The sequence below is a fragment of the Puma concolor genome, chromosome B4 (genome assembly GCF_028749965.1).
Source record: "Puma concolor isolate L17-30 chromosome B4, mPumCon1.1.hap2, whole genome shotgun sequence".
NCBI lineage: Eukaryota > Metazoa > Chordata > Mammalia > Carnivora > Felidae > Puma > Puma concolor.
In genome coordinates, this window is record NC_141673.1 from 110,251,940 (window position 1) to 110,324,028 (window position 72,089).

Genomic DNA, 72,089 nt, shown 5'->3' on the forward strand with positions numbered 1-72,089 from the left:
CTTACTGGGTTTTGTATATGGTTACTATTAGGATTATACATAATGTGTTGCATATGACAGTCTATATTAAGTAGATGGTTGCTTAAATTTGAATTCATTCATTACTCAGCTCCTGCAAATATATTTGGTATATGGTATGATACTTTATATACTTTTATTTTGTGTTTTCCTCGACTTCTTTTCACAGATATACTTATTTTACTGATTTTGTACTTACTTATTTCCTGAATCTATTTTTCTCTTTCTTTTACACTCAAAGATCCACCTGACGCAGGGCTTGAGCTAGCAAACTGTGAGGTCATGACGTGAGCCTAAGTCAGACACTTAACCAACTGAGCCACCTAGGCACACTAGAATTAAAGGAGATTAAATACTGCTTATATCCACAAAGCTCTATTGGTATGTGCCCTCACTGGTTTATATTCATACTGCACCAACTTGGCTTTCTCCATCTATGAGTAGAAATAAAAAAAAACAGAAATAATGTTTTGAGGCAGCTTGGAACTTTTGCAACTCTGTATTGTACATGAAAATGACAGAGAAAGCAAATATAGTTACTTGAATTGTGAATAACTTGTTCTGCAAGTGTTTCACAAGATAATCAAGCATTTCCAATAAATTTTAACTTGATAAACCAAAAAAAAAAAAAAAAAAAAAAAGATTTCTTATAGAGTTAGTTTAGAGGTCATGAATTCTTTTAACTTATTTGTATGGGAAATTCTTTATCTCTTCTATTCTGAATGATATCCTTGCTGGATAGAGTATTGTTGGCTACAGATTTTTTCCTTTCAGCATTGTAATATATCATGCCACTCCCTTCTGGCCTTCAAAGTTTCTTTCTGTTGAAAAATCCATTGATAGCTTTATGTAGTTTCCCTCGTATGTAACGGTTTTCTTTTACTCTTACAGCTTTTAAAATTCTCTCTTTAGCATGACTTTTTGCCATCTAATTACTGGGTAGTTGGTGTGGACCTTCTTGGGTTGATTGTGTTGGGCAATCTATGTGTCTTCTGGATTTGAATTTCTGTTTCCTTCCCAGATTTGGAAAGTTTTCAGCTATTATTTCTTCAAATAAATTTTCTGTTTCCTTTCTTATATCTTCCCCTTCTGCACTCTTTGTAATGTGAATGCTATTACACTTGATGGTACTGCTAACTTCCTAAGTCTATTCTCATTTTGCACAATTTTTTTCTCATACCTGCTCAACTTGATTACAGTAAAACCTTGGATTGTGAGCATCATTTGTTCCAGAAATATGCTTGCAATCTAAAGCACTTATATATCAAAGCAAATTTCTCCATAAGAAATAATGGAAACTCAGATGATTCATTCCACAACCCAAAATATTCATATTAAATGATTGTAATACTGTAATATAATACAAAATAATAAAGAAAATACAAAAATAAACAAAAAAAATTACCTGCACTTACCTTTGAAAACCTTTGTGGCTGGTGTGAGGGAGATAGAGGAAAGTTATTGTGTAGGGTAACTTTCACTATCACTAACAGAATCACTGCTATTTATTGGCTCAATGGAATCTTTTTCTTTTTGTTCAACTTTAACAAGGAATCTATCCAATGACCTAGAATGAAACAAAGCATTCCTAAGCTTACTCTTATATGGAAAAGCAAAGGACTGTCCATATTTGCTTTGAAATGGCAAAAAATACACTAGTGCCAGTTGTGGTCACCTTACAACATTCTGAAAAATCACTGATTTCTGCCAAACACCATGGCCTGCGACCAAGTATCTAAGCATGGGAGACAATCACCCACAGTCTCACAGTGAGAAAAAAAGAGAGAGAGGGAAGAACCATTGGCTCAGTTGTGATCATGTGACGTTCAGCATCATGTACTACTCATATTGCAAGACATCGCTCATTTATCAAGTTAAAATTTATTAGAAATGTTTGCTGGTCTTGCAGATACTTGCAGAACAAGTTACTTGCAATCCAAAGCTTTACTCTACTTTCCATTACTCTGTCTCCCAGGTAACTGATTCATTCCCCTGCCTTTTCTATCCTTTTCTATTCCATCTAGTGCATTTTTAATTTCACTTATTGTGTTCTTTATCTTTGATTGGCTTTTTTTTTTAATCTCTTGTTAAGGGCCTCACTAATGTCTTCCATTCTTTTCTCAAGTCCAGTGACTATCTTTATGGTCATTAATTTAAATTTTTTTTAAATTTTTTTCAGTTTATTTATTTATTTTGAGAGAGACAGCATGAGCAGGGGAGAGGCAGAGAGAGAGAGAGAGAGAGAGAGAGAGAGAGATCCAAAGCAGGCTCTACACTATTAGCATGGAACCCAATGCGGGGTTTGACCTCACAAACCGTGAGATCGTGACCTGAGCCTAAACCAAGAGTTAGACGCTTAACCGACTGAGCCACCCAGGTGCCCTTTTAATTTAAATTCTTTATCAAGCATATTACATATTATCTCTTTTTCACTAAAGTCTCATGCTGTGGTTTTTATCCTGTTCTTTCATTGAGACATATTCCTTTGTCCCATTGTGTCTGAATCTGTGTTTGTTTCTCCGTGTTTGGAAAGTCAGCTACATCTCCTGCTCTTGAACATAGAGAACTTATGAAGAAGAGGTCCTATGTGTATTACATATGCCTTGCTGTTGTGCCTGAGCCACTTTTTCCTTCAGACCAGATGCCTACAGTGGCTCTCTTTGCCTGTTTTGGACAATGGTTTGTTCCTGTGGTGTTATTGGGGCAGTCTGGGGCTTCCTTGGTCTTGAGTTGAGTCAGCCCAGGTGTTTGCCTGCAATGCAATGCCACGGAACTACCAGGTGCTTTCCTTGTGTTGTCCATTGGCGGACAAGTCCCACAATCAGACCAGCTCTTTGCTCTAGCCCACTGCTCTACCCACAGTATAACTGGTGTGTGTGATTATCTTTCCATTTCCCCAGGGCAGAAGTCACTTTGCAGTGGTGCTGGCCTCTGTTAACACACTGCCAGGTTTGTGGCACCACTTTGGATGGGCACTGGACAAGAGTTTATTGGAGGGGGTGGATCTGTAATGTGCATGAGAGACAGAGTTTCAACAGGGTCTGAGTTCAGGTCCTCTGCAAGAGGGGACCAGCTACTATTGATAAGATGTACTCGTGCCTGGCTGGAAGGAGTGGGTCCATCAAAGTATAGGCAGGCTGGGCATGGTATAAGCAAATTAGGTAGGGTGTTGGTGCTATGCTGGTTTCCACAGGTAGTCCTGTATTTATTCTGTGAAGAGGAGAGGAAAATGTCTCTTGCCAGTTCCTTTGTTCTTAGAGAGGTCCCCCAGTGATCTCTGTCTCTTGGGGACATGATCTGAGATTAGTAAATAACTCTCCCTCCAGTATGCCCCAGGCATTTTTCAAACTGTTGCTGCTAGGCTGTATCTCCATGGGCTGTCTCTTTAAAGGCAAGGACTCATCTTCCTCTAGCCCTCTTGGATCTCCCAGAGATGAGTCTACTGATTTTTGAAATTCAAGGTTTTATGTCCCATTGATTATAAAAACTCATGCAACTTGGCCTCTGGTTTTTAATGCCAAATGCTATGGGGATTTATCTTCCCTGCGCAGGCTTCCTGGTGTAATAGTCTGTTTCTCTCCCTACTCTGTGCCCATGATGTCCTTCCCTCCCTCAGACAGACCCATATGTCCATTTAGCTCCAGACTGAATGTCCACCCTTCCCACCCTCTTCGATGTGACCTCTTCTCTACATTTACTTGTGGACTTTGCTCTGCCAGTCTGTGGGTCATTTTCTGGGTTATTTAAACTGATGTGAGTGTTATCCATGTGTATCCATGTGATGATGTGAGCCTAGAATCCTCCTACTCTGCCATCTTTCTAGCCTTCATTTCTTTTCCAAAAGTATCCATTTAAAAATATTCTAGAGCATACTCTTTTATTAAGAAGGCCTGTCCTCTTGAGAAACTATTTTACCAGAGCCTGATTTATTCGAGTTTTATCAGAACTTAAATGACCTGGGGGAAGGGAAACACCCAAATCTAGTCTCTTTTATTTTTTGACAACTAACGGGAGGATAGAAATACTGAGAAGCACTCTCAAATTTCACACATCATTGCCACAGAGTGAAGGACTGAGGACAAATCGTAGAAGTTTAGAAAGCTTCCCCAAGTCCCACACTATACTGCTATACTACTAAAGATCTTTTTACCAAAGTTTCTTTTACCCATTACATTATAATCACCTGTCAACAACAACAAAAAAATTGTTAAGACATATGAAAATGAAAGGTAGAAAACATAGTTTGAAGACACAGATTATCAAAATCAGACCCAGATAAGGTAGGAGTCATGGAATTACAGATTGTGAATTTAAAAGAACTATGATTGATATGTTAAGTGCTCTAATGGGAAAAAAAAAAGTATACAATATCCAAGAATAGATGAGTAGCTTATGCAGAGAGGTGGAAATTCTAAGGAACAATTTGAAATGCCAGAGATCAGAATCGCTGTGAGAGAAGCTCTTTGATATGCTCATTATGAGACTGACCATGGCTGAGTCTCTGAGTTGAAGAGATGTCAGTAGAAACCTCCCAAACTGAAAAGCAAAGAGAAAATGACTGAAAAATAAAAAAGGAACAGAATGTCCAAGAACTATGGGACAACTATAAAAGGTGTAAAAATATGTGTAATGGAAAAATGGAAAATATGTGTAAAGAAAATAATAATGGGGAGAAATATTAGAAAAACAATGCCTGAGGATTCTCCAAATCAAGTGTCAAAAATAAACCACAGATGCAAGAAACCCAGACACACAAAGCAGGACACAAGCTAAAACATAAAACAAATCCTACACATAAGCATATCATATTCAAATCATAAAAATTCAAATATAAAAAAGGGATCCCAAAAGAAACCAAAGGGAAAAAACACCTTACCTATAAAAGAACAAAGATTAAAATTACATCTTACTTCTTAGAAACTGTGCAAGGAAAAATGGACTGAAATATTATTTAAAGTGTTAATACAAAACAACAACAACAATTTGAATCCTATGTTCTGCAAAATTATCCTTCAAAAATGAAGGAGAAATAAAAACATTCTCAGACAAATAAAAATTGAAGTACTTATTTCCAATAGACCTTTTTTGCAAGAAATGTTTAAAGAAGTTCTTTACAGAGAAAATTATAAGGTCAGAAACTCATAAATACATACATAAAGAGCACTAAAGAATGAACAAGTGCAGGTAATAAGAAAAAAATCCATTTTCTTCATTCTTAATTGATCTAATGGATAACTATTCAAAATAATAAGAGTAGCAATGTATTCTTGTGTGTATATACATAATAATAAACATATATTCACATGCTTATGTATAAATGTATTAATTTCAAACAGAATATACTTGAGAGCAAGGAAAGTTATCAAAGTTAAAGAGGAACATTACATGATAATAAGGAACTCAAGTCTCCAAGAAAACAGAAACTCTTTAATGTGTATGAGTTGAACAACAGAATATCAAAATCCAGTTTACAACTGTAGCAAAAAATAAAATACCTAGGGATAAATTTAACTAAGGAGGTGAAAGACACATATACTGAAAACCAAAAGATATTGATGACAAAAACTGAAGAAGACATGAATGAATAGAAAGATGCACCATGATCATGGATCAGAAGAATTGATATTGTTAAAATGTAGATAAATCTACAAATCTACAAATCTACAAACCAAAGCAATCTGCAGATTCAATGCAATCCTTATCAAAATTCCAAATGCATTTTCCACAGATACAGAAAAAAATCCTAAAATTTGTATGGAACCACAAGGACTTGTATGGAAACCCAAATAGCCAAAGCAATCTTGAGAAAGAAGATCAAAGCTGAAGGCATTACAGTTCCTAATATTTCATAGCCATAGTAATTAAAATATTATAGTATTGACATAAAAACAGAAACACATTTTAATGAAATATAACAAAGATCTCAGAAATAAACGTATGCATATGATGAATTAATTTTCAACAAAGGAGCCAAGGATATACAGTGGGAGGACAGTCTCTTCAATAAAAAGTGTTGGGAAAACTGGAGAGTGATATGCAAAGAGTGATAGTAGACCCCTATTTTATACCACAAGTGTGACTACATCAAACTAAAATGCTTCTGCAAAGCAAAGGAAATCATCAAAAAAAATGAAAAAGCAACCTACCAAATGGGAGTAGATATTTGCAAACCACATATCTGATAAGCAATTATTATTCAACATATGCACAGAACTCATACAATGTGATAGCAAAAAATAAAATGAATAAATAAATAAATAAATAAATAAAAATAACCCAATTTTTTAAGTGACCAAATGACCTGAATAAGTATTTTTTCCAAAAAAAAAAAAAAAAAAAATGCAAATGGCCAACAGGTACATGAAAAAGTGTTCAACATCACTAATCATCAGGGAAATGTAAGTCAAAAATGAAATGAGTTATCACCTTACACTTGTTACAATGGCTATTATCAAAAAGATAAGGTATAACAAATGCTAGAGCAGATGTGGAGAACAAAAATCTCTTGTATGCTATTGGTAGGAATGTTAAATGGTAAAACCCCAATGGAGGTTCCTCAGAAAAGGTAAAAATAGAACAGTATGATTCATTAATTCTACTTATGGGTGTATATGGATAGGAAATAAAACCATTATCTCAAAGCATATATGTACTGCCATGATCAGTGGAGCATTTTTCACAATAGCCAAATTATGGAAATAACTTAAATGTCTGTCAATGACTTATTAAATGAATGGATCAGGAAAACTAAAAAATTAGGAAATCTTACCATTTGCTGCAGCATGGATAAACCATGTTGGCATTATATTCTTTTTTTGTCATTATTCACTTTACTAAGTGAAATAAGCCAGTGAAAGACAAATACTACATGGTATAACTTATGTAGATAATAATTTTTAAAAAGAGGTGAACTTATAGAAATAGAGAATAGAACAGTGGTTATGAGGGAATGGAAATGAGAAATAGTGAAAATTAATTAAAAGGTACAAACATTCAGTTACAAAATGAATAAGGTCTGAGGAACTAATGTATACATGGTGACTGTAAAACAAAAGAAAACAAAACAAAAACAAAAACAAAACATGATAGTTGATAATGCTGTATTATAAAATTGAAATTTGCTAAGTAGTAGAATTTAAATGTTAATTACCTTGAAGGAAATCCTTTCACATTGTATACATATATGAAATCATCACACTGTATATTTTAAATATTTTATAATTTATTTGTTGATTATACCTCAAAAAAGTTTTAAAAAATGAATATTTGCACAAGTAGAAAATCTGAATAGGCCTATATCTTTTTTTTTTTTTTTTAATTTTTTTTTTAACGTTTATTATTTTTGGGACAGAGAGAGACAGAGCATGAACGGGGGAGGGGCAGAGAGAGAGGGAGACACAGAATCGGAAACAGGCTCCAGGCTCCGAGCCATCAGCCCAGAGCCTGACGCGGGGCTCGAACTCACGGAGCGCGAGATCGTGACCTGGCTGAAGTCGGACGCTTAACCGACTGCGCCACCCAGGCGCCCCTAAATAGGCCTATATCTTTAAAGAAATTTAATGAATAATTACTAACCTTCCAGAAAAGAAAGTACCAGGTACAGGTGGGTTCACTGGTGAATTCTACAAAACATTTAAGGGTGCAATTAGTCCTATTATCTTCTATTTCAGAAGATATAAGCAGATGAAATATTTCCTAACTCATTGTATGAAACTAGCATTAACCTAATACAAAGACCAAATACTTTAAAAGAGGAGAAAATTATAGACCAATGTTTCTTATGATTACAGATGCAAAAACCTTTAATGAAATACTAGCAAATTGAATTACAATAATATATAGAAATAGTTTTATAAAATGACCAGGTGGCATTCATCCCAAGTATGCAAAGCTGGTTCATTATTTGAAAACAATTTACGGACTCAATCACATTGAGAGGCTGAAAGAGAAAAATCATATGATCATATCAACTGATGCAGAAAAAGTATTTGACTAAATCCAACATCCATTTATTATTAAAAAAAAAAAAAAAAACTCTCAGCCAACTAGGCATAAAGGAAAACTTCCTAAACTCGATAAAAAGCATATACAAAAACCTACAGCTAACATCATAATTGTGAAGAAATAGAAGTTTTCCTACTAAGGTAAGGAACAAACAAGAATGTCCCATTTCACCATTTCTTTTTAGTGTCATCATGGAATTACTAATTCAATAAAACAACAGCAACAACAAAAGCTATTGGGAAGTAAGAAACAGTACTGTCTTTGTTTTCAGATGACATAATGATCTGTGTTGAAAATCTGAAAGAATTAACAAATAAACAAACAAACAAAAAACAAATCCTGGAACCAATAGGCAATTATAGCAATATTGCAGGATATGAGGTTAATATACAACAGTAAATCACTTTCCTATATATCAGCAATAAAGAAGTGGAATTTGAAACTAAAATGTAATATTATTTACATTAACATTCAGAAAATGAGACATGTAGGAATAAATCTAACAAAATATATATAATACCTCTATGAGGAAAAGCATAAAATTCTGATAAGTGAAATTAAGGAACTAAAAAATGGAGAGCTATTTCATTTTTATGAATGGGAAGACTCAATATTGTCAACAAATGGTCCTGGAATAACTTTACATCCACATATAAAAAGAAGAAAATCTAAACACAGACCTTACACCCTTCATGAAGATTAACTCAAAGTGAATCATGGACTTAAATGTAAAGTGTAAAAATACCAAACTCCTAGTAAATAACATAAGAGAAAATCTGGAGTATAGTGATTACTTTTTAGATATCATACCAAAGGCATGGTCCATGAAAGAAATACTTGATAAACTGTACTTCATTAAACTTAAAAAATTAACAATTTCTAAGACAGTGAAACAACAAGCCACAGACTGGTTGAAAATATTTACAAAAGACATCAGATGAAGCACTGCTATCAAGATATAAAACTTAAAATTCAACAAAGAAAACAACCTGATTAAAAAATGGACCAAAGACCTGAACAGGCATATCACTAAAAAAGACAAACAGATGGCAGGTAAATATATGAAAAGATGCTCCACATCATATTTCATCAAGGAAATGCAAAGTAAAACAAGGAGATACTACCACATACCTATTAGTGTGCTCAACATCCAGAACACTGACAACACCAAATGCTGTGAGGATGTGGAGCAAAAGGAACTCTGATTCATTGCTAATAGGAACGAAAAAATGGTACAGCCACTTTGGAAGACAGTTTGGTAGTTTATTACAAAACTAAAAATAACCTTACCATGCAATCCAGCAATTCCACTCCTGATATTTACCCAAAGTGCTTGAAAACATGTGCACCAGTAAAACCTCTTTTGCCCCCTAAGTCCTTTATTCCTTCAGAGAAGGTTAAGACCCATTAGTACAAAAGCCTACTGGCACCAAATTTAAGTTTTCACACGTCCAATAATTTTAAACATAGCTCAAGTAAGTAGATTTTTAACAATTTAGAGTTTGCTTCCTTTTCATACCCACAATATGGCACTTAACATCTGCTAGTCATAGATAAGCCCTTGCCCTATAAATACCCAACACCAGTACTGCCTATCAGAGCTGTATGACTGAGACTTCCCCTCTGTGGTGCTAAATGACATCACAGAGACATATAAGCCAATTCCTTTATCCTCTGGAGCTCCCTTGCCCTCCTCCCCCTTCTGAATAATTACCCCAATGCAGGAGTTCCTGACAGTCTCCCTCCCAGACATCTAAATCTATCCAAGCATCACCCAACAAAGCTTGTGTGGGATAGTGCCTCATGGTCATACCTTTTTCTTTAATCAACCCTCAAATCCCTCAAACCTCCCAGTGTAGTTATAAAATAGAAACACTAAGAATCCTTGTGGTAATAGAACTATTTTGTATCTTGACTGTGGCAGCAGATGCATAAAACTAGATGTGATAAAATTGCATAGAACTGAATAAACATACAAAATGAATACAAATAAAACTGGGGAAATCTGAATAAGATCAATGGGCTGTATTAATGTCAATTTCCTGGTTGTGATATTACATTATAGTTTCTTAGGGTATAACCATTGGAGAAAATGGGTAAAAGTACACAGTATCTCTCTATTTTACAACTGCATGTGAGTTTTCAATTCTATTTTAAAAAAATGTTTAACTTTTAAAAAATCATCATGAGAACATTTTAGGATTACTTCTTACAGTTTAGTATCATTTTAATTTTGGGGTACATATGTTGAAAACACCACAATTCTTCTAGGACTTAGGGCTCTCTGAAGGTCCAAATAAAGCTCTACACTGTCTAGGTAATTTTCTGAAGAAAATACACACACACACACACACACACACTCCCTAAACTCTGAGAATTTGTAGTACAAGACAGATGATGTACCATGCTGGACTCCTGTGTATTAAATGCTGGTGTCCTTCTCAGGCACAGGTTACATTGATCACTTCCTTGCTCTGAAAGGCCTCAGATATTCAGCACTCTTTTATTTTATTTTATATTTTATTTTATTTTATTTTATTTTATTTTATTTTATTTTATTTATTTTATTTTATTATTTTATTTTATTACTTCTGAGGGCATTTTTTTGAAATTTAGTTCCAACTCCCTAATCCTGATTCTCCCACCCAAATTCTCTAGAGTGGGATAAAGATTAAGTTTGCTCTTGACCTCCTTTTTTCAAAGCAGGCCCATGTCTGCCTTTTTAGTAGTATCCCCTGATCTCAGCCTAGATCCAGGGAATATACTCTATATCACAATGCAGGTAGAAGAGATTTTAAAGAGATTGCTTATGTGCTTTTCAGTCCCCAAATCTAGATTGGGTTCTGGAATACCACATCCTCCATCAGGAGAGGAATTGAAATAATCGCTTGCAGAAAAATCAGTTTTCCACTTAGTTTTCCTGAAGCTGAACTTTCAATGTTTAGCCCATCCCTTCTTCTCTATTTTTAGAAGACCAACAATAAACACCTAAACAAAATAAATAATAATAATAATAGTAGTAGTAGTAGTAATAATTCCAGATGGTGATAGCTATTTGAAAGAGAAAAAGGAAAAAAAGCAAACAACATGAATGATGCTGTTTAACATGTGAGTGTATCAGGTAAGTCCTGTCAGTAATTATGACATTTAGGATTTGAACTAAGATGTGAAAGTTAAAGAGCCAATCATAAGAAGATAAGCAGGGAAGTGGCAGTGAGGAAGGAGCTGTGACCCAGCTGAGAATATTTATGGTAAAAAGGCCCTGGGGTAGGAACAAGGCCAGGACTAAGCGAAGGAGGCAAGGCACTTAGGATGCAGAATGTAAGGAGATACTCAGTCTCAGGGTCTGCTTTTGGACCTATACAGGCCTGAGAGTGAGCACTGCCTTATATTTTGTGGCCTTGGCACCTCATTTATAAGCAGCACTGAGTGTCTCTGTGCAAGTGCGGAGTCAGCTCCTGAGAGCGAGTGCCTTTTTAAATTTGTGCCCTAGTGCCTCAGTAGTCTTCCTCAGTTCCAACCATAGGTAAGAATAAGTTTGTGGCATTGAGGAACAGAAAAAAAGACAGTATGTCTGGACAATGTTAAATTGTAGCTGAAGGGTAGGCATGAGCCAGATTGAGTATGGGTTTACTGACAAGAAAAAGTAATTTTTATTTTAGGAATAATATGAAATTACCAGAGAGTTTTAAGAAGGAGAATGCTATGATCTAGTTTATGTTCTTAAAAACTCATACTAACTTCTTTGTGGATTTAAATGGGGAAAGTGTGGAAACAGAGAGACCAGAAAGGAGGCTATTTTTGGTGTTCAGGCAAGAAATTACGATAATTTGTACAATTTGGTAGCAAGAAATGAAGAAAAGCACACAGATTAAAAATGAATTTTGGTATAGCATGACCACCTGGTTGAAATGGATGTTGTTGAAGATGTGGAACGTGAAAGAGAACTGTGCAATTGTGAACTGCATTTTTACCATGTGATTTGAGACTCAGTTATGGATCAATGAGTACTTAGAAAGAACATTTGCCAGGTGGACAAAATCAATTCAAATACATATAGTTTCTTGTAGACATCTCCTTGTACTATGAGGAATTTTCCTCTTGGATAGAAAAGGTTGCTAGCATCAGCTGTGTTGTCCCTTCATCTTCAACTTTATTGGGTATTGAAAAATTGTTCTAAAGGAGCTTATATCAAACTTAACCTCCCAAGAACAATGTCTATTAGCATCACTAAAGAAAGAATTCCAAAGAAAACACATGGTTTTGTTTTAAACCCCAGCTGGGCTGTTCAAGTACAACAAGCTTAGCCATTTCTGTCCTGCACTCCTTTGGGTTTCTTTTTATACCGTCACTCTCTCTTTTCTACCCTGCCACTTCTCTCCTCAGCATGTAGCCTGAAACATTTTTCCCACATAAGAGAACTACTAGATTTGAATCTTTTTTTTTTCCCACTATATTGTGGGATCTTAAGCAACTTACTTTACTGGCCAGGTTTTAGTTTCCTCATTTATTAAATGGAAATAATAGCAATACCTATCTCTGCTATTAGGAACAAATAGTAAATGTAAAAATATAAAATAAGCATCTAGAAAATTGTATGACACATAGTATGTGCTTAATAAACTATTATTACTTAACAGAGAAAAGTGAAGCCTTTGGATAAGAATTCCTAAATTTCTACCTATAAATGATCTGTATCATGCTTACTCATACTTCCTTTATTCTTTTATAATTGGATAATGTTAGCCTTCTAACTCAGTTTAATCCTTCTACCTGTAACTGGATCCCAAACTTCCAGCCTCTTTTGGGTCTGGAATGTTCCTTGGCTTAGGTATCTTCCTTTTCTATATCTTTAGTCTCTCTTAACTAATATTTATCCTACACATACAAAAATACAAACATTCACTCTGCACTCCCTGTTCCCAATTTCTCATCCTTGTTAGTTCAGTCTTCCATTACAAGAATTCTCTCTTCAGTTATATCTAATCTATTATTTATGTAGCTCCAATTTTTTTTCAATTTCAATGATTATTTTTTTTATACATTATATTTGGTTATTTTTAACCATATCTATTTTAACTACATAGTATATTGTTATTTTTTCATATTCCTCTTCTTTCTTTGATATCTTCAGTCATTTTAAACATGTTTATTTATAGCTTCACATAGATTTATTATTTGAAATTCTTTGAGGTACAGTTCAGCTGTTTACCTATTTGCTGACTCTTGCTCCTGATATATTACCTACTCATATTTCTCATAACAGTCCATCTTCAGTGGCATTTCATCTGTGGAATTTTTATTTGGACTAACTTGAAGAAGTAAGGTTTACTTTTAACTTCAATATTTATTACTGACCTAGGACCATGTTTGAGTTATTTCTCAGCTTTGAGCTTCCAAGATAGTGAGGGGTATAGCGGTTGGAACCAAAAGCTGTAGGAGAAAAAGGCAATAGCTATAAACTCTCAAAAAGAGTTTTTTTTCTCCCCATTTACTACACAGAATAAGATGACCTTCTTTCTTTTTGTTTCTTTTTTCCTTTTTACCTTATATCCCAGGAAGAATTTTTCTCAGTGTATTCCTTGACAGGCATTTTAACCCTTCAGAGACTCTAGCTTCTTGTGAGGATATTAATTCAAACCAGTTGGACCCAAGGTCTTACATCCTGCCATGTATGTCTCCTAGGTCCCAATGACTTGAAAAGTAAATGTCCTCTTATGTTCTCCCATAGGGTCCTGCACAAGCTTCTTTCATTATATCCCACATGATATGATAATTCCCTTCCCTATCATCTACAGATCCCTGTAAGATAAGGACTGCCTTTCCTCTAGTGCAGAGCCTGGCACATTGCAGGCATTTGATAAATATTCACTAAATGATTAAATTAATGACTAAAGGGATGACCCAGTTAGCTGAAAATATGGGGCAGGATCATGGAAAACTAAGTATAGAATAGTTTCAAATTAGCTAATCCTCTATGGCTGGTAGAATAATTACTTTGTCAATCCATTCAAGTCCCACAGTATATCCACTAATGTTAACTCTGAACCTAATATGTGCTTAACAAATATTTACTAGAAAAATATTTTTAATTTTTTCTTTGATATACATTTGAAAAGGTATGAAATTAAGTGTGTAGGTATGGAAGAGATAGAATAATGCTGCCTCCATGTTACTCTAGTTTAATACAGCTGAATGGGGATGTAGAATCTGCAGGAAGGAGGGAAAGAGAGCCAGGATATTGTGGCTCACAAATATTCCACCTCCTCTGTCTGTCTCCAAGACCTTCTGTTTAGCAAGTCTCTTTTCCAGCTATATTTTCCCAAGAACATACTCTGTGAAAAGCAAGAGTAAGGATTCTTTTTTTTCTTTTTTCTTTTAATTAAAGCATATTCTAAATCTCCCAGAAAAGCTTTCTGGTATTGTTCCTTGATTTGTGTTATTGTTTTGCATCAGGGTATTGATTTTGACTTTAATATTCACTGAAAGTGAAATTAGACATGGTTAACTGTGAGCTGTTGTCATCTGTGAAGCAACCAATTATGTTTTAATAACTGTTTTGCAATTAAGTAATATTCCTGTTTCTCTCCTCTGGGGAAACAAATTCTATAAGATTTTCAGAACCCAGCTATCTCACAATGGATTTGCTTCCCCTCATTACCCTTATCCTGTCACCATATTTCCACTCTACTGTTCAGCATTCTAAGTATGTGTGCCAAGGTAAATAAATAACACTTCAGAGTATCCAACAACTCTACCTTAATAACCATACAGCCACCAAATTAGAGATATGTCATTTACCAGACATAGCAGCTCACTTTTTCTTTCTTTCTTTAATTCCCTTAAGGTCTTTGGCAGTTCAGTCTGGAAAAGTAAAAGCTCTTTACCCAAAAGACATTTAGCAATTTTAAACTCCTCTTTCAGATGGTCTCAAGAAAGAAATGGAACAGAGGTGGGGAGGTGGGGAGGGGTTCTTACGCCAGCTGTTAGAAGCAATCTTGGCTTGGAGAAAAATGTCTAATCCAACCACAACACACTGGAAACGCTGGAGCTGTCAATTTCAGTGGAGTAGTTCCACAGAAGGCCAAACACCCAACTGCCCAGGCTTTTCATGAACAATTCTCATCGTTATTTCTCTCTGTGTAGCTGGACCCTTTCAGCAGGGGCTGGGATTTATACAACAGAAGGTAATGTCAACAACAGCCAAGGCTGCCTCTTCAAATTACCTCTGCACTGCCCCAGGCAGTGCTCAGCTCGGTCCTCTGGCTCATACTTCAAATCTGGAAACCCACTGAAAACCCCTGCTATGCAAGCCTTTTTATTTAGATTCAGGTGGCTTTATTTTCACTTTTCTTCTTTCCATTATGTTCAGGATACTCTTTCTGAAAGGCAGATTAGACGTTCAACCACTCTGACTGCATTTGACTAAAATCCCAAGAGATCCCCATTAAAAATCCACACAGGCTTAGGGGGAGCTACCAGGGGTTTGCTGTTGCTTGTTTTTGCTTGAAGCATAAACCAGTTTCTTGGCTTTTCTGTGCCTGGTGCTGCCCAACTGGTAGGAGAGCCTCTGCCAGGCAGTGAGGAATTACATGTTACATCTATTAAGCTCAGCCATCCTTTTTTCCCTTTCTTTTTTTCTTTTAAATCACACAATTAGAGTGTATTTGGGGATATGAGGTCTTGAGTTTCTGCATCCTGCTTCTATCAGCTGCTTTTACTCTCACATCTGCAATAACCATCTCAACTGGGAGTCTCCGGGGCGAAACTGAGCATCGAGAGGAAGAGCTGTTTTGATTGAGAGCCAGAAGGTCTAAATGTCTTCCAGCGGAGATGTACCTCTTCAGCCGAATATTACCACATCCAGCAACAGATGTAAAACTCATCTCTTTCCTCAAGGGTATGACAAAAGAGCAAAAATCCCAGAAGCCAGGCTGCATTTTCACCCAGCCCAGCTCAAATAGGCTGAGAGCTAAATGAAGAATGTGTTTCCCATTTGTATTCCCTCCTAGTATTTCTGACAGAAGAGATCACTCATGTGCCTGGATAGTAGCAGAAGGAACAAAAGAAGGAAAGAAGAAGATGGCACTTTATCTGGCTGGTTCGGCTGAAACCAAATTGAGAGAAATAGCATTTATTGAGCATCAGAAATTTATTAGGCATTTGCCATGTGCTAGAAAGTGTGCCTCATGGTATGTTTCTAATACTTAATGTGATTATTTTATTAACACTATATTCTAGTCTTGAGGCAAGGATGATTCTAGCCCCCATTTTCACCTGAGGTTTTTCCAGCCACAGAGCTATTATGTGACAGAACAGAAAACTTAAATCAAGTGTGTTTTGAGTTCAAAGTCTGTGCAATTTCTAGCTTATTATGATGCTCTTATGGTAGCATACAAAATGGTATCAAAAATTAAGATTACTATTTCACTGAGTTATGCCTTTTAAATACTAAAATCACAGCGGTGACATAACCCAAAGAAAAGCTTGTTGTAGGGTCATGGGCAGCCATATAATCAATAATTATCTTTTCAATATTGAGTATAAAAGTGAAAGAAAGTAAAAAATACTTTAAAAATTAATAATATTTGTTGTGAATCTGCTTTGTGCAGAGAAAGCACAGCATTAGCAGTGTTGGTGCTACCACAATAAACCAGAAAGGACCAAGGACACACAGCTTCATACATAACAACAAAATTGCATAATCAAAAAGGAAAATCAAACCAACAGCTTGATTTTTTGAATATTAAAAATATAAATATTTCTACTTCTAAGTGTATTTAATTATGAAATCTTGATACATAATTAAAAAATCTTTAACTCAAGAAGACATAAAATATTCATTTAATTAACCAAGCAGTTAATGAAAATCTACTTCATATCATAAACTATGGTTGGCTCTGGAAATACAGAGATTAAAGATACCTGTTTTACCCTAAGGGGAATTATAAACTTACAAAAGTCTTCACAACAGATTTACTTTCAATGTTCTTTAATAAATGTGCTCCAGTTGGATCCTTGTTTGTCATAAGCACTATGACATTTGGCAAATCAAGGTAGCATGATGGAAAAGCTGTCAAATTAGGGTTTTGGACCTTGTCCTCAAACCTCTCTAACATTTAATAAATGGTGACTATTCTATTCACTGAAAGTAAGTCTCTTTATATCTTTAGATAGTAATTCTCTCATCTATAAATTAAGAGGTTTGATAGATAGGAAAGCCCTCTTGGAACTATTGTATCTATAATTCTTTAAACCTAATTTCGAAAAGGCTCACGTATAGGAGATATTGAAGACTGTGTCATAGTCAGCAACTAATAGCAGGGAAAGAAAAGTTAAGGCTAATTTTCTACAGCAGCTACTTTTGCTACAAAATAATAGAATTCATTTCCTCCTCTCTGCCCATTGCACCTCGGCATGGCTGTTAACCAGACTTCAAATTGACAGGTTTAAAATTCCATCTCATTTCTTGCCCACCCTAAGCTCAAATATCTAATGAGCAGAAAAATGACCAGAAGACAGGAAAGAGGATGAAAACAAGGTACTAGGATGATAACAAAGAATGTGACAGCTGAGAACTGACTGCTACTTGTTGACCTGTTCAGGGAGCTTCTTGAATAAATATATGCGGTTTAGTTTTTTAACAAGGTTTATTTTTCAAGACCCTTCCCCACAAGAATAGTAAAAAAGAAGTAAAACAAGATCATTTATTAAAATGGTTTCAGGCATTCAAAAATCAGAAGAAAGAAAGATGAAGTGTAAAAAGAAATCTGGGTCTTTCTAGAAAGACAACAGATAGTAAAGGATTGAAAACCTCTAAGTCATAAGCATTTCCTGGCATGAGCTTAATCTGTTGTCCTCTGTGACAGTCCCAGTTACAGCCTTGAAGGAAGCTCCTATCAGTGGCACCCACCAGCACCTATCCGTGGGTGTGTGGTCACCAGTGAAATCTCCCCGCAGTTAGTACAGCTGTCACCCATGCCACTCTTATGTGGTCGCACCTTCTGATAGCAGTTACTAATTCTCTAAGCACCTGTCCTTTCACCCTGTCATCTGGTCACACACATTCTGAAGCTGTAATTCTGCATAGTGAAATTCTCTCATCTCCACCCCCACAGAGTGGCTCTTTCTAAAGCTAGCCCTGGAAAAGGCTAGAGACCCATTTATTTCTCATATCTCAATCCCACCCCTGTCAATACCCAACACTCTCTCTCTCTTTCTCTCTCTCCCTCTCTTTCACATACCCATACCCACCCACACACACCCCCCCACACACACTTTTTTTCATGAGAAAACCAAGGTCCAGAGATATAAAGCAGCTTAAATCAGTGTACTAGTCCCTCGGCGTTCATTCCACCCTCTGTATCTCCTAAGGATGGTAATTAAAGGAGCTCTTTGAGATGCAGCTTGATCATTCAAAGGAGTTACACTAGGGAAGACCCATAGTGCTGCACAGCATCATACTCCTTGCTTCCACTTTCTTCTTATTATGCAGAAACAACATCTGCACACGTGCCACAGGAAGTCTTCCAAGGAAATGTGCTCTTTGTCACTTCATGAAGGCCGTGTCTAAATTTGGGCACTAAAACAAAGGAATGGTGGAAAGAGCATGGTACTTGGCAAAAGCAGGTTATATTATTACTACTTATTAATTTTATACTTTTATGTAAGTCATGCAAACATCCTCATGTTCTAAACTTAAGCATGGTATATGAAAATAATTTGTGAATAGTGAATGTGTTGGGAATACTGGATTTAGCAAAAGCCTCATTTTTCTTTTTATATACAAACCTGCTCCAGAAGAAACAAAAAGCAGATGTGGAAACAGTTCAAGCTACAGTCCTAATTGTTTTACTATCCCCAAACTAGTTATGCAAACTAAGCTCCAAAGGGACCCTGAATTTTTAAGAAAGAAAGTGTTTTTTAATAATCATAGTCATTTGTCAAATGCACTCTAATCATCATTGGGATTTGTATAGTGCTTTACACAAAGTTCTTTATAGCTTCCAAAGAGCTTTTTCTTTCATTAATTGTAGTCATAACATATTAAGCAGTGAATTTGGGCTTGAAACCAGGTCTTCTAACTCTTATACTAGTATCCTTTCAGTTTACCCAGTATCTGAAAATTGTGTGGTGAATCTGAGATTATGAGAGGAATGGTGTGCATGTGAATTTAGGACTATTGTTTTTAAGTAAACCAAACAATGTTAATGGTTTAAGGGACCTTTTACTACTAGGAAGTCAACACATTTTATGCACAGATAAATGGAAGCCCGAATAGGAAAGAAAATTTCAAGTTTGGAGCTATCTGATGTTACATCCTTGGCTGGAATTCAGATATCCTGATGACTACATTACATTCACCCTGGGCACATGCACACAGATTGCTGCTAGCACACAGATCCTTGATTTAATTAGTCATTGACTTTTCTCCAAGCGGGAAGAGCCATCTTGGCCAACTCACTTTGAGGATCACATTTCCATTACCAATAATAGACAAGTGCGCTGGCACGCATTGTAGAAAAAGAGAGGAGGTGTAGTGAGGTGCTTTTGGGCACAGTTTCCTCAGAAGATAGGGACTCAAGAGAGAGGCAACACTTTCTTCTGCCTGTGGAAGTTGTTTAGCTGTGGATGTGATGCCTGGAACTGCTGTAGCTAAAATGTAATCCTTAGGAACCAGCCTTAGAATATACTCAATTTAGGAAATGAATTAATCTTCATCATTTAAGTTTAGAGTTTTGTGTAGCAACATAATGCATTCTTATTAGTTTAAATCACTTTGAGTTGTAGTGCCAGGCATTGTGCTTAATAAAGATAAAATATCCACATGGATGGATGGACAAATGGATTAATGGATGGATGATAGATGGATGAGTGGATATATAAATTAATAAAATTATATAACTACAACCATCTATTATTTAATGCTCATGATAATCCAGAGCCAAAACTATTATGTGTATATTACAGAAAAGGAAGATACAGCTCAGAGGAGTTAAATATCTGTCCAAGGTTATATAGCTTTTGAGTGACATAACCAATTCATACTCATCCTACCTGACACAACATCCATGCATCTACTGCTTCCTAATACAATTTAGAGATACAAGGAATGAATATCTGAACAGTAATGAATGTTTTCCATTTCTAATGGTACAAATAGCGGTTTCATAACAAAGTACAGGTGATTACCCGGAGAATAGCTTTCTACACACAAAATTAGAACGAATTTCTCTATTTATTGAGTAGTGACCCAACAATTCAACAAACAAAGTAACTAGAATGACTACATCATCTATCAGCTAATTCAGAACACTTTTGAGAGTGAAATGACATACCATTAATAATTAAGCCATCACAATAAGCATATACCCAACTGTTCTATGATAATTGGGATATATGGTCAATCTAAAGGTAGCCAAAGTGCACATCCTGGATCTCTCTGTTAAAGACATCAACATAAAGAAAAATACAAATGAAATGATGAGAATTGCCTCATCCTCTCCCTGTGCAATTGAATCACTCCATACCCTTCCCTATTAAACATAATAATTAATAATTTGTTCTGAAACTAAGAGTAAAAAATATAGTTCAGGAGTTTGGGGGTGACTTGGGGGTTGAAAGCAAACAGTTCCAGAAAGAACTCAAGCTAGATAAGCAGTAATAATGGTACTTATCATTTTACCAACTGACAGGCAGGGAAGAACAATGTAGGAGAGGGAAACTGTGCCATGAAAAATTGAAATAAAGAAGAAAACAAAATAGAGAGAAAATACAAAAGAGCTGGTCCTGAAAGAGAGCTGGTATCCAGGAGCGTATTTTACTTGCCCTATTTCACCATAACCCTGGGATACTTTTAATTACTTGGCTCTTTTACAAACAGCGCCTGACTATTTTGTCAGAGGGTCAAGGATAACAGCGGGACCTGCCCTTTCCTTGTGCTTAAAGGGACACCACCCCCATATACTTTCAGGGACACCCAACCTGGAACGACTCGTCAAGGACACGCATTTTTCCTGAGCGATCTTTCCCCAAAAAAAGCCTCTCCCGGAGACTGTGCTTGCTAAACCCGTGAGAAGAAGTCGGCATCATCAGACACTGTCTAATAACCCAGAATAAGATTTTGTCTGAGGTGCAGCAAATGCCTAGTCGATCTCATATTTAGTACTCACACTGAGACATGTCCAGACAATAGAATTAGAGACACAAAAAGGAAAACCAATGAATAAAATGCCAATGTTTAAAAAAAAATTTTTGGAGAAAAATAAGACATGATTCTTTTTCTTTTGCCTTTTTTTTTTTTTAACCAGTTGAGGAAATGTGCCTTTTTCCTCAAATGACATAAATTACACTTTACTAACTAAGCCATTAGATTAAAACATTCATTTTAATAGGATGCAAGAAGATTTAAACTGGGAATTTATCATATAGCAGAGTTAATTAAAAGGATGCTTGTGTAGAAAAATCCAGCCTATTTTTACATAAGAATGAAAAAACAATCATGCCCATAATAGGGTTAAAAAGGATTATCATTTTCATATTTGTTACTTCTTCTTTAAGTTTTATATTTTGCTTCTCTCCTTAACTGTAAATCTGTAACATTGCATAACCCCAATTAAGAAAAATAAAAAGCAAAATGAGAGCCTGTATTCATAGAGGAATGCTCTTGGCTAAGGCCCCAGATATTTTTTGTATCTCCAGTGAATTGCTTGTAAAATTTCCAGGAAGTTTGGGAAAACTTTGCATTGACATCACTCAGCAAACCTTGGAAAAGTTTTACCAGGGGAAAGATTGGAAGCCAAGCTGACCGTCTGAGGTACTGATCCTGTGATATTTGTAGACTCGCTTAATACTGATGAATTTTGCAGAAATCTCCATTCTCTCCTTCTTTCCTGGTTTCTAGTTTATTCAGGAATAAGTTAATAATTTAACCATGTTTTGTTTTATCTTTTCTCCAGTTTTTCTGCCTTCTCAGAATTTTGTAATCTTTGTTAAATATTTTTGTTGATGTGGAAAAGCAAAGAAACTAAATTTTAGGTTTATTTTACTTTAAATCAAAAAATATATTGCCAACCTACACAATTGATAAGTTTATACATAAAAAATGTATTATGTTTGTATATTTAAAATTATGATTGGAAATTGTCAATTTTAATTTAATTTAATTTAATTTAAATGTGAATCTTACAAAGAAATATTGCATTAGTAAGAATATATTTTTGAGACAAAATATGTGAACTAAAAAAAGTGTGAGCATTTACATGTTGTAGTGTTCACTACTGTGTACTCTTGGTTAAGTGTTTTTGGTAACAGTTTTATTGAGATATGGCACATATCACACAGTTCAACAATTTAAAACTGTACAATTTAATAGTTTTTGTTATATGTGTATATGTACAGTCATCATCACAGCCAAATTTACAATATTTTCATTACCTTAAAAAGAAACTCCATATGTTAGCTATAGCCTCCTTATCTCCCTCCCCCTATTTCCATCCTCAGTTCTAAGCAGCCACGAATCTATATTCTGTCTTTATAGATTTGCCTATTCTGGAAATTTCACATAAACAGAATCGTGTAATATGCGTTGTTTTTATGACTTGCTTCTTGTACTTAGCTTAATGTTTTCAAGGTTTATCCTTGTTATGGTGTGTATCAATATTCCATTCCTTTTAATGACTGAATAAAAGACTTTTTAAGTATCTAGATTTGAATTGTTTTTTTTTCATTTAAGTCATTAAATGACTTAAAATGAAATTCTGATCTGCATTGATATTTAGGATGCTTCAAAAATATATTGATTTTAAATTCTTAATATTCTAAAATTTTCTATATCTTGCTAAATTTTTCTATAAAAATAATGTATCAAGTAACAAACCTTCTCTTTCTGAAATCTATCAACAAAGAACTAAGTGTTCATTAAAAATATACATGATTATTTGTTCAATAGGGTCAGGTTTTTTTAAAGGAATGAATCAGGTAAGATTTATTTATTTATTTATTTATTTATTTATTTATTTATTTATTTTTGGGACAGAGAGAGACAGAGCGTGAACGGGGGAGGGGCAGAGAGAGAGGGAGACACAGAATCGGAAACAGGCTCCAGGCTCTGAGCCATCAGCCCAGAGCCCGACGCGGGGCTCGAACTCACGGACCGCGAGATCGTGACCTGGCTGAAGTCGGACGCTTAACCAACTGCGCCACCCAGGCGTCCCTCAGGTAAGATTTATTATAGATATTTTGGGAGAAAACTTTTACAACTGAAAGGATTTCAAGCATGTTTTGTGTTATTACATGATAGTTATTATTTATTGAAGACATTATTTATTGGAGTGCTTACATGTGAAGTGCTTAGTTCTTTGCACCTTCATATTTATTGGACACTTATGTCAACATCTCCCCCAGCTGACAGATGGAGGAACTGAGTCTTTCTTAATTTTCTGGATATTTCTCAAGATAACAAGTAACAGAACCTAAGTTCAAACCCAGAGCCTAATTTCATATCCTATTTTCAAAACCCTATTTCAAAACCATTACTATGACAAATGTAAATAAGTGGAAAGAATTTTAGATGGGATACTAAAATTCATAGCAGAGTCCAGTTTGTGGCATTAGGCAGCTCAAAGCATAAATCATAGCTCACCTTCTTAAAATAGTTTCTCAGGCTAACCTCCGTTTCTTCATCTGTAAATTGGAAACAGTAATAGTACTATGGAAGATTCTTTGTAAGAACGGTCCTAATTTTACTCCTAAAGCTATGTCCCATTGTAAAGTGACTTTATAACTCTTCCCATCAAGAGGCAGAGTCTATGTTCCTCCCCTTGAATTAGCGCTGGTCTTGTGGCTTGTGACTTGCCTTGGGCAACAGAAAAGCAGCAGAAATGATAGTGTGCTTGTTTTGGACATAGACTCCAGGAATCTTGTGTCTACTCCTTCTCTTAGAAACCTTCCCAGCTGCTACATGAAGAAGCTTAGGCCAGAATGCTGAAAGCAAGATACTATATGGGGCTATAAAAACAATACAGCTCAGCCCATTCTAGACCAACCTGCCTCCTGATAACCCAACAGCTGACCACAGATTCACAAGGGAGCCCAGCAAGATCAGAATAATCACCCAATGGGCTCTAGCTTAAATAGCCAACCCACAGAGAATCATGAGCGAAACAAATATTTATTGTTTTAAGCCACCAAGTCTTTGTGTAGAACACAATACAAAACTGATACAATAATCTACTTCACAGAAGTATTGTGAGGATTAAAAAAGATATAAATGCTTGGAGTTGTGCTGATATGCAGGAAATAGTCAGTACTAATATTAACAATCATAGTTACCATCATCATCATCATCATCATCATCATCTAGGCATAAACTACTATGGTTTCTTAATGGTAACTCTAAGATCCTCCTCCCCTCTAACCGTAATAATGCTTCCCTCTCTTCCTCCCTTAGAAATATTTTCAGGCCCAGCTCAAATATCACATCCTTGGAGAAATCTTTGGGTTACCTGCCAAATTAGCTTTGTCTTCTCTTAAGTACTTTGTTCATTTCACTAATACCATACTGTGATATGCATATTTGTATCAGTGTCTCTTCCCAAACTATACTGTAAGAATCCAGAGTATATCTTATTCTAATTTGTGACCTCGGCAATAGCATACTACTCAGTTAATAGTAATTAAATAAGTGAATTTTTAAAAAAGATCCATAATGCTTTATGCCAGAAGCTCAAAAACCATATTTGGTGTCCTTATTTTATTCATATAGGAAATCAATTTCCGATTTCTTTTCAAACCTAGCTTTTTCAGACTAATGACATCTAAATTCCACATTCACCTTGGAATCTTGCACTTATAAATACATCACAATCTAAAACTTTCATCAGAACTCATTCATAATTTAAATTGTCTTAAGTTCCTTATATAAGAAATTTATGCCATAATATCTAACATTTGAAACAAAGTGTGAATGTAATTGTGTGTTGTTAAATGAGGACTTCACTCATGTCCAGGCAAACACTGATTTATTTACAGTTAGAACTGTCCTTTTCCTCTCTGGAGTCATTTTGTAAATATTTAGTGATAAAATAATTAGTAAAGAAGAAACATAGCCTAAGTCATTAAAGCCATGGGGGGAAATGTCATAATTACAAATCACATACAACTCGCCAACCTTCTGACTCGTCAGTTCATCCTTAATTGTTTGCCTTTACATCCCTTATTTGCACACTGTCACATGCAACCAGCTGGAACTGTAGAACATAAAAGATACATATAAAGTAGGAATTAAATAGGGCATAGGAAAGGTAAAGGGCATACTCTGTTGTCAAGTTTAATTAATTTGATGGTAAGTTTTATAACACCTTTTATATGTAATATGTGTTTAGTAGTTATGTTTCATTACTAGATGAAACCTAATAAAGTAGGTAGAATACCCAGAATAGGATCAGTGGATACTTTATGGACTGGAGAAAGTAGAGAAAGGACTGTCAACATGAATGAGTCTTTAAGACCCATCATTCTACTTTGTCTCTATAAAAAATGTATTATTTCAAAACTTACTTTTGATGAATCCTAATAGTAGAAAACAGAAATCTGGAGGCAAGGTTTTTAGTTCCAGCTTTTAAGCTGTCTTCTCCCATGGGTCTGAGTAACCATAACTTTTCTGTGACTCCATTTTATTTTGTTCACTTGTCTGGCTACTCTAACTGTCCTTGTGTGGATATTATACCCCCCAAGAAAACTATTATTGAAATATTCTGGATTGAACTGGGCTCCCTTGTAGCACACGTTGCTCATCCCCCACCAGTAAGACTGTAATTGTCTCTGCCCACAAAACAACAGATTTTGGTTTTCTGTTTTTCCATTTTTGTTACTCTAGCCCTCACCCAATACCTCAAACAGAAAAATTATTTGGTAAAAGGTGGGAAGATTAATGGAATATTTAATAATTCAAAGCTTTGTGCTGAGCTTTGTAAGGGATCCAAAACCTTTCCATATGCCCTCTCAGTAATGTTTCAGTCCAAATGGGAAGATATGACATGTATATATGTAAAATCAGATAGCTTCATATATATATATATATATATATATATATATATATATATACACATATATATATATGTGTGTGTGTGTATGTATATGTATATACATATATATGTGTGTGTATATATATATATATATATATATATATATATATATCTTCACTATCTTCATGTCTACATGACATATTGCCTAGAATTTTATTGTTTCATCAATGTTGATAAGGAGATACTGGTAGCATATTGTTAAGTTTTAGGAGTATTTAGATTTAATTGGTCCTAAAACTGAAGTCAGGATCAGCACACTATGTCTAAATGTACAAATTAATTATTTAACTGAACTCACTTTATTTTTAATGTAGGTTATTGACTGGCAAGTTACTCAGTAAAGTCAATATGGTTACAGCACATAGCACAGTCTCATGGTAAACATGCAGCTCCAATTTCCTCTTCACAACAATAAAAAGTGGATAAACATTACCTGCCAGAGCAAAAGAAAGAAATGTATGTCCATGAAAATTTCCTGAGTATTCTTTTTTTTGCCTTTTTAATACCATTTTAACCATTTTTACATATAATTTTTATTAACATAAGTATGCAATCTGGTGACATTAAGTACATTCACAATGTTGTGTGATCATCACCACTATTCTCCAGAAGTTTTCTATCATCCTAAACTGAAACTCTTTACTTATTAAACAATAATTTTCTATTCCTCTAGCCCCTGGAAACCACTACTTTGGTTTGTTTCTATGAATCTGCCTATGCTAGGTATTTCAAGTAGGTCAGATCATACAGTATTTGTCCTTTTGTATCTGGCTTATTTCACTTACCATGTATCTTCAAGTTTCATTCATGTTGTATCATGTATCAAAATTCATCCTTCTCTATGGCTGAATAATATTCTATTGTATGCATATGCCACATTTTGTTTACTCATTCATCTGTGGATGGACATTTGCATTGTTTCTACTTTTTGATTATTGTAAATAAAGCTGCTATGAATATCAGTATACAAATTTATGTTAGAGTTCCTGCTTTTAATTATTTTGAGTATATACTTAGGAGTGGAATTGCTAGTGTTATGGTAATTCTATGTTTAACTTTTTGAGGAAATGTTATACTGTTTCCAACAGTGGCTATACCTTTTTACATTCCTACAGCTATACACAAATATTCTAATCTCACATCCTTGCTAACACTTATACCATTCTTTTTTTTTTTTAATTTTTAATATTTTATTTTATTTTATTTATTTTTTTTTTGAGAGAGAGAGACAAAGTGTGAACAGGGGAGGGGCAGAGAGAGACGGAGACACAGAATCCAAAACAGGCTCCAGTTTTCAAGCTGTCAGCACAGAACCCCATACGGGACCTAAACTCACGAACCATGAGATGATGACCTAAGCCAAACAAAGTCTGATGATTGACTGAGCCACCCAGGTACCCCATTTTATTTTATTTTATTGTATTTTATTTTATTTCATTTCATTTCATTTCATTTTATAAAAATCACTTTTATGGATATGAAGTGGTCTCTTTCTGGTTTTGATTTGCATTTTCCTTATGGCTATGGGTGTTGAGTAAATTTTCATGTACTTATTGACCATTTGTATATCATCTTTGGAAAATTCTCTTTATCAAGAACTTTTGCTCATTTTTTAGTTGGGTTATTTGCTTTTATTTTTTTCTTGTTCTTGAGCTGGAGGAGTACTTTCTAAATTCTAAGATTTTTATACCATATCAGACATGTGATTTGCAAATATTTTTCTCATGTTGTGGATATCTTTTCAATTTATTGACAGTGGCCTCTGATGCACAAAATTTTTAATTTTGAAGTCCAACTTAACTATTTTTTCTTTTATTTCCTATGTTTTTGGTGTCATATATAAGAAATCATGGTCAAATCCAGTGTCATAAACATTTTCTCCTATGATTTCTTCTAAGAGTTTTATATTTTTTTGTTCTTATAGTTAAAATTTTTTATTCATTTTGAATTAATGCCTATATAATGTAAGGTAAAAGTCCAACTTCATTCTCTTGAATGCATCTTTCATTTTCCCAGTACCATTTACTGAAAAGACTGGCCTTTCCTCATTAAATGGTGTTGGCATCCTCATTGAAAATTATTTGACCATATATGTGACAATTTATTTCTGGACTCTCTATTTTTTTACCATCTCCTATGTACCCAGAAACTACATATACTGGTACTATGCACTACGCAAGAGAGAAAATCAAGTGGAGGAAAAATGATGGAGGAGAACCTTGAAAAGATGCAAACTTACTGAAGTCATAAGAAAAGGGTGTCTGTTACTCCTTGCAGGGTAGAATACCCAAAATAGGATTAGTGGATTTGAAACAGTAGAGAAGGGATTCCTAAGATGATTTTTTAAGAATCTACTGAGAGCTGCCAAGATTCCAATCCTTGGACTGAAGAATGGAATTTATTGTTCTTCCTATATTATGTTTTAATTTTCTTTCACACACAATCATCCATCCAATTATTTTGTCTTTCTCTTTTTACCATTAACTTACTATATAGTTTTGTATTATAAAGCATCTTACACTGATTGATTATGAGTATCTCCAATGAAAACAAAATACACATGGAAGGAACTACACAAAACATTTAAACTATCCCTCTATGCCTTTATTCCTTTTCTCACCACCAAAACTTTCATTCACTACATAAGTTAAGAAGTTATAAATATGGAGATAATGAGGGACAAATGCTATTCAGTCTAACACAGCTCATTTAACTTTACATAGAATCTTCAAGGCTATAATTTGAGAAGAAGACTGAACTCTTCAGAGTTCCCTTTCACAGAGAATTTCTGGCTCTGAGAGAATTCATTGATGACTTTTCTGACTGACCACTTAGACTGGAAACTGCAGTCTGATTGGCTGAAGTCAGCCATGGTTAGGTTTCTGCCAAAGATATTTTTTTTTCTAAGTTTATTTACTTAGTTTTGAAAGAGACAGAGAGAGTGAGCAGGGGAGAGTCAGAGAGTGAATCCCAAGCAGGATCTGCACTATCATCATGGAGCCCGATGTGGGGGTTGAACTCACAAACCATGACATCATGACCTAAGAAGGAACCCAGAGTTAGTCACTTAAAGGACTAAGCCACCCAGGTGCTCCTCTGCTCAAGATCTTAATGGCTATTCACAGAATTTTCTTTTAATGTTCTAAGAACTTCCTACTTTAATAATTGGCACTTATCAAACATTAACAATAAATTAATCCATGTCCACTTGTTCATAGGCACTTATGACAATGGTTAACCTTCAAGTCTTACCATGTGCTTTTCTACATTTCAGAAGAAATTCTCCATTTCCCAACCAAAGCCATTGTTCAAATCCCACAGCTGGCTTGGCACTCACCACACAGTGGAATTCTAGATGCTTCAGCTTGCTTCCTTCCCTTGAATGCACCCTTGACCCAACCCTGGGCAGAAAGCACCTCAAGGCAGGGATTGTGTTCATCTTTGGCACAATTTCATCCATTGTGCTTGGCCCTAGATGTCTCTGCCCTTGTATAAATATTAAATAATAACAAGACAATGACTGTTCTTTCCCCTGGAGGGAAGGGGATGTTTTCCAGTACTTACTTTCACCTTCCTCACTTGTCATTTAAACATTTTAACTGAAACCTGTATTTTTAAAAATAACCAAACAACGTATATACAAATGAAACCTAATTTCTGCACACTATTATAGTGCCTTAAAGAAAAACACTACTCACAAAAAAAATATTGGGGAAAAAAAACACATTAAAAATGAAATGAAACTTTTTCTAACACAGTCCATGAGCACTCCATACATTCTCATGTGCCTTGCACATCAGCTGTTGCTAGCAGGGTAAAAGTAAAATTATGAGGTGTAGTGTTCATTTTGTTAACTACCGAGAAAGGAAAGCAGGTCTAAACTCAGGGAGGAAAATGTGAGCATTGTGAACTGCCGTGTCTTCCTGCCCCTGGGAGATTTATTTATTGGAAATTATATTGTGAGGAAAAAGTCTAAATAAATTAAGTCCCTAGTTATTATGTCACAGGTAACTGCGTTTTAGAATATAGCCACAATTTTCCAGTTATGTAAACTAAGCTGTCAAGCACTTGTTATTTTAAAGCTGGAACCAGGCAGCTCCCCTGACAGCCTTGCAGTCCCAGCTCCCAGCCTGATTCATGGCTGGTGCTGAGACACAGGAAGTTCGTGTCTGCTATAATCTAAACACCATGAAAATGGAACATAAGAAGCAGTGCAGAAAGGTAAAAATAGGCTAAACCCCATAACCCAGACAAGAACCATACAACATACTTGGAAGAAGGAGAAGGAAAAAATTAAGCCTGTGGAGTACAGCAGCAGCTTATTCACAATTAGGGATATCCAGGCCCAGCCACAGTGTTTGCAAGCCCCAGTGCAAAGTGAAAATGAAGGGCCCCTTGTTAAAAAATTATGAATTTCAAGACAGGGACAGCAGGGCATTAAACCAAGTATGAGGGCCTGCTAAATTGCCTGGCCCTGTTAACTGCACAGGCCACTCGTGCTTGAAGCTAGGCCTAAGGCTACCTTTTAAAAATAGCTGACTAGTTAAGAAGAGTGAGATGTCATTGCTACAGATAGAAACAACGTCCCTCATCTGTATTTTTCTATAACAACATTGTGCTTTTAAAATATAAATACACAATGATACACATTCTATAGATTTTTAAGCTTTTAAAAAAAAATGCGTGGTTGTGTAGCAAATGCTTACAGTCAGTATAATTCTTTCCATATTTTTCTGCTCAGACATAGTAATCTGAATTTTACATCAATTTGACAGGAACAAAATCTGAACTCGTTGTTTAGCTGGAAATTATACTCACTGCTCCAGGATTAGACACTGGGAGAGAAAGTTTATTTAAAATACACTGTTATAAATCTGTTTGTTTGAGGAGAGAGAGTTTGACCATTCCTACCCTAAATAAAGGTAAGCTATGATTTGTTTCTTATAACAAAAAAAAATGTATATTTAACTGCCCACATTTCTTATTTAAAAGGAAATTTATTCTTTTCTCTTGTTATACTGTACCTAAAAGAAAGGGGACAAATTTTTGTCTTCAAAAGCAAGAATTTACAAAAGTAAAAAGCATGAGATTACAGGGGCAGCAGAGTTGAGCAGCAAATCTGATCCTCAAAGCATCTTTCTTTTTAGCAAAAAGGTACCTTTTTGGCAGGGGATCCTGAGCCACTGCCTCTGGGGCTTCTATTCAGCTCAGCTCAGAGCAGAGAGACAAGGCACCCCTAAGGAAGCTCCTTGGAACAGTAACATTATCTGCCATAATTTGCCTGCACCAGAGACCCTGTCAACAGGCAGTGGTAGGCCATTCTGTTTAAACTGAAGTAATTAAATCTCTCTGCTCTCATAAAAGTAAAATAAAATAAAAATACAACTGTCTGCTGCTGGTCGGTGGAAATACATTGAGTGGAGTTAAATTTTAATTTCACGGTGCAAGTGTTAAATTATTGCCCTCTAAACTTACTGCCAATTCTACATGAAATCTCACCACATTTTAATAATTCGTCTTTTGTTTAGCATGGAAAAAGACTTAGAAATAGCACATGTGTTATGATTTGAAGGGAGATTTTTATGTGCAATTAGGCTCCTGAGAACCACAACAGCATAATGACATTCAGGTTCTCTAATTGGACCAAGAGGAAACCATCATTTCTGAAATGTTTTGGGGGGACTTAACCTTTGTTCACCTTCTCTAGAACACTTGAAATTATTTTGATAGTGTCTGTTTATTTTCAAGATTTCAATTTAATTTTAAAACTGCATTTTATAGATGTGCATGTCCATTATTATGTAAGAGTGTTAATAATCAGTCTCTTTCATCACATTGTGAAACTATCAAGAAAATTGTCATTTATAAATAATTCTACGTGAGTTTTTAAAAACTTGTTTTTTAGCATAATTTTAAAAGAACCTCACTCTATGCGAAGACTCAGAGCCTAATAAATATCAATAGGCAAATTATGTCTGCAGCAACTAATCAGTAAAAGTTGAATATTTAGAAAATGTCATTTTGGAATATTAATAAAAGTCTCAAAGGTTCTCAATCATGAGCATTGAAAGAGTCTTGACATAGTCTCATATATATCTCATAATTTTTGCATAACTATATCTAACTAGTGAAATCAAAATGTTAAATAACTTTAAATGAAGAAAGTAGAAAAAAACTGCTTTAGTTTGTTTTAATCAATATTTTATATTTTGCTAGGACTATGCTGTGTTTGAATCAATGATTCAATACATCCCTTGTAGTTCAATTGATTTGCTGCCCTTAGACATTCTGCATAGCTATTAACATAAAATGGAATTAAAATAGAATGCTGTACAGTCAGACCTGAATAATCGATATGTAGTTTATCCATACCCCAGGGTATCTGAAAAGACTACTTAGGGAGTGAATCAGCCTGACATCCTCCATATGCTATTGACTTGTTGAATTCCAAATTCTTTAATCTGAATAAAAAATAGCATTTTCAAACTGACTCATATTGGAGAGATCCAGCTACATCAAAATCAATAATTCCTTAGACACAGAAGAGTGCATATTCACCAAATAGAGCATGGTATGCAAAGCAAAGGTGAATATGTGTGTGTGTGTGTGTATATATATATATATATATATACACACTCATATTCATACATATATATGTGTATATATATATATATATATATATTCATTCTTGGCCATTTATATATGTATTTTTTTTTTAATTTTTTTTTTCAACATTTATTTATTTTTGGGACAGAGAGAGACAGAACATGAACGGGGGAGGGGCAGAGAGAGAGGGAGACACAGAATCGGAAACAGGCTCCAGGCTCTGAGCCGTCAGCCCAGAGCCTGACGCGGGGCTCGAACTCATGGACCGCGAGATCGTGACCTGGCTGAGGTCGGACGCTTAACCGACTGCGCCACCCAGGCGCCCCTATATATGTATTTTTTAATGGGGCAAGAATTTAAAAACCTAGATAACTAGAGTTTAATTTATAGAATATTTGTAATTGGAGTAAGAAGAAAGTATAAGTATTAGGAATGTGGGTGATAGGTGAAACCTGGTAAATCAGCTCAGAGTAAAATGTTCTCAGATGTATGGTGACTTAATTCAGCAGGGTTTTAAGTTTTCAAGCAAGGAATAATAAATAACCTATGCTTATTTCATATTTCCAAACTAGTTCTTGACAAAAGCTTCCATTTTTAATTTATGTTTATTTTAATCATTTTCTTATTTACTGTAAGATATCTCTGAGTTATCTTCACTGCCCTTTATTTCAGGAAGTTCAAGGATGAAAGTTTTCAATGGTCATAATTCAAAATCTAGTTTAAGTAACCTTAATTCCCTGGAGCAAATCACCTCCATCCTTCAGCTTCTCACAATAAAATAGAATTCACAGAACATAAATGCAAACATACATATATATGTAGTGGCAATTATGTGTTTATACCTATATATTAATATATCTATATAGGTGTATATACACATAGACATATGTATTTTTATACATACTGTGAATGTATATCCATTCAAATGTCCCCTAAGGCAACAAATTTAAAAGGCATAGATCCAAGAGAAACTTTGAGAAGACTTTGGACCCTGTCTATAAATAAATCGTTTTCTTGGGTCATTTCAAAAGAGATGGTGGACATTGAGCAAATAGTAGTGATTGTTGAGTCTGGATGATGTATTTGGGGTTTAATTGTTCTATTCTTTCCACAAATGTGCACGTTTTACAATGTTCATAGTGAAATGTTAAATATAAGAAATGGAAGGCTATGCTGTTATTTTGATTTTCTTTTTTGTTGTTTTGCTTTCAGTAATTGTTTTTCCTCATTCAGGGAATCATAGAGTGCCTGGATGGCTCATTCGGTTAAGCATCTGACTCTTGATCTCAGCGTGGGTCTTGATCTCAGGGTCATGAGTTCAAGCCCTGTGCTGGGCTCTGTGCTGAGTGTGGAGCCCACTTTTTAAAAAATACAAAAGCAAAGAATCACAGTTTCTATTATGTGTAGATAATCTCTGTCATATAATTTAATCAAAATTGGAAATTGATGTGTCGATATTATTATTTACACTAATGTCACCAATCTATTCTACAAAATATTTTGTTATTTTGACATGAGGTCACTATACCATTCACTAATATTATTTGAGCATTACACATTGCAATTCTTTAAGCATATTTTATCTAATGTCAAATGTCATCAACAAAATATAAGACACAGTGTTATATTATGGAAGATGAACCCTGACAATTAAATTATTGAAAATCATCTCTCATCCCTTTATAATTTATTTCATTTTAGTTTTTTTACTTTTATTTTAGTAAAAACTCTTCTGGAATTATTTAGACATCATGATTATCATACAACACTTAAGCATACATAAAAATGAGAATATAAACAAAATAAATTAGTAAGAATTCTTTACTTCCTACTCTGATTAGGAGGTGCTAAAGTCTATAACTTTGCACACAGTATCAACCACCATATATCATGAAGAGCATTGATGATGCAATATTTCTTGGAAGTGCTCCATTCTTGTCTCCAGAAATTTTTTCCAAGCCACTGACACCTATTCTGTAAGTTTGTGTGTGTATATATATGTGTAAATTCTACATATATAGTATTATTGGTCTAAGCTTTTTATTTTGAAAATTATCAAACCTGTAGGAAAGTTGAAAAAATGTATGATGAATACTTGTAAACCCTGATATATTATACATATTACACAGTTGCCTTATCTTTCCCTATTTGGACTTTGACAAGCCATCTGAAAACAAGCTTTGACATCATGACATGTCACTCTTAAATATTTTAGTGTGCATCTCTTATGAAAAGAACATTATCCAACATAGCCATAATATCAGCATCCTATTAAAGAAAATTTACATTAAATCAGCAATACAGTCAATCCATATTTAAGCTTCCATAACTGTCCCAAAATGGTCTTTTGTAGCTGTTTTTCCCCTGATCCAAGGTTCAATCAAATTGGTTATTACATCTGTAAGTTTATTCTATTATGGTATAGTTTCCCACATTACATGTGTGTGTGTGTGCGTGTGTGCATCTGAATGTGGTTTGTATTGTGGAATTAACTTTGTTGGAAAGTCCAGGCTATCTTGTAGAATGTCTCACGTTATGGATTTCCTAATAGTTTCCTCATGATTATATTCACGTTAAACATTTTTGATAAAATGTTACATAAGTGATGTTATATATGTCTAATTATATCACATCAGGAGGCAAATGATACCAGTTTGTTCCACTATTGGTATTGCTAAACTTAATTACTTGATTAATCTGATGGCTACTATAATCTCATTATAAAGGTAACATTTCCCTTAAAAATTAAGTATCTATTGAGAAATACTCCAAGACATTGTCAATATCCCATTCCCTTAACAATCTATTACATAACATTTTTAGTATTCATTAATATCCTCTGTATAAATCAATCATTATTTTAGAAGTTAGAAACAATTCTGCAAGTTTTGATACAGGTTGCATCTTAATCTAATCCAAAAATATCAACGAAGGTATATATTCAACAATTTGGATTCACATAACTTCCAATAGTCTCTAAATGATACATCAACTAAATTAATAAGAGGTTCTAATTGTTCTGTCAGTCATTAACAATAATAACCAAGTTTGTATTTTCATAGGCAATGGCAAGTACCATATATATGGAGTTGTCTGGACAACAGGTAAGGTATTCATAATAGGTCCCTCCCCTGCCTCAGCACCAACCTTGGTTCTTGAGTTCAGTTAAGAAAGAATTCAGAGCCAAACTTTCAAGTAAGAAAGAGTTTAATAGCAATTTAAAAGAAAGTATACTCTCAAGATGGGAGAGTGGACAGACCCAAAGGCAGCAACTATACCAGGGGGTAGGTTTGTATTGTTTTTTATACTTGCATGGGTTATGAGTCATGGCTAGGGTGGTCACTGATTGAAGTTCCTTCCAATCATCTTGGGGATTCCTCCCGTAGGTCGGGAAGGGAAGTTTTTGGCCCTATATGGTCCTTGTTGGAACTGTCATGGCAGCCCTCCTCTGCACAGGGTGGGATCAGAACCTCAATGTAGGGGCACCTGGGTGGCTCAGTTGGTTGGACTTTAGCTCAGGTCTATGAATTCGAGCCTCCTGTTGGACTCTGTGTTGACAGCTCAAAGCCTGGAGCCCACTTTGGATTCTGTGTCTCCCTCTCTGTCTCTGCCCCTTCCCCACTTGCACTCTGTCTCTCCAAAATAAATAATAAAATCTGTCAAAAAAAACCCTCAGTGTGAATATATTATAATAAAGCTATAGATTACTGTAGGACAGCAATCATAGGGAAGAACACATGCATATCCCCCCAGGGTCTTTTCAGGCTGTTTGGAACTTGGTTTCTGCCCTTTTTAATAGTCAGAAAGCATTTGTTCCTTCCTCATATCTGACCAGTCACTGAATGCAGATTGCCCCCTGGGAGTGGGCGCAACCTTGAGAAAGGTGATTTTTTTCTGTCAAGGGCAATTCCTAGAAAGATCTCATAGCTAAGGGAATGAGTCTTTTAATTCTGAAATATATTTGGATACTAACAGGTATAGGCATTTATGGAATAGGTAGATCTGAATAGCATAGATGATAGGGACTTATATATAACAGATTGCTTGCTTGTTGAAGATTATTTAATTTTGTCAATTTTAAATATATTATTTCTTTTTTAACGTTTATTTATTTTTGAGACAGAGAGAGACAGAGCATGAACAGGGGAGGGTCAGAGAGAGGGAGACACAGAATCTGAAACAGGCTCCAGGCTCTGAGCTGTCAGCACAGAGCCGGACGCGGGGCTCGAACTCACGGACCGTGAGATCATGACCTGAGCTGAAGTCAGCCGCTCAACTGACTGAGCCACCCAGGCACCCCAATTTAAAATATATTATTTCAAAAAATATAACAAGTGTAATCATACTATATACAATCAAACTCTAAGGTTTTATCCAAAGTTTTGATGTACATTATAAAATATTGATAATGTCATTTCATTAGACATACCACATTGTCTAATTTTATGGTTATATATATATCAGTAAATACTCTATACTTGTTTGTCTATCAGTTAATTTCTTTCAAGTTGGAACTTCTGATATCCTGGATTGTCTGTTTATTTGTTTGATGGATTTGTGAAATTAAATATCTCATTCAGGGTGAATTGATAATAGTTACTCTGAAGACTTATGTTACATTAGACATTTTATAAATTTTGGTGAGTATTCACTGATTTTCATCTACTTTGAGAACACAAAAGTATAATTAAATTAAGCTACTGGTGTAGACAGCTTCCAGTTTTACTTAGTCATTCTAAGTACATTCATTTATTTCATAAATATTTTTCCTAAATATACTATGCCAGACGCCAGGCAGTAAATATATAATAAAGAGCTAAGTTTAGAGAGATTGAGCTTGACAAATAAAGCAACAATAAAAACAAAGTTAGATTAGTACCATGGCAATGGGTCTGTAGAAACACAAAAAGAAGGAATCAAAGTCAACCTGGCTGAATGAAAACTTCCCAAGGTGTTAACATCTTAATTAAATCTTAAGAGAGTAGGAGTGGGTCAGGCAAAGAAGAGGGGATGGAGGTAGAGAGAAGAACTTACGGAGATAATAGTCATTTGTTAAGCATTTATTATGCATCAGACACTCACCCAAGTACTTTACATGTATTATAACATAATCATCAAAACAACTCTTTTTTTTTTAATTTTTTTTTCAACGTTTATTTATTTTTGGGACAGAGAGAGACAGAGCATGAACAGGGGAGGGGCAGAGAGAGAGAGGGAGACACAGAATCGGAAACAGGCTCCAGGCTCTGAGCCATCAGCCCAGAGCCCGACGCGGGGCTCGAACTCACGGACCGCGAGATCGTGACCTGGCTGAAGTCGGACGCTTAACCGACTGCGCCACCCAGGCGCCCCACAACTCTTTTGATCATATCCTATGACTGCTCTTTTTTTTTTATAGATGAGGTTTCTGAGACTTAGAGAAGGAAGGAAAAAGCCCACAACCTCACACAAGTAAATAGCAGAGCTCAGATTTACACCTATAGGGAGGTAGAGAGGTGTGAAACAACATTGTATTAGGAAAGAATGTGAGAAGATCAGGAAATTTAAGACATAGTCTGAAACCAAATCATGGATTCTCTATGTTGAGTTAATGACTTTGAACTTCATCGAGGGAGATGAGTGACAAGATTATATTTGTATTCTAGGAAGATTATTTTGATATCATTATGAAGAATACATTGAGGTTGTTAGGAAATAACTGCAGAATTCTAAGCTGTAAGCAGTGAGTGCTGGAAATAAAGCAGTGGCAGAAGTGAGGAAAGAGAGACAGATTTTTTAAATTAATTAAGTTTTGAAATCAACAGCACTTCGTTTCCAGTTAGCAAAGAGAGTAAGTTAAAGAACAGAATCTGCTAGACTTCAAATTTCTGGCTTGGGAAATTCGATGGATGGATGGATTCACTAGGTAACCTAAATATCACAAGTATTTGCAAAGAAGATGATTCTTAAATTCTTACAATATTATATCCTAACATGACAATATTTTTCCTAGAATATCAATGTACTTACTACTTAAAGATCTTTGTACATGGTTTCAGTTTGAGCCAGGGTTCCTGTTTCCATTGTTCCATTTCTTTCCATGTTTCAATATGCTGTAGACCTTACTTCCTTGTTTTCTTCCAATCTTTCCCCTTTTCTACTTCAAGAGTTAGAAGGAAATTTTCTGACAAGTCATCTCTCCTTGGGTATCAGTTATCTATTACAGTGAGATAAATTATGCTGAAAACAAAAGATTACATAACAATGGACATTTACTATGTTATATAGTTTCTGTCAGTCATGAATTTGGGAGCAGCTTAGCTAAGTGGCCTGGCTTGGCTTTTTTCATAAGGATGCTATCAAAATGCTGGCCAGAGCTGCTGTCATCAGAGGGCTTATCTGGGGTTGGAGGACCTACTTCCAAAATAGCTCACTCACATGGCTATTGGCAGGTGGCCTCAGTTCCTTACAATGTGAATCTCTCCATAGGGCTGCTTGACAGGGTATTGTGACATTGGCAATTGGCTTCCCCCAGAGCAAGAGAATAAGCATGGAAAAAGCTATAACGTCTTTTATAACCCAGTCTTAGAAGTCACATACCATTACTTCCACCATACTCCAGTCTTTAGAAGTGAATTACTACATCCAATCCACAACCAAGGAGAAGGAAGATAATGTACTTTAGTTAATAATAATGTATCAATACTGGTTAAATGGGGGAGAACTGAGACAAAGGCAAGAGGTTATATGGAAACTTGCTGTACTGTTTGTTCATTTTTTTGTAAACCTGATACATCTTAAAAAAATAAAATCTAATAATTTTTGAAAAGAAAATTAGACAGTCTGGATGAAAAAGACAATTCAATTTTTATAGCAAGTGAATAAATATCAAATATAAGGAGAAGGAAGGAAGGAAGGAAGGAAGGAAGGAAGGAAGGAAGCAAAGGAGGGAGGGAGGAAATGAGGGAGGAATTATAGTTATCTTTCTAAAATTTTTAAAATTTCTTCCTCTTAACTAATTTCTGTACCATCAACACCAGACTGTGATAATTACATATTTTTTATATTTGATCAAAATATTATTTTATAAGACACTCTGAGATCTAAAGGAGATTCTACTAGACCAGAGGGTATTTTTGTGATTCACTGCCTTGAGTAGCTTTCTGACTCTCATCACTTCATAATAAAAGAGAAACATACAACTTGGCAGTTAACAAAGCTCTGGATTCAGGCTAAATGAGTTTAAACCTGGTTCCATCACTAATTAACTGTGTGATGTCAGGTAATTAGTCTTAGGCATATAGTAAGCATTTAGTGTTTTGCCTTTAAAGCCTCAATATTAATGAGAATGAATAAAATGATCCAGTTTAAATTTCCTAAGTGTATCTTTCCTAGGATATTTCTAACAGATTTTCATCAATATTGTTCCCATTTAGAAAATCCCTCTTTACTTCAAACTGAAACCTTCCACTTCACATCTCTCAGGTTCTCTATAAAAGTAGTTTAATTTTTAATCTCCATCATCCTACTTTGTTACATAACAGAAAATTGGAAATACCTATTTTTCTTCAGTTTGGCCAACATGGGGGCAAGTTCAGTGCAGCAGGATCTGCCTGAGCAAAGTCATTGAACCCAAACCCCACAAATGCTGCACCATGAAGCTACAGAAATGGTGACCTTAGGAAAACCATCCCCAGAAAGGCGATAGAAAATTAAATTAAGATCATATTTCAGAAAATATGCTTTTTAGAACAATGATACCTGCAATCTCATATATTACATTCAAAGCTTCCTTCCTTTGATGATGTCCTGAGCTCAAATCCCTGAGAAGCTTGGCTATGAAAGGCAACACATATTCCCAACATGAAGTCTTTCTATTTCAATTTTCTAGTTGTAGCAACTCTGAATCCACATTTTCAGTGATGGTTATTAGTAGATATATGACATTAGTTGTACTCTCTTTTTTCCACTGTCACAGAAACTTAAGATTTTCCCCTTTCCATGACCAGCCTTGCTTTCATTAACTTATCTACTGTGCCTTTGAGAAATCTTAAATGATTGAGCCAAAAAGGGAGGAAATAAATTTCTGCCTGGTGACACTTATGATTCTAGGTCCAAAGACAAGGATTATTTTATTTTATTTTATTATTTTCTTTTACTTATTTTATTTTTAGATACAAAGTACTGAAAACCCAAGAGCTATTAATTGATAATGTCTCTGTCACACATAAACCTAATTTGCTTCTATTAACTACTTACACTAATAACATAAATCACAAAGGCCATTTATTCCTTCATCTAAAATATGATTGATTAGATTTCTATCTCTGCATGATATTTTTTAATGCCAGATATGCATGTTACTTTTCTGGAGCACTCAAAATAGCTTAATAATTCTCTGCAAACTGAGTTGCCAAAGCTGCACTAGAATTTTGATGTTTCCATTAATAAAAGATACATGCCTGCAGGAGGTACAGATTTGTGATCTCAGGATCCAGAGTTTAGGGTCAAAGGGAAAATGGCTTGCATCTGTACAATGATTAAATGTATGTTCAGAAAGAGGAACTCTAAAGTGTCTATACAGATCTAACAAGACCTATTTGGACCTGGGGCTTGCCCCTGCAGGGTGTTTTTTGATAGCTTTATCTATGTCAGACACTGGGGCTCTATCCATTCTCACTTGTCAATATGCCATGGTAGCTTCAGAGCTGGAAACAGGGAGATGATGGGCCACACGAAGAGAAACCTGAAAGTCAGGGAACCATTTCACCAACTCCCTACATAACCTAACCAAAATGCAATGTCAGAAAAAAAAGAGACAAATCAAATGTCAGAAAAAAAAAATTAAAAGGATGCCAATCAAGCCTAAAAATGGAATCTGTAATTAGTAAAGAATTTAAACTTCTCAAAAGAAAAACTGAAGTAAACATACTTAAGAATCAAATATTAGTCCTAAACATCTGCCTCCTGGATAGTGTAGGAGAGAGAGCACCATGAAAAGAGAACTGAAAATAAATAGAATCTAGCAATACTGTGTTTCCATGAAGGCTTACTGTGCTTTTGAAAGTCATTTTAACAAAAACCTGCCAATTCATACAATCTAGTCTTTATTTGTTTTAATCAATACAATTTTTATTATGCCCTTCCCATGCATAAAGCACTATGCTAGATGCAAAAGAAAAACAAGAGTCAACTGAGTACTGATCTTTTTTTGTGTGTGAATTAAAATAGATTTATTTTTGTTCTTCTAAAAACAGATACTAATTGTAAATATCTAGAAAAAATATGCCAAAAACTGTAAATACTGTCTAGAAATAACCACTATTAACATCGTGGTATATATTATTCTAGTCTCTCAAATATATAAACATGAAAATGTTATATATGTGTCTCTATATAAACATGTATATTATAAAAGGATATGCTTATATACTTATAACTTATATGTAATATTTATATATACATGTATACACTCATGTACACACTGAAACATATAGCATTAGTTTGTTAGGGCTACCATAACAAAATATCACAACTGGGTGACTTAAACAATGGGGATTTATTTTCTCTAAATTCTGGAGGCTAGAAGTCCAAGATTAAGGTGTGGGCAGGTTTATTTCTTTCTGAGTCCTCTCTTTTGGCTTGTAAATGGTTTCTTTCTCACTTGTGTCCTCACATAGCCTTCTCTGTGCATACCTGCTTCCTTGGTGTTGCTTTATCTGCGCAAATTTCCTCTTCTTATATGTCAGTCAGATTGGGTTACCCTAATGGTCTCATTTTAATGTAATCATGTCTTTTAAGGTCCTATCCCCAAATATATTCACATTCTGAGGTTTGGGGGATTAGAACTTCAAAATATGAATTTTGGGGGGACACAGTTCTGCCTAAAACATACATACATAAGTATGTACATACAAAAAGAAAGAGGGAGATTTCTATTTTCATATCAAATGAGACCCTGTTAGGCATCCAGATTTATAATGTGCTTGTTCATTATCCATTGATCTATTTTTTGTCATATATAATTAATATGACTATGTAATAGGTTATTGTTTGAATTTAAATTTAAATCAATTTACTAAATTGCTATTATTCAACACTTAGATTGTTTCTGATTACTTAATACATATAAATTATCTATCTATCTAAACTCTATATTAAACCTACATGTACATTCATTTGGACTTTTGAAGGGATTGTTTCTTTAGGAGAAATGACTGTAAATGGAATTGCTGGATTAAAGGATATGCACATGATACTTATTTTTTTAAATGTTTTTATTTATTTTTTGAAAGAGATCATAAGCGGGGGACGGGCAGAGGATCTGAAGTGTGTTCTGCTTTGACAGGCTGACAGCAGCAAGCCCGATGTGGGGCTCAAACTCAAGAACTATGAGATCACAACCTGAGCTGAAGTCGGATGTTCAACCGACTGAGCCATCCAAGTGCCCCATAATACATATTTTTAAATAACTCTTTAGAAAGTTTTTATTAATTTTCAAAAGAAGTTTGAGTACTTTCCAACATCCTGATTATACTATTAGTGTTTATTTTCATCTTTGAAAATAAGATAGGTAGAAAATATTACCTTGGTTTTGTTTTATTTGCAATTATTTGCTTACTATTGAATGAATCCAAGCATCTTTTTTTGTTTATTGTCCATTTTAATTTATTAATTTTTTAATTCCACGCTATATCTTTTGCCCAATATTCCATTAGGATGTTCCTTTTTTCCCTATCAACTTGAAAGAAATGTTCACATATCAGAATTAGTCATTTGCCTATAGAAACTAGATTTTTTTTTCAGATTTGTGGTTAGCTTTCTATTACTGTTTTATAGTGGTTTTCTGACATTATAAATTTTTTTTATCTCCTGCTTTTATTTAAGGTTTTTGTTGTCAATCTATGAACATTTCCCTATGGTTTTACAGTTGGCCATGCATAGAAAGGCCTGACCCCACGGGAAAATTGTTTGTATATTCACCAATTTGCATCAAGTATTTTATGGATCTTTTTTGGTAATTTTCAATTTAGTTACCGTTAAAGTATGACATAACAATGTAATATTGCCCATAAAATATGGTTAGCTCATTTTGTTAAATAAATAGTTCGCTTTTTACTTAATGATTTGATGTGTCATAATATTATGACTTATAATACTATATGCATATTTTAAGTTAATTTATTTATTTTTGAGAGAGAGAGAGGATGAGCATGATTTGGGGAGGGACAGAAGGAGAGGGAAAGAGAGAATCTCAAGTAGGCTCACATTGTTAGTGCAGAGCCTGACAATGGGCTTGAACCCATGACAGTGACACCATGACCTGAGCTGAGATCAAGAGTAGGACGCTTAACCAACTAAGCCACCCAGGTGCCCATATAATACAATATTTTAATACTATAGTACATATGGCCTGATGGTTCATATACTATATTTTTATCTATACTTGTCTTGATTTACCTTACCATTATAGTCTGGTTCTAATCTAATCTACTAGAAAAATGTTGTCTATTTATTATAACTTCATAATATGTTATAATATGTGAAAGGATAAATTATTATTTTTTCAAAACTTTCCTAGCCATATTGTTTCATATGTATTCTTTAAGATTAATTTAAGAATTATTTTATCGGGGCGCCTGGGTGGCGCAGTCGGTTAAGCGTCCGACTTCAGCCAGGTCAAGATCTCGCGGTCCGTGAGTTCGAGCCCCGCGTCGGTCTCTGGGCTGATAGCTCAGAGCCTGGAGCCTGTTTCCGATTCTGTGTCTCCCTCTCTCTCTGCCCCTCCCCCGTTCATGCTCTGTCTCTCTCTGTCCCAAAAATAAATAAACGTTGAAAAAAAAAAAAATTTAAAAAAAAAAAAAAAAAAGAATTATTTTATCAAAATTAAATCATACCGAGTTTAGTTTAATTTTTAAAGATTTCAACATTTAAATTATTTACTCTCATGATCCAGGAAAATAGCATGCCACTTCTTTTATTCAGCTTTTATTCTATGACACCCAGTAGAGTTTCATAATTACATGTCTTATATGTCTTTTATTAAATTTATTCTTGAATAATTTATAGATTATTTGCTATTGTGGATATGTTTATTTTTCAATTGTATTTTCTAATGTATATAGGAAAGCTATTATGTCTTGGTATCTTTACTAAATAAATGATTACCTATTCAAATTTTTATTAGTTCAGATGATTTTGTAATTGATTATCTTTTGTTTTCTACAGTATCAAAAAATAGTAACTAATGGCAAGTTCATTCCAAAGTGAATGGATTCTTATTTCTTTTTATTTTCTTTTTATACTTGTTAGGACTTCCAGAACACTGTTGGTTGTAGAGGCAAGAGCAGGCATTGGTAGTTCTTGTCATTAACAGAACATCCTTTTAGTGTACCTTCATTCAGCATGACATCTGCTCTTGGTTCAGATAAAACATCTTAACTATACCTAGTTTACCATCGATTTGGTTTTTAAAAAATTTTATGGGAATGGATTCTAAATGGTTGTCATGGCAAGTTTCCTGAAGAAAACCACCAGCCTTATAGGATTGGCTTTTTATGAGTCCACACAAGAGGCTAAGAATATTACACACAAAGGTTCTTGAGGTTCTCGAGCAAATTCCTAAAAATGTAGCAGATAGAAAGTATACATAACAGATTACAAATGAGAAGCCTAGTATAGTTAAAATGGAAACAATTGGTTTTTTTGTGTGTTTTCTTGTTTTTTTTAACGTTTACTTATTTTTGAGACAGAGAGAGACAGAGCATGAATGGGGGAGGGGCAGAGAGAGAGGGAGACACAGAATTCAAAGCAGGCTCCAGGCTCTGAGCCATCAGCCCAGAGCCCGAGCGGGGCTGGAACTCACGGACCGCGAGATCGTGACCTGAGCTGAAGTCAGACGCTTAACTGACTGAGCCACCCAGGCGCCCCAAAATGGAAACAATTGTTAAGAAATTAGAAGACCAGCTTCAGGGTGGCCACCTGATTCTTCAGGCTGAAAATGAACTCGATCTGGCAAAAAAAATCATACAGTGGAAACCATGGGAAACTTTAGTTTTCAGAAAAGCCTCTTGCTAACCAATGGAAATGGTCAGTATAATCATCATTAAATGACTAGTGTGTTATATTTTTTAAAAAATGGATGCTGAATTATAACTTATGTTTGTTTGTTTGTTAATTGGTCATGATGGCCATGAAGTTTTCTACTAATATGAGGAATCACATTACTGTATTTGCCAGTATCTAATAAGACTTACATTCTTGGACTAAGTAAAAATTATTATGCATAATCTTCTCTTCTTTTGTCTTCTGTTATTTTTAATTAAGGCAATATTTGATACATGTAAACAAACATAAGCAGCATATGCATAAGTTATAAAACATAACTTCTAAAAACACTCTCAAGAAATTTCCACCCAGGCTAGGAATAAGAACATTTTCAACGTCTTATATATCAGTGACCTGTCTGTCCTATCAAGCCAACCAGTGTCTTGAATTGCATTATGTGCTACATTCTTCAAGCACACTATAGTTTATACTGTTCTTTTCTATGCTTTTGTAGCGATGTTTAGAAGTATCAAGCCTCAGGAAATTGAAAAGCTTTCAATATTATCCTAATATAAAATTTATCTATTCCTTGAATTCCTGGTAGAGCTCATTTTTAAAACCAAAGTTTTGGGAATAAATTCTTTTGTGACTTGTCTCATTCTTTATAGTTTCTATTTTAAGAAGTACTTTACTTTGTTATGGTTTGTCTTGTTTGGGGGTTTTCCTTTTAACTCTTATTGCTTCACTTTTAGTGATTCATATTTCATACATACCACACACACATACACACACACACACACACACACAAATATGTTAGACCAAAATTCAAATTAATATTTGTTTTTCATTAATGATGTCTATGTAGTCTAATTCCTAATGTCTGAACATGAATTTCATTTGGCTTTTTTGTTAGGTTTTCTCACTCTGGAGTTGAATTGTCAATTTTATTACAGTCTTCTTAAAAAAAAAGAGGTTTTTTGTTTGTTTATTTGTTTGTTTTAGGCAAGGAGATCCTATAGATTGAAAAGTAATAAAAGTTGCTGTAATGTCAAAAATTTTTTTAATATTTATTTATTTGTTTTGAGAGAGAGACAGAGAATGCAAGTGGGGTAGGGACAGAGAGAGAGGGAGGGAGAAGCCCAAGCAGGCTCCACAATGTCAGCATAGAGCCTGACTCGGGGCTCGAGCCAATGAACCGCAAATCATGAGCTGAGCTGAAATCAAGAATCAGACACACAACCACTGAGTCATCCAGGTGACCCAGTCTCCTTTTTAATTGATTAAATATCTTGTTTTTATTGTTTTATTCCTTTTTAGCAAATTGTTCTCTCTTGGTTCTGGAGTTGATCCTTAGCAGTAAGGCCCTTTATTCAAATTATTATCAAAAACTTTAACTCAAGAGAAAAAAAAAGGTAGAATTTTGCTGGTATAAACAAAATGGAGATCTAGAATCACACAGACAAGAGAGACTGATAACAAATGCTAAAGATTATAGTATATACTGTTTTCATTGCTGTGAATTTTTAAATGACATGAAATGTTGGTTTTTGTTTTCTCATTGAACCTGTCAATATGCATTTAAAGGGTGTTTAAAAATTATTTTCCAAGGAAACTGTGTTTTAGCTTTTAGCTGTGTTTGTATAGCTTTGTTGCACTCTACAGTCTGTTAAACAGACTGCAATTCTGACTAGGTTAGTCTGTGGAGATTGCTTTGTGGCTTGTGAAAACAGTAGTTTTGTATGTTTCAAACAACACTTTGGGGAATGTATTCATGTTTTCCTTATTACCAATTTTTATAAATACCTCATAAATACTTAAAAATAACATTGTTTTTGAGGCACCTGGGTGGCTCAGTCAGTTGAACACCTGACTCTTGATTTCAGATCAGACCATGATCCCAGAGTTGTGGGATTGCGCCCCATGTTGGGCTCCATGCTGAGTGTGGAGCTTGCTTAAGATTTCTCTCTCTCCCCTTCTGCCCCTTTCCCTACTCATGTGTTCTCTCTCTTTCTCTAAAAAATAAAAAATTAAAAAATAAAATGTGTTTTCTTTGTGAAATATATAACCTGCATGTTTATTAAAAAATGCTCAACATCACTCATCATCAGGGAAATACAGATCAAAACCACAGTGAGATACCACTTCACACCTGTCAGAATAGCTAACATTAACAACTCAGGCAACAACAGATGTTGGCGAGCATGTGGAGAAAGAGGGTTTCTTTTGCGTTGCTAGTGGGAATACAAACTGGTGCAGCCACTCTGGAAAACAGTATGGAGGTTCCTCAAAAAATTAAAAATGGAACTACCCTACGACCCAGCAACTGCACTATTAAGTATTTATACAAGGGATACAGGTTTGCTGTTTTGAAGGGACACATGCATCCCAATGTTTATAGCAGCACTATCAACAATAGCCAAAGTATGGAAAGAGCCCAAATGTCCATCGATGGATGAATGGATAAAGAAGATGTGGTGTGTGTGTATACACACACACACACACACACACACACACACACAACAATGGAGTATTACTCAGCAATCAAAAAGAATGAAATCTTGCCATTTGCAACTATGTGGATGGAACTAGAGGATATTTTGCTAAGTTAAACTAGTCAGAGAAAGACAAATATCATATGACTTCACTCATATGAGGACTTTAAGACACAGAACAGATGAACATAAGGGAAAGGAGGCAAAAATAATACAAAAACAGGGAGGGGGACAAAACATAAGAGGCTCATAAATATGGAGAATAAACAGAGGGTTGTTGGAGGGATTGTGGGAGGAGGATGGGCTAAATTGGTAAGGGGCATTAAGGAATCTACTCTTGAAATCATTGTTTCACTATATGCTAACTAACTTGGATGTAAATTTAAAAAAAATAAAAAAAAATAACCCCCCCCCAATTAATTTAATTAACCATATTATTCAGATGCTGTATAACAGGGGCTTTTCAACTTCTAGCCACAAACTCCTGCTTGCTATATAAAATTGCACAGTGTCTATAATTTCAAAAATTTATACTTACCATTAATTTTATTCTACTAATACTGCAATTTATTTTGAAATTTTAGAGAACACTTAAGGAGAGTGTGAAATTTTTATGTTTATAAAAAGGGAGAATTGTTTTTTTCAAACCATGAGAATGATTACTTAATAATTATTTTTGACTACTTAATTGGTAAAGTATAAGACAAATATGTTATACCTTCTTACTTTGAGATCTTATAGTTTCTCCTTATGTTTATATGGGTTATTTCTTTTAATATGGTATAATACTTCAGGTTCATAGTGATACATTTTTGCTCATCTTTATTCTAAACCATATATTCTATCTCAAGATAACATTCTTTTCTCCCATTTAATATGTGTCTATTTTGAATTCTTCTTTGTCTGATGTTGATATTGCTTATCTGCTTTCTGTTGGTTTTCATTAGCTTGATATACCCTATGTTTTCAACATTACTCTTTCATTTTTGTTGAAGAGTGATGCCTTAAAGATAGAATAAAAATGAACTTTTTTCTATTAAAGTCCTTGTTTTTCAAGAGTAATATATTTTACTTACATTTGTTTTAATAATTGTATTCTTATTTCAGTCTTCTCATGTTTTCTTTTTTAAAATGTCTTTATTTTTTGGTATTTTTTCCATATTAATTCATTAGATCATTCAAGATATTTATTAAGCACCTGTGTGCCAAATATCATTGCCCAGTTAATTTGTCCTTCCCCTAATTATGACTGTAATAGTAATAGTCAAAATTTATTAAAGGTTTCCATAAAATAGATACAGTCTCTAAATTTCAAGCTACATTAACAGATTTAATATTTACAGCAGGTAAGTTGGTACCATTGTTATACCCATTCCAAAGAGGAAAAAAGTGATGTAAAAAAAATTCAAGGGGTGCCTGGGAGGCTCAATTGGTTAAGCATCGGACTTTGGCTCAGGTCATGATCTCTCAGTTCATGAATTCAAGTCCCTCATTGGGCTCTGCACTGGTGGTATGGAGCCTGCTTGGGATACTTGCTCTCTCTCTCTCTCTCTCTCAATATAAATAGACATTATATGTATACACACACACACACACACACACACACACACACGTGTGTGTGTGTGTGTGTGTGTGTGTGTATACACACATATATATTCAGAGACTACTCAAGGTAGGGAGTTCTGTAAGTGGTGGAGTCAGGAAATGGAACCGGATAGTCTGACTCCAGAGCTCTCTGATTTGGAAATTTTTTTTTCTATTTTCATTCCACTGGCTATTCCATCTTTAAGTGTATTTTCACTTATATTTAGCAACATGAAAATGGAACCAAATTTGTGTTTATTCTCTTAAAATTTCCATCACTATATTTTCTCCTAAGAGTCTGGGTCCAGCTCACCACCCTGTAGACTCTAAACTCCATACTCAGTCTTTTCCACCACCCACCTGGCACACAATAAATACTTGTGAATATTGCATAGATGAATAGCCATCCATATTTACCTATTTGGTTTTGTGAGATATCAAATTTGTTCTTCATTGCTTCTATTGAGTTACTTCTTAAATGTTCGTCATCTTCTATTACTCTATATATTTTCACATCAGTCCATTTTGATAAAGTTAAAACTGTCACTTGAATCTCAATATTTTTCCCATTCTCTTTAGGAAGAACTATGTTTCTGATTCACTTGAATGATTCCTCTTTTTAGAATATATCCCATATATATGGATCTGAGAATAGAATATCTCATGATTTCACTTTATATGATTTGAGGAAATATTTGAATTTTTTATCATTATTGAAAAAGAAACAACAGAAAATCTAGACAAGCTATTTTTAACCAATAGCTCTCACTAAAATATGTGTAATTTCATTAAAAGAATGTTACTTAGTTTTGTTTAAACAGAACCACAGAAATGTATCAATGATGCTATAAAATATTTTTCCCTTAAGTATTTACTATTCCACAGCTTTAGAAAATCTGATTTATATATAAGAAAATGGAAAGGAGTACCAAGTAATTAAAATGCAAGAATTGCCTCTGCAGTCAGCAATCACACGCCACCACAATCCACATCAGTACACATATACGAGGCCACAATCTCCTCACCTCATGGAGATACTCTGTGTAGCCATTGTATACACCGTGACAATATTCTCTTCTGTTGATTTTTTCCCAATGCATGAAAAGTACATTATTGGCTCTTTTTCTCCTTCTCAATGACATGTCATTATTTGCTAAGTGTTTCATATGGGTTTTAGGAACTCTATAGCTAGAATATTTTTGTTAACTAGACAAAGAACATGGCTCTTTTCAAATTGCAGGTTAAGTATCCTGTTTGGGGTGGGTACAGAAAGAACAGGCAGAGAAATGCCCTCTTGGCTGGAGAAGGGAAAAGAATTGAGTACACATTATAAAAGCAATTATTCCCTTTGCTGTAGAGTATACAGAGAGAAAAGTAAGAAGGCCAAAGAATTACTAAAAAGGAATTTGCTGCTTCAGTGACCCTGTTAGATACCTGTTAAGACCTTTTGCTTCCTCCATCATTTCTAACTAAATCTCAGCAAAAAAGAGAAATCTAAAGAAATGGTGGGAATTATGTTAGAACTGGGCATTTTCTTCTTCAGTGTCACTGTAGCTGTTATTCCCTGGCAGCATAATTGTAACTAATTAGAATCTAGTTACATACAGAGACAGCATTAAAACTCTTTGCTTATTTTTTCTCCCTTGATGGTCACAGTTTGTGCTTATATCTGTTCAGGGCAGGGGAAGTTTCAGTTCTACAATCACTTTTCAAGTTTAGTTTTATCTGTTTATTTTTTCTTCCAAATAATTTGCACAGATTTTGACATTTCGCTGCGGACTCCATGAACCACTTTCAACACTCACTGCCAGGTTAACCACTGAGTCCACTCAAGGCAGGATAAAGCACATCTATTACCCCAGTAGCTCTAATTGCAGGATAGCCAGAGGGTATCCATTTGGTCTATAATTAGGTCATTTCTCTCTCATCCCCTGCAAGTGTGTATAATTATAAATTAATTTAAAATCCCACTGTGAGAAAAGAAATTCGCTGTAATATAAAGGAAAGACAAAAGCTGCAGGAAGTATATCTTTAAAAACATTTTTTGGCATTTCCTTCAAAACTGATCCTTAAACCGGGTTTTCATTCTACTATTCATTTTCCTAGCTAGGAGCTTCATCATTGTGCATTTAAATTGTGGGTCAATTTAAAGTTCTACTGCAGCTTTAAGGTTTTGATGCTTCCTGCAGAATTTACATTAGCAGATCAAACCTATTCTTTGGGGGAAATAAAACTCATTGAGAGGCCAGTCTCTGAGTGATGCTTAAAGGTGTGACTCTGTGCAGGCCCTGACACGATAACTTGTTATGTTTGGCATTCTCTCTAGGTGCCACACGTTGGCCCTTTTAACACTTGCCTTTCTGTTTTCACAATAAAAATGTTATGTGTTATACTAGGGAAGATGAAACATTAAAAACAAAAACTGGTTCACACTGCATACTGCAGTAGCTGTTCTTTTCATCTGTTTGGCTAAGCTGCTTCTGTTTTCCAAAACCATGGCTAAATGTATTACCCTGCACACTTTAGAGAGATGGTACAGGTGAAAACATGCATGTCTGACAACAGGATAACCTCAACCAAGCTATTGAGTCAATGTTTTGACTTGCTAGACTTCTTGTTTCTGTCAGGAAATCAGTCTCTTTTGTAGACTTGGGGGAAGTGTGGCAGGTGGTGCCTAAGCCAAGACAGTGTGCGTAAAACCTAAACTACATGTGTGACTTTTTTATTTCCTAAACACTGAAAAATGAGAGAGTAAGCAAGAGACAAATGTTCTGCCATCTGAAGAAGAGGTATTATATTTTAGTACTTTCTCTAAGAATATCCTGCTTAATTAGAATCACTATAGAAATGTGGAACATTTGTTTTTCAAAAGATAATTATTTTACTGTTTTGCAAAGATCCTTACCTGCTTCTTACATTACTATCCATTTAGAGGATAATAATAATAACACTTCACACTTACACACTGTTGTAAATTCTTAGCATTCAATACACCCTACAAAGTGTATACAAAGAAAGTGAGACACAGGAGTTTAAGAAATATGATAAAGGCCTACCCAGGAGGCCACTGGAACTCAGGCACTCAGTTTTGAGAGTGCTGCTCTAACCACACAATGCCATTCCAGGGTAATAGGAATAAAGCATGACCAGCCAGATGCCACACTCTACATGACATGGGAACCTGAAAGGGCAGGAAAGCATTTGACTGGTACTCTGAAAGTGCTCACCAACTATTTTATGGACTTAATATGGCAGCATCTTCTTAAATCTAGTGATACTATATGGTCAAGTTTGCTATACAAAAGATTATCCAGAGAATAGCTAAAGATATATCATACCACCAGGGAATTCCATACTTAAAAGCTGTAGAAACTACTTCTGATACAACCAAGTCTAGTTTTAATTTGTGTTTATTTGGCAACCAAATGAAAGTAGAGAATGGAATGCTACTGAAACCATTCCCATCATCAAAGGCTTTAAACTCTCAATAAGATATTCTCTCATAAAAATAAGCATAAGGAGGATTTTAGCAAACACAGAGGGGAAAAGTTTTGTTTTCAGAAAGTCATAGTTCTTCTATTGTTTGAAATTTTAAAGACATTTGGATTCAATTAACAAATAACACTGAATTTTGAATTTTATGAGAAGCTAATCAGCCTAATATATGTCCTGCAAAACAGGTGAGAGCAAACTTCTATTGTAAAGGGCCAGATGGCAAATATTTGGGGTTTTTTGGGCTATATGGACTCTGTCACACCTTTTCTGTCATTGCAGCACAAAAGCTACTGTAGATGGTAGTTTTTTTTTAAGTTTTTTTTTTTTTTTTTTTTTTTTTTTTTTTTTTTTTTTTGAGAGAGAGAGAGAACAAGCAGGGGAGAGCCAGAGAGAGAGGGAGAGAGAGAATCCCAGGAAGGCTCTGCACTGACAGCATGGAGCCTGATGTGGGGCTCAAGCTCATGAAGCGTGAGAACATGACCTTAGCAGAAACCAAGAGTCAGATGCTTAACTGACTGAGACTCCCAGGTGTGCCCATAGGTGATATATTAATAAATGAGTGGGACTGTATTCCAATATAACTTTATTTACAAAAACATTTAGTTGGCCATATTATGCATGCAGGATATAGTTTTCCAATTCTAGAATTATAACATAGGAAGATCATGTATAATTTTTACTTATCTTCTAGCAAATAATAATATATTTATAAATCAAATTATTTTTTCAACATGATAATAAATTCTAAACAAGACCATTTCTATATTTAAAAAACTCCCATATTTTACCCAATAGTATAATACTTCTGCAATTGTCTTCTAACTCCCATGTACTCACCATGGATTATATTCCTCTATTTCAATAAATTGATATTCAGACCCAGCCAAAGTTCTAGAAAATTAAGGGAAGCTCTCTAATCTTATACATAGCTGTGAGATCTGAGCCAGCACTAGGTACTATATTTTACTTCGTAAGCATCAACAGCAGCATGGCCCATGACTCCATTGAACATCACATGGCAAAACAAAATTACTGACAGCCAAGTGTGTGGCAACCAGTGATTCTGCATCCCTTTTCATCTGTCTGCTCCCCTCCTGATGAAAATATGCACATTTTTAGTATCCAAACCAAGTTCTGGAACTAACCAAACTAAATAGATTCATTAAGCCAATGCATTTTTTAGAATTCTTCCTGGAGAGAGAACAGACAGGAATGAAGTAGTAAAAGTGCTTGGCATAAGTGAACTTGATCTTTTGTCTATAATTAGCTTTAGATTTGGGATACCCACTTTTCCTGTCCTCCATAAATGGTTAAGAATTTAATGACTTCTTAATGAATAAATGTGTTTGTTGAACAAATTTATTGGACATGGCCCTGCTTTATATCTAAGATAAATCTTACTTTTTAGTAAAATATTTTTAGACAACTGGAAAGATTTATAAATGACACAATGAAATTATCTTTTTAGGATCACTGAATGAAGGGCCTCAGTTTTTTTCTAACTAGATGCATTACTAAAGCAATCATTTCTGAATATAAACTATTCAAGTATACAATATGCCCAATTTGTTATCAAAATGACTGATTGATCTCAGAATTATGTTTTTCTCCTTCTCCTTCTTTTTCTCTCCAATGCAGATAGAATGCCATTTTCCTATGGACACCTCAGAGTGTCTATTCATCTCAAATTAAATCACCGAATTCTTGAAAGAACTAGGTTTTGTTAAATCATATAATCAGTACTTTTAGGGCACTAGAAATAATTTTTAAACAAACATAAATTCTAATGATTCCCAAAGGGTAGGAAACAAGACCAGATATCTTTGTGATTTTCTCCCGGTGCTGGTTAACTTCTCATGTGTCCTCAGATTTGGGGCAATTCTCTCTGGAGGATCTCTACAAAGGCTTCGCTGCCTGTTAACACTAAAATGTCCACCTCAGTCCTCATCTATTTGCCCAGATAGGCCAAAGTCACAGCAGCTCAGGAAAACCCAAGAGTCTTGGAAACTCTGCAAATATAGCAAGGTGCTCCTTAGTCTGTTGGGAATGAAACAGAAATCTGGCAGAAGGTCAGGAGAATTCATTAGCTAGGCAGTGCAACACAGCCACTGTGAGGCAGAAAGTGGATTTAGAGCAAAAGGCTAATTACTCCAGTACCCGGTTCAATCTCCTGCTAGATTTACTGCTAATTAATTTTCTCTTCATTTTTACCTATCCAGCCAGTGAATCAGGAGCTATGACTCACTTTCTGCTATTCCTCCTGTAACCATCACTAGTTTCTGCTCCATTAGCAAATTGCCTCTTGAGTTTCTCTTTTCTAAAGGTTGGTTGCCTGGGCGATCTCATGGTCTTGACCTTGGGAAGGCCTTTGAGCAAAAGGACTTAGGGCAATCAGCTGCAATGATTTAAAAACAACAAAATGGGGATATAATAATGAAGAAGGGGGGTTGCTACTTTTTTCTTTTGCTTCTCTCATAAGGAAAGAAAATTATTTTTTCATGATTCTTATATTTTTCCTATTTCCTAAAGAGTTTATGTAAAGAAGGCATAATTTCTAGGACTGGTGCTGGTCAGGGAAGTAAATGCCTGTGAATAACCACACAGAGCATATGGACAGCATTGAATGGAGAAAGAGAGAAAGAAAACAATTTCAAATGCTTTTATTTAGATTTTATAAAGATTTATAAATATGTCTTATTTTAATCAAACATCAACACCCTTAAACACATAAGAATATAATGCAAGCCTGTGTTTATATGCACCATCTAGTGCTTCTAAAGAGTTGCTATCTACGAAAATAACCAGTGTGATACAAGTTTGCTATGCCAGAACTAAACAATGCTCCAATAGCACCAAATAGCAGCTTTCTATAAACCAAAAGGAAGCTTATTGACTGGTTTGTTTCAAGAAATTTATTTCCATAATGTGTCTTATGTGTTTTCTATGTGTTCCAAGATGACATAGAGCTTTACTATTAGCTTCATTTTGAACTGAATTAAATGAATGTTTAGACATATGAGCTTTTCAATGGAAATATCATGGCTTTGAACCCAAGCTGTATTAAATATACTTTCTAGAGCTGAGGTCTGTGGATAAACACATATCAGTTATGAATTTTGGTTTAGAAGGAATTGGAAAATGGATCAGTAAATTAATAAATATAAGGTTATGAAAATATTGTAGAGGAAAATGAAAAGATGTTCATAAACTCCTAAATATTAAATACTGCCTATAGAAACAAGCTCTACAGACTGTTTATGGTGGCCTTTTATAACATGAACACTGTTCATGGCACCTCAATTCTTGCCATCCATTCCATGGAAACAGGTGGCTGAAGGCTTTCTACCTTGCCTAAGAATCAAAACCCTGTAGTAGTGGATAGGGTGACATTCTCATAGGTTTGCCACAGGTAATTTATTTGGGCTTACTTATTATACATCAGCTACTTCAATTGAATAAATCTAACTTCCTGAAGTAAATTTTTGTTTTTTGTTTGTTTGTGTGTTTGTTTTATTGCCATAGATGTCATTCTCAACACTTTTCTCTCCTGGAATCCTTACTGTATACTTCAGAAAGACATGGGTATCTTTGGAGAGGTAAATATGAAAATTTTGTAGGTTTTTTCTGTGAAATGAGTAATATATAAAATATTAAAGACATAGCCATAATGAAGGCAAACAACCATATGATTCAATACCCACTCTACAACTACCCAAACAAACTATTTCAGAATAAGTAAGCTAGGATGCCATGACTTTCATGAAATAATAATAAAAAAAAACATGATATCATCAAAATATCTACACATGACACCATAAAGTTTAAGTCTTAAGTTTTAGATGATTACATATAGTTGACATTTAATAACAATATTTTCAGATGCTATAAAATTATCTAGATTTGTCAATTCTAATATAACCTAATAAGATTTGTAGTGATGGTGTATCAATGGTATTTTGGAGATAAATAAATGAGTTCATAAATAATTATTATGGCATCTTCATCACAACAATTTAGAAATGTAAATGGCCAATAAAACTACATTTTATATTAAGGATCCACTGAGTTCTGGCTTACTTCATGGGAGACCAGTTAGTATTTGGGAACAGAAAGGGGAGAAAGATGTGGAGGAAGTTGCTAATACATCCTACCAGTATCAAGAGACTCAACAAAACTGCTATTATGAAGGCTGGGAGGAGTTCTAAGGAGGTTCTAAGGAGCTAAGAATAATCCTAGGCCACATCCAAAGATTATATCTGCTCTGAGAAAAACATTCATGGGATTTGGTTCTAGAATTGAGTGGATCCAAAATATTCATATTATTCAGATATTCATTCCAGAAGCTAAGAGATTTTAGAATACCTATAGAGTAGGTTGGAAATACAGCATAGGTTTCAGTTAGTGAAATATAATTTCACCCAGACTTCTTTACCCCTAATGAATCTTAACATTAAACATCCAACTAAATGTCATATCCAAGGTGAATTGTAAACATTTACATGATAGTTGTAAAGCATTCCTAGAAAACAACTGTAAACAAATTTGTCTGCTTTATTATCTATCCAAAGGAGAAAGTATTTAGTCCACAGGACATCGTTGGACCATGACTTAGCAGTTCTGATGCATAAAGAAAACAGTAGGCCTTGCTAGCTTCAGAAATTAAGTCATATGGAAATAAGAGAGATTTTAAAGTGCATTTTTCTCATAGACTAATGTTGGGTGTGCCATGCCTTAAATCCCTTCCCATGATGGAAAGCATACCCATGCTATGGCATCATGGGTAACTCATTTTATTTCTTGAGCTACAATTTCTTCATCTGAAAAGCAGAAATGATGATAGTTAACTTTCAGTAAAGATTAAATAGGATAATGTATGACATATTGCCCAAGAAATAGTAGATAATTAAGAATGTCCCACCAATATGTCTTCACATAATGGGGAGGGATATTATAACTGGGCAAGTTATACTTATATGTCAAAAAAGACTTTTATGAGTTTATTCAAAATATTTGTAGATGTCTAATAAAATAATAATTTCTTTGAAATTAATTGCAACCTGCCCAGAGCTTAAACAGAGGATCTTTTAAATAAGAGAAAATTCAGCTTTGTAATAATATGGATTTATCTTACCGTAGATAACTGAAATTAGCAAGAGAAATTATATACATATGTGGGCCTATTTTTCAAAAAAAATGGAAATATAAATATTTGGTTAAATTTTGTTTTATTATTTTTTTAGTTTTTTTTAATGCTTATTTATTTTTGAGAGAGAGAGAGAGCGCACAAGCAGGGGAGGGACAGAGAGAGAGGGACACACAGAATTCAAAGCAGACTCCAGGCTCTGAGCTGTCAGCACAGACCTGACACAGGGCTCAAACTCATGAGCTATGAGATCATGATCTGAGCCAAAGTTGGACACTTAACCAACTGAGCCATCCAGGTGTCCCAAATTTTGTTTTATTATTTTAAATGAAATTGTCTCATTATCTCAGTATTTAGTGTGTTAATGAACACATCTACTATAAAAGACTCTTTCTAGGTTTTAATCATGACAACTAAAATGTTATTGTTCTTGATTATGTTAACTCCCTTTTGCTTTATTCTACCACTGTCACTACTGTGATTAATTTAAATAACTTGTAGAAACCATGGAAAATAAACTGAACATGATGTCTTAATAATTTCTTAGAAAATTTTTAATAACCAAATATATTAAAAATTTCATTCCACTTTGTTGATTTACATTCTCACATTTTAAAAATAGATGTTCACTTTGTATTTCTAATCCTCCCACTTCGAGGTAAATCTGCCCTTGCCCATAAGTAGGGTGAGAAGCCATCTCCTTTTTTACATAACAAGAAGACATTTCACATACAAACATCTTACTTCTTTGTCTAAAATTATCCCCTAATGTTAAATTTTAGCCTGAATATTTCAGGCAGCTATGAAAGCAGAAAGGTTAGCTAAAAGGTATTACCTATTAAACCATCATGGGCCTTTTCTTGCCAAAGTATTGGACCTATGGGAATGGATATGGGAAGAAAGGAAGGAAAAACTAGCATTGGGTGTTGGAGGAATTCTTAAATCATGACACACACATTCCCGAAGGGAAGAGCAGAACACAAAGTGGCTGGAAGAGCCCAAAGAAAACCTAGTCTACTTCACAATTTCATCATGGGCCAAAGCTGATCCTGCTGAAGTCCTTCCTTCCTGCAGCCCACAAAGTACCCTTTAATTTATATACCTGCTTCTTCTCAGGCAAGTGGGGGATTATGAGTGCAGCCTTTGCCTGCTTCCCTTTACCTACACTAATCTCACAGCTTGATGCTAAGACTAATTATTTGACTAGGATCGTAAATCCTAACAGTTACTGTGGAGTTAACATCATTGGAAAAATAGAACCATTTTGCTGAAGAAATCTATAACCTAGTTTGTGCTCAGCCTCTAGGCAATAAGAGTCAACTGACAATTCCAAGTAGTAGTGCCCACATTCTTCTTATAGAGCTTTAGGTAAGAATCTTTAAAAGTTTCTTTTTTTCAGTGTTTTACTACTTTATTACTAGGAAAGCATTCTTTAAAAAAAATCTTTCTGGTACAATTTAAACCAATATCCCTTTGTCTGGAGGTCAAGTAAAACCAGGTGAATTGCCTGAGAAAAAGTACAAACTTCATAGCTTTACAGACCATTCATAGTGTTGGGAAGATCCTTAGAGATCATTTAGTTCATCTCCCTTATTTTTCTTCTGGGGATTAAAATACAAGGTTATACAGTTACTTCACCAAATTCGAACAATCATAGATCCCCGTGAGCTTTAATCATATGCATTATAAATAATTCTAAGTCATTCATCCCTGGATGACAAGGCTTTCCCAGGAAAATAGATAAGCTCAAACAAGATGAGTAGGTTTAGTCAAGAGTCAGACCACCTGGGCTCTGACACTTACTGTTGAGACTTTAGGCAAGTTCACTTCATTTGCCCTTCAATTTCCTTATCTGTAAGATGGCATCAATGATAGCACTGACTTACAAAGATGTAATGAAGATTAAATGATCCCATGTACATTAATAACATATTTTTATGTGTCCCGCACTATTCCAAGCGCTCTATGCATATTAATTTCTACAGCAAACCCTTGAGGTAAATACTATTTTCTCATTTTACAGATGACAAAACTGAGAAACTCATAAAAGTGCCAGGCACATAATGAGTAATCAATAAACTTTAGTTGCTGGCATCATCGCAATTATCACTCTCATTAGGAGGTGGTGATTTACAGGTAGATTAGGTCTTTTTGAGCAGACTGGTTTGCTGCTATGGTACTTCCAACCCAGGGCAGTTGATGAGCTCAGAAAATGTAAGCATTAAAACAAAATTTTACCTGAAAAAAAAATCTGTGGCCCAAAGAAAATCACAAACAGCATTTCAGTGCCAAATGAAAATAATAATGGCATTATTTTTTATTTGGAATTATCTCCATGTTCCTCCCTTTGGTTGTATGAATAATAAAAAGCACAAGAAAAAAAAAACTTTTCCCCCAATTGCTAATGAAATCCCCCCCCCAAAAATTGCCGTATGTTACTATAGTATTAAGATTCTTGAAATATATGGCATTCACATGTATTTCTTTTTTCCTGAAATGTTCTTGTGACTCTTGACAGCTCATTAACAATCCATACAAACCCAAGCTGGGCTTACATGTGCTGTAACCAGCTGCTCTCACCTCTCAGAATACAGCTGCCACAGGCATGGACTGGGCAGTCTGGAGAGAGGGTGGGTAGAGAGAGAGGATGTTTAGTAAGACTTCTTAGCCTCCCCTGCTGGCTTTTATTTTGACATATGGGGCTGTAACCCAAAGTGCACAAGGATTAGAGATGTCATTTTCTGTCAGTTGTAAGACAGAATACAATAAAAACTGAGAGCAGATATACCATCATTTGTCGGCAGTGCCACTTCCAGAAGGGAAGATGCCATGGTCAAATCAAACAGCCGCCTTTTCAGATAGGGTTTTTCTTTGCCCAAACTGTCAGCAGTTTTAACCAGGGAATTTCACAAGCTGCAAAACTCAACTTCTTGCAAGAGAATGATTCTACTTCTCCACAAATGGGTAAATGGAATGGGTGGGTGTAACTTAGAAGCTGCTAGAATCCCCGAAAAAGAAAGTCGCCAACACAAATCCAAACCTGACACAATTGGGTTTCCAAGTAGTTACACCTACCTAGCATTTTGTGGGTTATGCTAGAACATAGCAACTAAATTTAATTTTTCAAAGTATAACTAATTCCAAATAATTTGTTTAGATAAAGAGTAAACAGGGGTGCCTGGGTGGTTCAGTCAGTTAAGTGTCCCACTCTTGATTTCTTCTACGGTCATGATCTCAGGGTAGTGAGATGGAACTCCCTCTGGGGGTCTGTGCTGAGCTTGAAGCCTGTTTAGGATTCTCTCTTTCCCTCTTCTCCTCTCTCCCCACACCGCCTGCCAAAAAAAAAAAAAAAAAGTAAACAATAAAACGTATGGAGTAATCAGCAGGGTACTAAAAAGGGGATTCTTCCACAGTACATAATTTGCTTAGTAATAACTTTTTATATTTATTGAACATTCCTTATATGCCAGGGAAATTGCTTTGTATCCCTTATATGTTGTCTCATTCAGTTCTTTTATTTTTTTAATGTTTTATTTATTTATTTTTGAGAGACAGAGAGAGAGAGAGCATCTGTGAGTGCCTGTGCATGCACGAGCAGGAGAGGGGAAGAGAGACTGAGACAGAGAATCTGAAACGGGCTCCAAGCTACAATGCAGAGACAGATGGGGGGCTCAAATCACTGACCATGATATCATGATGTGAGCCAAAGTTGGATGCTTAATTGACTGAGGCACCCAGGCATCCCTCATTCAGTCCTTAAAAAAATATGAACGTTAGGCTCAGAGGGCTGAAGTATGCTACCTACAATCACATAAGAAAAAAGTGGCATAGCCAGAATTCAAACTTTTCTTCTTGATTCTAAAAGTCATATTCTCCCCTAATGTTCATTCTCTCAATATGGGGCACATATTTCCCAGAGGCATCTGTTCAGAGGCTAGGGTGCATTTCAAACATTAGGTAAAAATGATGCAGCTTCCCAACATTTTACTGTAGGTATAGAGAAACAACAATTTAAGTGTTTGAAACTTAGAAATATTATGTTAAATGTACTTCTGCAAAAATCTCCACTTCCACTTTTCCACTCCTGCCAGTATGAATATTTATTTGTTTATTTATTTGATAGCTAGGGAAAGAAATACTTATATGTAGTAGGGGTTTTGAAAAGTTGGTGACTGGGGGCGCCTGGGTGGCGCAGTCGGTTAAGCGTCCGACTTCAGCCAGGTCACGATCTCGCGGTCCGTGGGTTCGAGCCCCGCATCGGGCTCTGGGCTGATGGCTCGGAGCCTGGAGCCTGCTTCCGATTCTGTGTCTCCCTCTCTCTCTGCCCCTCCCCTGTTCATGCTCTGTCTCTCTCTGTCCCAAAAATAAATAAACGTTGAAAAAAAAAAAAATTGAAAAGTTGGTGACTGACTTACATAGCTAATACCAAAGTAGACTTGTTGATACTGTGGCTTTCTTAGAAAGTGGGTGGAAGATCACAAATTGGACTTTAAAATAAATTCTTAACTTTAATGCCTTTTTTAAAATTTCAACTTCATAATTGATTGCCAAAATATGTATTCACTATGTTTAGTATCACTACTCACCAAAGGATTATCCTTAATAACTTAAAAGTACTGAAATTCCAAGGTTTGTGATTTTTTTGCATCATTCTTCACTTCTTTCTCTCTCTGTCCTTTGAGAGAGAGAGAGAATGAGCTGGGGAGAGGAGCACAGGGAAATAGAGAGAGAGAATCCCAAGCTGGCTCCATGCTCAATGCAGAGCCCAAAATGGGCTGGATCCTACTACCCAGGATCATGACCTGCACCAAAATCAAGAGTCAGTTGTTCAACCGACTGAGCCACCCAGGCATACCCAAAGTGATATAATTTTTAAAATATAGTTTCAAATGAGGACAAGATTGGTAGATAAAAATTACAAGTCTTAAGTATATTATTGATACTGAGAAAGACCAGTACGGGCCAAGTGAGATAGATGGTATGGTTCCTGAGTAGTCACAATACTAATACGCTTGCAGCAGAGAAGGTGGGACCACGATTCAGGCCACAATGGCAGTCAAAAAAACAAGGCATGCACTATTCATCCAATCTTATGTACAATATGATTAATATTACTGTAAGGATGAAAGTGAGTAGAAACCTTGATGTCCCTCGTGCAACAAAGAAACAAAGAAACAAACAAAACTACCCAGAGTAATAACTCTATCAAATTGTTGTTCTTGAAGTAAATTTAAAACAAATCATGCACATCTCAAAGGAAACTCAACAGATTATTACAAGTAAACAAAAATTACATTAAAATTTAAAAAAAAAACAGCACAAATCAAACTAAAAAATTTTAATCTTTCAGGTTTGATAACCAATTTCAGAATCACTTTGAAAGGTGATGCTTATGAAATAAGAAAATAAGGTAAATTTCTATTCTTCAGATATGAAAAATATCTCCTTTTGATAAAACAAAGACAGCAAAGCTAAAGAAAAAAAATTACTTCATTCACACATATTGCCCAATAACACACTTTTAAGTGACCCAAAATCCAAATTGAATTGGTTAACAGATTTTAGGTTCTTGGGCAATTAGTTCACATTATATTTTAGATTTTTTTCACTATATTTATACTGATTTTATCTATGAAGATATGTTTATTGAAAATGTTTATAGTTTTTTTCTTTTTAATTTTTTAAATTTAAAATTTTAACAATAAAGATATTTATATGAGTTATTTGTCAATCTAGCACCTTTCACTTGAAGAATACACATGTGCCTGTGTGGATAGGGAACAATTTACAAGTGGTTAAAACTATATGAGTCATCACTTACACCGAGGCCATCAAAACCCCATTTTTGCCAGTAATTACTGAATCACTCAGCAAGAACACCTGTCTCAAATAGTTTTATTTATGATATTGTTTACTTTATTCATTGATGGTAAGAATGTTAAATGTTCTTAAAACAATAAAAATACTGGTATGAATATTCATTCTTTAGAAAATCTGAATTAAAATGGAAATGAACTTTGGAAGTTTGCTCTACTACATAGATCTATTCTGGTACACTCAGGGGTAGATGATGGACAGCATTTTTATACTCACATTTAATTATTATTTTTATTTGTGAAATATAGAGAAGGTAACACATTTTTTAAAAGGCTAAAATCCTGAAAAATGTTTGTTGACCTAGAGTTAACTTGTTTACCAGATATATTCTTAAGGCTGAATACCTTAAGTCAAGGCAAAGCTACACGTTTCAATTGCCTATGAAGATTGCTATAAGGAAGGTAAGTTGGATGAAGAAATTTGACATTGGAGATTATGAATCATTGGACTCTTGATTTGCTGGTGTCAAAGTATCTATGGTAAGATAATCTAAAACCATCTATCATTATCTAAAAGAGTGTGAATGAGTATTTTGCAGTCATGGTAATACAATCTGATCAATGTATCAGAGACCCTCATAGTATATATTGGCTATATAACAAAGTGACCTAAGAGATACAGTTAATGAATTTCTTCAGCAATAGCTTGAAACACCAAGAAGCACAAACCTCAAATGCCCTAACGGCAACATAAATTAGTGAGCCTGAGGAAGTAAGAGAGAATATCTGCTAAAGACAGTTATTTTCCTTTCTTGGGGAAGGGTCCAAATTTTATTCTCAGGTCACTAGTATGTGACCCCTGTACTCTAATATGTCCCTTTTCTGGCAGAATTATAAGTATCTCTTCTCAGTCATTATTCTGACTTTACTTCATATCAGAAAGTCCCATTTTGGAGAGCTATTATGTGAGTCAGGACCCTTAAAACATGTGATGTCAAAATGGGACCAATTGGTCTGAGCATTGATCTTGTCACTCAAAATTAGCTTTATGTAATAAGTATGATTTTTTGAAATTGCAAGTGAAATTTGCATCAAAATGCATTGTCTCTTAAAGAATGGCATTTAAAATGAATTTTAACTCAAATCAGCCATTGTTCATCCATTAGCCAATAAGTGAATTTAGTTTTGTTTTGTCTTTTGAAGATAAATGATATGAAACATTAAATACAACGTAAATGAATCCTGTAATAAAACCTTTGCCACTTCTTTAACTCAGTAGATTGTTTAAAGAGCAAAAGTTGGAGAACAGTCAATAAATTAAAAGTTTTGAATGAATAAACCAAAAGGTAAGACAAATAATTTTATAATTAAAGAAGGAAAATCTTTCAAAGAGAAAATAACATTTTTTAGACAAATACTGAGAGATTTTCTAAAACACAGACTTTCTCTATAGGAAACTCTAAAGGCTATTCTCTAGAAAGAAAGAGAAAGTAATATGTCTGGAAATCTAGTCAAACAACGGTTGTACAGACAACAATGGTAATAATAATACATTTTATAGAATTTAATAAAATAGAGTTTAAAATAGAGCTTAAAATATTTGCATTAAAGTATACAAAGTGGAAAGAAAGTGATCATAAGCATGAGATTTTGAATTTGTCAGAAAGACGGTAAAGATACTGATTAGTTTTAGACATCTTTTAAATGTTTATTTATTTTTGAGAAAGAGGGAGAAAGAATGTGAGCCAAGGAGGGGTAGAGAGAGAAGGAGACAGAAGATCCAAAGCAGGCTCTGTGCTGAGACCAGAGAGCCCAATGCTGGGCTCAAACTCACAAACTATGAGATCATGACCTGAACTGAAGTTGGACATGACTGAGCCATACAGGCATCCCTAGGTTTAGACATTTTTAAGTTCTGTTTAACTTTATTATGCTGAACTTGTTCAGGTAATAATTAAAATATAAAAATAGGGGAAATAGAATGACAAAAAACAAGTACCTTTAAAGAGGTGAAGAAAAGTAAAACCTAAAAAAGTGAGACAAATAGAAATAAAAAAATATGGTATCAATAAGCCTAAATATTCATATAATAATAATAAATATAAATAACCTCCTTTTAAAATATAAAAATTATTTTTTATAGAAAACTGAGTTTCAAAATGTTGAAAGGAAATTACATAAAAAGATAAACCAGGTAAATAGTATTTCCTCCCTCCTTCCAAAACAAAGTTGCTGATGAAGCATATTATCAGACTTAAAGCAACAATTATATCTACAGAAAAATATATAGTCTCTAGATAATAGTGAAATATTCAATCGACCAGGAAGATGATATTAAACTTTAAAATATATAATGGAAAAATTGAAAAAATTATTGTGGGAAATCCCATCATAGTGGAATGTTTTAATATTCTCCAAGAGTCATAATTTATTAGAGATTAGAAAATTTGAGCAACACAATTCAGAAACTTAGAACCTAATAGACAGTTACAGGATATTATATGGAATGGTTGAAGAGCATTTTTCAAAACTCTTGAAAATTCAGAAACATTTAAAGACATGCTATACCATTAAGCAAGTCTAATAAATGTCAAAAAATCATGTATCAGGAAGAATACCTTCTCTAATCCCAACACAATTAAGTTATAAAAAGAACTTTTGAATCCCGTAAATTGGAAATGTGTGAGATTTGTGTAACTTTGGAAATGTGTAACTTTGAATAGCTCACAGATTATATATATATATATATATATATATATATATATATATAGGGATCCATGCTGATAGTGTAGACCCTGCTTGGGATTCTCTCTCTCCTCTCCCTCTGCCCCTCCTGTGCTCTCTCTCTCACTCTCAAAATAAATAAATAAACTTAAAAAAAAAGAACTACATGGTAAAAATATTAAATATAAATATTTGTGTGATTGTGCTAAAAGACTAATGGTAATTTTAAAAGCTAAAATTCTTGTACTAAAAAAGAAGGAAAGATAACATTAATATGTCAAACATTTTCTTTAAAGAGTTAGGAAAAGAAAACAGAATAAATGCACCAAAAAAAGCAAGTAGAAGTAAGAAAATAATAAACCAAGAGCAGAAGTTAATAAAATAGAAAGAAAATTAGTTTTTCAAAAAGAATAATAAACATGAGAAACCCATGACAAGACTGAAGAAAAAAAAGGTAAAAATAATATTAAGAACTAAAAAGAGAACATATTTAGTCAGACAGGAGAGACAGTCTCTATAAGAATATTGGGAATATATTTATGCAAATAAATTTAAAATCTTAGGATAAATGGACAAATCCTTACAAAAATATAAATTACCCAAACTACCTCAAAAAGAAGTAGAAAACATCACTTGCTACATCCGTTTTGAAAAATGGATCACACTTTAAAACATCCTTACCAAGAAAGCATCAGTTGTTTCACAGATGCATTCAGTTACACATTCATGGGAAAAAAATTCTTTTAGAGAAAGGGAAAAGGGAACAGAATAAGGGAAACAGAACCCTCCCTATTGTTGAAGTCATTACAATCTTGTTATCAAATCCAGACAAAAAAGCATGAGATAAAAAATAATTATAGGCCAATTTCACTCAAGAACATAAATGCAGAAATCTAAGTAAAATATAAGAAAACAAATATAAAATAATGTATTAAGACCATGTGACCTCATTGGGTTTACCTCAAGATCACAAGAGTGGTTCAACTTAAGGAACCCTATTAATTAAATGCACTATCAAAATAAAGTAAAAAAAAAAAAATAAGATTACCTCAACAGATGCAAAGTAAATAGTGAATAAAATTTAGTACCTATTCACAATAAGACAAAACATTAAATTACAAATAGAAGGAATCTTCTTTATCTGAAAACATTCCCTTCAAACTCAGGAGCAAGACTAAAATTACCATTTCTTTTCTTTTCTTTTCTTTCTAACTTTTATTCATTATTGAGACACAGAGAGAGACAGAGCATGAGTGGGGGAGGGGCAGAGAGAGAGACACACACAGAACCTGAAGCAGGCTCAGGGCTCTGCAGGCTCCAGGCTCTGAGCTGTCAGCACAGAGCCTGATGCAGGGCTCAAACCCACAACCGTTATGAGATCATGACCTGAGCCGAAGTCGGACGCTTAACCAACTGAGCCACTCAGGCGCCCCTAAAATTACCATTTCTGTTGAGCATTATCATGTATATCTAAATTTTCCATATTGGATAAAATAATAACAACAATAATACATAATAATAATAATAATACCTTAAAATATAAGGATTGCAAAGGAAGGAACAAACATTCCTTACTTGTAGATGATATGATTACTACATGAAAAATTCCAAAGAACCTACAGATAAATTATGTAAATTAATAAGATACCTTAGGAAGTTTTTTGGATATATAATTAATATTTAATTTAGTTGCATTGTTATACACTTAACAGAAAATGCAGGTAGTTAAAAATATCATTAGTCTTCTTTGTAGCAACAAAAAATAAATAAGATAAGAAATTTCCTAGTGTGGCAGTTTTATAATAGGGCTACAAAATGCATTGCTATTCCTTTCATTCAAAGGAAAGTTTGTGACTGTTTCTGTCAATGTAGCAGAAGTGATGCTATGTGTCTTTCAAGGCTACATGGCAAAAATTTGTATAGCTTTTACCTTGTTCTCTTAGAACACCTGCTCTTACTACATTTGCTTACGGGGCAATCTCTTTTAAACAAAGCCAACACACTATAAGAAGATCAATTTGTGGGGCACCTGGGTGGTTCAGTTAGTTAAATGTCTGACTCTTGATTTTGACTAAGGTCATGATCTCATAGTTTGTAAGTTCAAGCCCTGTATCAGGCTCTGCGCTGACATTGTGGAGCCTGCTTGGGATTCACTCTCTCTGCCCCTCCCCTGCTCCTGCTTTCTCTCTTTCTCTCAAAATAAATAAACCTAAAAAAAGATCAATTTGCATTAAGAGACCAGATAGAAAGTTCCTAAAGCTGGTGTTTTTGTAGCTCTAGTTGAGCATCTAGCCAACTGTTAAGATCACCTGCCAGCAATGTAAGTAAATCATCTTTTTTGTTTATTTAGACAATGAATTTATTTGTTGTTGTTGTTGTTTTGTTGCTATTCATTTGTTCAACTTAGTTTGAAATGGGTTATAGGATATATAGCTTCAGGCATTGTTGGATCCAGGTGCTCAAATGATGTTGGAAGGGTTCTGGCTATCTTGTCACATCTGGAATCTGCATCTCACTGTATGTTTGTGTTATTCTCACATAAGCTATTTCCAGGTGGTGAGAAAGATGGTTGCTAGCATCCTAGATCTTTATCCTAATGACTCACGATATTATCAATAAATATGAACATGGGCAGTAAAAGATGAGTAGATGGTCTCTATTCAAGAGTCATGTACATGTTTAATAAACATCAAACAGTCCACAATTTTGCAAGTTGAGCCCTCAGGTGATACCAGCTTCACCACCATCACTATCTGATGGTCTGATTAACACTGTATAACAATGTTATACACAAAATAAGAACAAGTCCCTAGTTGAACTATCCCAATCCATATAACTATAAGGGCTGATAACAAATTATTATTTTAAGTCACTAGTTTTGGGATATTTTGTTATACAGAAACTATAATAATATACCTGTCAGTAAATATGATTAATATTGTGTAAGATTTTTATGGAGAAATTCCAAACTTTCATTTAAAAAATACTAAAGAAGACCTCAGTAAAAGGAAATAGATTGATTTTTGGATGGGAAAGCTTACTATCATAAAGATGTCACTTTAGACAACTTGCTCCTTAGATTGAATAAAAATCTAAAAGGCAATTTCTAGATAGATAGATAGATAGAGGATAGATTCTAAAATGCATTGGGAAAAAAAGGCCAAGAAGAGCCAAGACAATTAAAGAAAAAGGGAGAAAAAAATGAAGAAGACAAAGGAGAAGGAGGAAGAAGAAGAGGTGAAGAGGGAGGAGGAGGAGTGGGAGAAAGAAAAGAAAGAGAGGGTGGAGGGAGAAGTGGAGGGATGGAGGGGGAGAAGAAAGAGGAGGAAAAATTGGAGATGCCATGAATGCCAGATATCAAGAAATACAATTAAGCTACAGTAATTAATATAATATTAATGTAAGGGTAGACTAATAGACCAATGAAGAAAAGAGTGCTTGAAAGTAAATCCATGCATATAAGAAAACTTGACATAGAATATCTGTGACATTATATAGTTCAGTGGAGAAAGAATAAATTACTCAACAAATAGTACTTGGGTATACACTCATATACGTGAAAACAAAACACACAAAAATCACTTAACATATAAAAATCAGATCTGGATTGATTAAGTCTTATGTGAAAGTCAAATTATTAAGACATTTAGAAGAAAATGTGTTCCTTAATACTTCATGGTAGATAAAGATTTCTTAAAAACAAAGAGAAGAGAATAAATCATAAAGAAAAAATTTTAATTTTTTTTACATTTATTTATTTTGAGAGAGACAGAGAAAGCGCAAGTGGGGGAGGGCCAGAGAGAGAGGGAGAGAAAGAAAATCCCAAGCAGGCTCCATGCTGCCAGTGCAGAGCTTGATGTTGGCTCAAAATCACAAAACTGAGAGATCATGACCTGAACTGAAACCAAGCATCAGATGCTTAACCTACTGAGGCACCCAGGTGCACCAGGAAAAGCTTTCATATATTTTACTACATTAAAATCTCTTGATCAAAGACACCAATTAATTAAAAAAAACATAAATTAAAAGATGATAATTGCAACACATATCATTTGACAAATGATTAGTCACTACAATTGTATAAATTAAAACCATCCTATAAATCAAACAATTCCTCTAAATTAATGAGTAGTGAGAAAATGGCAAATAGCATGAGAAGGCATTTGAAGGGGAAATATATTTAGCCAAAACTCACTAGGAATAAAAAAAGATGTAAATTAAAATCAAAGTAAGGCATTGTTTTCCTCCACATCAAATTATCAAAAATCAAGAAGTTTGATCATACCAGAGTTACTGAAGCCATGGAAAGTAATTTGGCATGTATTTTAGCATTGCCAACTAAAGCTTAAGATGGTGTATACATTTAGTCTAATAATTACATTCTGGAGAAAATAAACAGATGATAGATGATGATGATAGTAATAATAGATGATAAATAGATCTTATAGATGACAGATAGATGATAGCTAGCTAACTAGATGATGATGAGATAGATAGATAGATAGATAGATAATAGATGATAGAAGATATCCCATAAGAAACCCTTCTACATAAGTATGAAAACATGGAAATGTACAAAATTGTCATACAAATGCTGTTTATAAAACAAAAAATTGAACATCACTCGTGTTTATTGATAGAAAAGATAAATTACACATACACACACGAATATCCCAGAACATTGAAAGTTATTCAACCACTGATATGTTCATCAACATGAATTAATTTTAAGGCAAAATGGTTAGTGAAAATTCACATAGCAGAAAAATATGTATTTTGTTATTCCTTTTCTATAAAGGTCAAAAATATGCAAAGTGAAATAACATAGCATTGTTTTTTGGGCCAGCATGTATGAAGCTTAGAATTGTCATTTCATCCTAACAAGTGAAAAGTTGAACAAACTGAAAAATCAACAACTTAAGTCTGTAAGAGAAGGGAAATTATAGGACAAACTGTTGCTTTTAATTGGAGACCAACATTGGGGCTCCTGGGTGGCTCCGTTGGTTAAGCGACCTCACCTCAGGTCATGATCTTTCAGTTTGTGACTTTGAGCCCTGCATCGGGCTCTGTGCTGACAGCTCAGAGCCTCAAGCCT

The 72,089-nt window shown here is 34.6% G+C and overlaps 1 long non-coding RNA gene and 1 pseudogene across 1 annotated transcript; one reads left to right on the plus strand and one right to left on the minus strand.

Annotated features, from left to right (window-relative positions):
- Positions 1 to 7,566: 7,566 nt before the first annotated feature.
- Positions 7,567 to 30,574, minus strand: LOC147579417 (uncharacterized). Its single transcript, XR_015253166.1, has 3 exons — positions 30,379 to 30,574; positions 25,193 to 25,271; positions 7,567 to 7,957 (listed from the first exon to the last, which is right to left on the minus strand). It is a non-coding gene; the product is annotated as an uncharacterized LOC147579417 (long non-coding RNA).
- Positions 30,575 to 45,201: 14,627 nt separating this feature from the next.
- LOC112867588 (NADH dehydrogenase [ubiquinone] 1 alpha subcomplex subunit 5-like) lies at positions 45,202 to 45,792 on the plus strand (annotated as a pseudogene).
- The last annotated feature ends 26,297 nt before the right edge of the window (positions 45,793 to 72,089 follow it).